Consider the following 70,123-nt stretch of genomic DNA (forward strand, 5'->3'; position numbering starts at 1 on the left):
CTCGTGGGGCTCGTTTCACGCTGTAAGGCTTGTTTATCCGTGGGGCTCGCTCATCTTATGGGGTCCATCCCGTGGGGCCCGCTCATCTTGTGGGTCTGTGGGGGCCGCTCACCAGACTTGCATATTTGTTTGACCAGTTTTTTTGAGACAAACTTCAAGTTACAGATTTTGTGACAACAATGACGATAACAAAGACGGTTGTCGAAAAATTCGACAGGAATGTCAACTTCAGGATATGGTAGCTCAAGATGGAGGCCATTCTTGTTCAAGACGGAGTTGATTTGACAATACAGGGAGTTGAGAATAAGCCAGAAGATGTAAAGGATGCGGATTTCGCTGAAATGGATAAGAAGGTCAGATCCAATATAATCTTAAATCCTTCCAATGAAGTTTTACGGGAGGTAGCAACGGAGACTTTGGCCAAGATTATGTGGGATAAATTGAAAGCCTTGTATATGAAGAAGACAGTCGAGAATCGGTTATATCTGAAGCAGAGTTTGTATATGTTTCGGATGTCTGAAGGTACATCTATACTCTCCCATCTTGATAAATTTGATTCAATTATTATGGATTTGGAGAATATAGATTCGAAAATTGATGATGAAAATCAGGCCCTATTACTTTTGTGTTCTCTTCCCCAGTGGATGTTGCGAACTCTCATTAGGTTGTCCATCTTCCAAAGGAGGATGATGACAAATGGAGTAAAGCTCCGGTTCCCATTTGGAAATGGCTTTTTCATTCCCAAGTACTAGAGCTCCAAGACTTGCATCATCATCTTTGCCCCACTCTCTCGCAAACAGAAGAAATGTTCTGAGAATTCTTAGCCCTGCTTTGAGGCTTTTGAATTCGTCACAATCTGTACATTTTGGACTGATGTTCTCAGATTTACAAGCAGTACTACTGGTGGCCATCTTCAAAAGGATGACTCAGAGGGGATCAATACCACATTTCAATTTAGAGATGAAACAACTCAGATGTTTTTGTTTTTGGGGGGAAAAAATGGTCAACGGTATTGCTCGAAAGGTCCAAAAACAAAAACAAAAAAAAAATTAAAAAAAAAACCGGAAATTGAGAATTGGTTTATAAAAAAAGATCAAGAAGGACTATTTAACTTAACTATTTAGATCCCTAATTCTGACTAAAAATTATTGGGTAACCTTATTGGTTAGGACGTAATTATTAGCTCCACGTTACGGTTGCCTTTTGTACCCTAGTGATTCCGGATTGGGGCCAGTACGTTCTGGAATTTGATACAATCGTGCAGTTATTATGCATTTTATATGATTTAGTGTATATTTACGTTTCTTTATTATATATACCTAAATTAAAATTTTGCTCTTGTACATCATTTCAATTAATATAATCACGATTGATTGTATATGTACAGCATCTTCTGAAAAAGATATAACAACTGCATCAATTGTACAATAGGCTCAATCGCATTAGCTCCCAGGCTAGTAATTTGGGAATGATTGATAAACTCAAGATCCATAGACTACTAATAATTTGGACGTTGTGCTTAGAATTAATTCGAGGTTTGTTTATAGATTCCGAGTAATGTCGATGGATACTTCTTGCAAGACGAAACAATTGTAAACAAGAGTTGATGGCACATGCGGTTGTCATTTGGTCCGAATGCTTGAGCTAAAACAGCATTGGATTGTGCCATTTCTTCCGCTATTTGCATGTGCTGCTGACAATTTGTTGATTCGTCTAAAAGAATTGCTTACGTTAATGAAGCAGCATATCAATTTGACATGAAGAGAAATGATTGACACGGCACCCCTTTTTGTCAGACTAGGAGGACAGCACAGCGCGATGAGCGGTGTAATTTTCAGGCTTTCCTAGAAATGTTCAATTATTTAAATTGAATAGCACAGTGTAATTTTCAAACTTGCCCAAAAGTGTTTAATTATTCAAATTGGGATATTAAATATAAAGAGCTACGTCAACGTGCACCAAAATCCTTGTAATTATTTTTTGTAATTTTACTAAGCAATGAAGGGAAGCCACAATTTCATCCTGGTTGCTAAATGACACAGTCATTTTTTGTTTTGCTGACTAATTGGACAGCAATGGCAATGCCATTAGTTTGAAAATAATATATCACCATCTAATGTTGCCTTACATTTTTTATGTACATCAAAACCTATGACTTTCCCACCAAAAAAAAAAAAAAAAAAAGCACGGTGTAGTACTGCATCAAGGCTTGGCCTTATTATTAGAATCTGATACTACCAATCCATTGTTTTCGTAATTGCATCAAACTAACCCAAAGACCGCAAAGAAAGACCCATTACTTTGTAGTACAATAACCAAAATGGCTTTCTTAGTTTGTAACTTCAAGAAATCTGAAGAAAAGAAACTGTGCTTACATAACAACCTTAAGTGAGATAAACTGCATTTGACAAAAAACAGGGAGGGATGCTGGTGTGGTTGGCAGTCCAACGTCAACAGGCAATTCAGTCTGGATGAGCATACTTGTTTCAGCATAATTCCAATTCTAGAAGCTCATAAATGATGACAAAGCTTACGATTCCAACTATTCTAACTCTCCTAATAGAGGCAAGAAAGTCCACCAGACTAGATTTATACTTGCTTTCATAAAAGAACACGTCACTACACAAGAAAAGGCAACTATGGAATATCAAAAACAAAAAAAAGGTCTAAATCTCATTAAGAAATTAGCCAGGGTTACCTCAAGCACATGGGTCAGCAAAGCTTAAAACACAACCAGCAAAGCATCATATAAAAAACGAAATCAAGGAAACCCTGGTAATGTAGACTTCATGAAGTTTTGACAAGCTCCAGCTTGAGTAGAGGACCTAGAGGTGTGTGGCATGTCAAATTTGTAGCTGCTTGGGTTTGACATAGCTCAATTGGATCAAGAAAGATGCAGCACCAAAATGCGGTAGGATCAAGTGGGGAAAAGAATAGCACTGATATCTCTTAACTCTAAGCAGGCAAATTTGAGAAAATTCGGACTGCAAAATTAACTGTATCATGCATGTTCACTGATAATTAGCATCAGTGAGAAATGAGTTTCAGATCAGGGCTGATAGAGATGCTTACCAGGATAAGATGAAAATGAACAACAGAAGATAAAATGAATACTGAAGAATTAGCACCTTGAGAGTCTGGGCATAAGTAAATCAACATCTGAAAAGAGACTGAAGTAACTAAAAATGGAAAACGTAATTTTTATCACTTGCCCGCACGTACAAGTCTTTGCACATTTCACTTTTCCAAGTATCAGGAATAGCTAGTTTAGACTTGGGTAGAAATGCAGATATTGATATTGTTTTCTTTCTTAAACAGCTAAGAGAAAAGCAAGATAAAAGCATATAAAGGTCCATACAAGAAGTTCAATAAAATCATACTCAGATTATACATCAGTACATAATTTGCATTGGGAAGTGCAGAGCAAGAATGTCATACAGTATAGGTTGTTACGACTTCAAAGGGCCAAAATATCTTTCAATGTGCCAATGTATGTACAGGATATTGTTTTCTATGATTTACATAATGATGACTGCTTTGTTGAATCCTTGCGCACATGTACAACTCACGTCTTGGACCATGTTTAATACCTGCCTCAATCTTAGTTAGTGAGTAGGATGATCATTGGTCAACTGGTCAGCCATGTCTCCGAGGTGTCGTATCCTCCACTCTAATTGAAATCTAATCCCAGAACCTGAAGTTATAGCTTGCAGTGCAGCTTTCATTTGATACAAGTGAAAGAATCACCCTGAAAAAATATGTGTTTGTGGTATCAGGTCAACCTAACCCCTCTGTGTGAATCTCATAAAATAGAGTAGAGACTTCAGTCCTACCAGTCCATGCATCTGAGACATCCAGCATACATAATAACCATGACTTAGGTGACTGTTTTAGAGTTTACCCAGTCAAGGAAGCTTGCAGTCTTACATACTTCTCAGCCTCTTTGTCACGACCTGAGTGCCTTAGAAGTCCTACAATGCTAGAGTAATTGTCTTCAGATGGCTTAATTTTATATTTCCTAGTCATTAAGGTAAAGTATTGGCAAGCTTCATCAACAAATCCAGCCTTTTTACATATATATAGGACAACTTGTAAAGTGTAGTAATTTGGAGAAAAACCATCTGAAATCATCTGCTTAAAAACATTTATTGCTTCCTGATACTGGCCATTACATTTATAAGCATCAATAAAGGCTGTCCATGTGATCGATCCTTTGACCGGTATTGCGTGAAAAGCCAGTTTTGCCTTATCAACTGCTTGACAAAATCCATACATTTTCACTAACTCTGCAGAGACAAAAGGAATGGACTGAAAATCTCTCTTTAATACCTGTCCATGGATCTCTCTTCCCAGTTTCAAAACTCCCAGTTCACTACAAGCACTCAGCATCCTTGCGGTTGCAACTGAATCTGGCCTGTGCTTTGATAACTGCATTGACCGGAAAACTCCAAACGCTTCGGGTATACATCCACATTGAATACACGAATCAATCATTGCAGTCCATGATATTACGTTCTTATTCTCTAGACTGTTAAATATTCTAGAAGAATATTCCAAGAGGCCACTCTTCGAGTACATCATCATTAGTGATGTAGCAACAGACACGTTAGGCGAAAAGCCATTCTTAATGCTATAACTGTGAATTTCCTTTCCCTGTTTCAATGCCCTCAATTCCCCGCAAACAGGAAGAACTGTGGCAACTGTGACAAAATCAGGCATAAATCCTTCTTCTTGCATCCACATGATTGCTCTCAAAGCCTGCTCAAGCCTCCCATTTGATACATAGCCAGATATCAAAGCAGTCCAAGAAACAGCATTCCTCTCCTTTGAACTGTAGAACACTTTCCTTCCCGAGGCCATATCACCACATTTGCAGTACATATCAACCAAACCGGACTGAATAAACAACTGCTTAGAATACTCCTTTGTCTTAATAATGTAAGCATGAACTTCCTGCCCAAGTTTGCGTGCCCCTACTTCTCCTATGACTGGAAGTATAGTAGTTATAATTACTGAATTGACTTCCACCCCTTCCATACTCATCCACCTTACATACTCCAATGCTTCCCTCTGCAGCCTGTTATGAGCAAATCCTGCGATAATTGCCCCCCAAACAACCACATCCCTCTCTTCTACCTCCTCAAAAACACGTAATGCAAGCTTAACTTTCCCGCACTTTAAGTACATGTCAATCAAACTAGTCCTCAATATGTTACTACTCATCAAACCATTCTTTATCAACAATCCATGAGTCTTCAAACCCTGAAAAAGTGCACATGCCCCTGCGAAACTCTTGATCAAACAAGAGAAACTATACACATTCAACTCCACCCCTGCCTCCCTCATTTCTAAAAAGGTCCCCAAAACTTCCCGATAATTACGTCCACCCATCACCACATTCCCCCTAAGCAATGCATTCCATGGGTACACACTTCGCACGGGCATTTCATCAAACACCTTATTGGCATCCTCAATTGATCCACAAGCCGAATACATATGAACAAGCTTTGTCTGTAAGAACTCATTTCTCTCAAGCCCATTAATCCTTATATGAGTATGCACCAATTTCCCTTCTTTAAGAGCTTTAAGCCGAACACAAGCAGCAATAAGACAAGAAAACGTCGTCGGATTAACCGGGACGCCGTGGTGGTCCATGTAATCCAGTATGGTGAGAGCTTCTTTAAGCTTGTTTTGGTTGGCGAAATTCTGAATATCTCTGTAAACTGCATGTGGGTTCTTGTTCTGGATTGGTAAAGATTCAGGAAATGCATCTTTCTCGGTGAATTTTCGTTGTTTCTGTGGTTTTCTATCCTTCCTGCTGGGGCCTTTTTGAGGTGAAAGTGTCTGAGTTGATTGGACTGAAAATGCTTTGTTTTTATAGAGTTGGATTTTTGGATTTTCAACATTGTTGAGAGGGTTCGAAGGAAGAGAATTAAGATGAAAATGATGTGAAGTTAGAGCTGGTTTGAAGTGGGATTCAAGAGGGAGAGAAGTGAGGTTCCTTTTGCAGCTGATTAAGGCCTCCATTTGGCTGCCAAGATTTGGTGCCTGCAGAGTTCAAAATTCATTTCGGCATTTTATCTCATTGCTTTTCTTTTTTCTAGCTAAATTGCATGCAAATATGAGGGGGAAAAAGTACACACAGTTATAAACGATTATGCAATAATTAATTCTACCATTTGTATTATTATTTGTTTCGTTTCAAAAAGATAAAAACATTTGAAGTATGTTTATTAACAAATTATTTGTGCGTTACTAGTTTCGGAATGCAATAAGCATGTTTATTAACAAATTATTAAGAGTTTAAAGTGGTTGATTAGCAGATTTGACGATTGCAACATGCATAAAAGTGAGTTGCAACTTGTTAGAGGACGATATGAAAATTTCTTGAAACTTTATCATATTTTGCAGATTTGTTCAAAATTTTCAAATTTATTATACCTATTAAATTGCATATCTAATCTATTATTTGTAGTGCATGTTTAACTCGCAATTAGGGCAGCGAGGTAAATCAAATCGTGCTGGACGATTTTCAGCAATTTGCTTTTATCCCAAACAAAAAAAAAAAGTTAAGCATCGGAGCACTGACCCTTGCTTCCACCTTTGTGTTGCAGGTGATATGGGATCTGCTGAAGTGCCATTCACCTCGTGGGAAGCCTTCTCCCTGCACGCACAATCCCCATACTTCCTTTGTTTCAAAATGGAAAGACAAATTTTTTTAATTCTCCAAAATATCACATTCTATATGTTTGTCGAAAGTTCTATTGGAAAGTTCTACATTTTCTTTACAATTTCCTTCGAATCCAAATATAATCCAATTCCCATGGATCTAAAATCCAGTTCCCTTGCAGAATTGCTGATTCAAAGACTTCTCCGTTTGTGAACCTTCCTTCAATCACTGCGGGTCCAAAGGGGATAACCTTCTTAAGCACTCCACCTCTAAGGAAAAAGAAAAAAAGAAAAAAAAACAACATCCTTACCTGCTTACTCCATAGGATTTAGTAAAAGACTTAAACAATCAAATTAAGATGCGATAAAAGGGATTTTTGAATGCATCCAACCTGCTAACATCCTTACCTACAACCCTTCCCTTAGAAATCTTCCAAGAAACGAAGTCCAAATGAAGCTAAGATTAGCATATTACGGCCACAACATTACTTCACCGCGCCCAAAACCAACAGAACATAGAGCGGAAAAGAAAAGGCAATAAACAAAGAATGGAAAAGAAGGGACAATAAACAAAATAGTTTTGCGATTGAATATGTGAAAATGTCGCCCGGAAAACCAATTTTGTGAGGGCATTTCTGCAATGAATAGCAATCCCCATACACTGGGCTTTTAACCGGTTGTGTTAGGTAAAATCCATAGAAAATTTCCACAGCCACCGAAAACCTGATAATTACCTGAAGACCAAGAATGGATAACATTCAACCGAGACTTCTCCATATTTCACAACTTCAAAACTGACGACCATTCTCCCGAACACAACCCCTATAGACTGGACATAACATCAACTTTAAATAGAATAGAAAAAGATGCATTTTTTCTCTTGAAAAATGTTACACCACTCAAAAGTGGTAGCCTTAAAAACAGCAGAGCTTGCAGATGATGGATTGTAGTTTTCCACCAAAAAATTTTTACGTCTTACCTGAGCATACTTTCCAATCACCATTTACCTCACATACAGCAACTCAAATACATCTAATAACTACAATATATTTTGTCTATAAGAACTCCAAAAAGTAGCAATCCAAACGCTTAAGAGTCCAGCCTGCTTCTCCAGCCTCTGGGATAACTTCTTGGGTAACCATCAAATGAGCTCACAGATTCTCAAATTTCGGCACCAGTAGGTTTTGTCAAGGGATATTGGTATTACAAGAACTTCAAGAGTCTAAGGGGGCTAAAATTAAGCCAAAATCTTTTATACAGTCTACACAGTTTTCCCACTCAAAAATAATGAATTAATACAGAGCATTTCTCTTATATGCAAATGAAAGGCTGTTGCTTGTGCTAGGACAATATTAGGTAATTTTGATAGAAACCAAAACAAGAAAAGATACAACTAAGACATGTCAAACAGAAGTTGCAAGTTTTACCCATGGCACATCAAACACATCCAAAGAACTGTTCCAATGATGAAGAGAAGTAGACGTTGGAGGCTGATCTTTCAGGCTTGGTTGGTGAAATTTGAAGTTGATATTTGATGAATCTCTGAAAACATTGTCAAAAGGCACCAAGAAAACTTAATAATCAACACATATGATAAATTAAACTAAAGAAAATTCAGACAAACAAAGATGCGGACAAAATGCCCAATTGCTACTAATAAAGTGGTACTAGGACCATAGTCAAAGGAACTGCAATTTTATACCGCTAATTGAGTAATGATTTCCGGGTTTGTGTCTATGTGCCAGTCTGGTTCCAATTGTCGTACAAAAGATGTCCGTCCATTTTCTGTGCTACAAAACAGAACCTGCACGTTGATTGAATAGGATGAAAGACTTTCGCAGTTATAAAGCAGATTATCTCATATTGGGAATTTGAGAGATTTAATTAACCCCAAAATCAATTAAATGGCAGAATATGGAGCAAAAACAAGACTTCAATACTTGATGTGACTTTCAATTATAAATACACCAGATGCCTTCATAGACTATTGCTCAAGAAAAGCAAATGGTACGATTCTAAAGAAGTTGAATTCAGATCAATTAAGTAAATTTTGATAATCTGCAATTCCAGTTCAAAATTAGAATATGTTTCTCTAGCAAAATGGGGTAGCAATCAGAGTAGCTGAGGCATTGGATTGTTAGATGGCAACAAAGCACTGCATACGTTTGATAATATGCATACATTTGATAATATTTTGTACAGCGCAAACCTTGAAGAGAAAATAATTTAGTGAGAAAAGTGTTCCTTCTTCCTGCTTTTGTAGTTTCTATCCAAGCACAAAACCAATATTTTTTATTCCCTTTTCCTGAAAATACTTTTATATTGATTATATACTTGAGTAAAATAGTTTCTATATTTCAACTCAAAGTCACCTGGAGGATAAAGTCTTGTTTTAACTTGTTTCAACTTGAACTCAAAATAAACTATTTTTCCTAACAGCTTCATTGACAAAACCGGTTATGGCAGCTTGTTCACCAAAGATGTGTAAGCTTTAATTACTGTAGTTATTGGACAAGAATCGTCACGTGTAAATTCCCATTCTACTAGCAGCAACGGAAATATCATATTTGTTGTAATTTCAATGTCAAGTCAATTACTGAAAGTTAGTAGACAATATTTAAGATTTCCGGCAGGCATTTCCATAAATTTGCTCCCCTCATATCTTCTCCAATACTTCCTAGAAGCATCCACATATATAAGATGTCATACAAAGCATAATCAACATTATGATAGTAAGGTAAGAGCTGTGCAATCAACCTTCCAATACTAAGGTAAAAGCTTTTCCACAAAAAAAAGGAAAAAAGAATAAAGAACTAAAGAAGGTAACGTCTCCATGTACAGAAGAATGTTGCCTTAGACATCATCAAAAGGATAGCCGGTTTACAGTATGGAATCAGTATTACCTTGTCCTTGACCAAACCACCAGACGTAAAAACACCAGCATCTTCCAGAGCAAGCAGAGCCTTTTTCTGCAGATATTTGTTCATCCCATTAATTAAAAAAAAAAAAAAAAAATCCTCCCAAGCGCGTAGGCCCCAAAAAAAAAAACACCAATAACAAAAAATTAAAAGAATGTTCTTCAAGAACATCATGTGAAAATGACATACTCTAAGCTGCCATAGCAACTTCCACAACAATCAGACTAACCATCTTACACAAGCAAATAACAAATGCAGGCCAACAAGTACTTGTAGATGCACCAAGTTGGTACAGTCCCCATAAATTATCTCAATCATCCCAAAGCCAGATGTCAAACAGCTTCAGGAAGGGCTAATACTAGTCTAAACATGAAACTCTTAAGAAAGCTATCAAGAAACATTTTAAAATTTTGAAAACAAACCAGAAAATCTTCTTGCAGAAATGTCTTTAAACAACTAACACATCTATGTGAAAGAAAAATATTCAATGGCCTGGAAGACCCAGCAAAACTGCTAGTTTACATAAATGACAGTAGAAAAAATTAAGTAAATAAAAAAAGAAGTGAAATTGTACTTACTTCACTCTCATCATCTAATACTCTTTCCATTAGATAAAGATCACAGAATTTCGTTATCTCAAGCAACAATTCCAGTACTGAGGATCTAACGGTAGCTTGTTTCTGCTAATAAGAAAGTAAGACAAGATGTCAGATATATAAGAGATTGCTCATTCACTCAAAAAGGTCACTGCTGAAAGTATTAACCTGAAGCTCCTCTGGGGAAGTTTCCTCAAGGATTACACCAAACAACCTACATGTCACCTACAGATGACAGTAATGAAGACGTGAGATGTAAAATAATTGAATTACAACAGCAAATCTAGAGATAGTACTAATACAGGTTTTGCCACAAAAATCAAGGACCGAAGAGGCATAAGACCTTCATTTACAGCAGCTATATGTCACCTTTACCATTTTTAAGGGCATCAACATAATATATGTGACAACTCATCAATCTTTAAAACCAGAATAAAATGTCTACTCCCATCATCAAAAACTTGTCAATTATGCTCCATCCCACGAACAAAATAATGAAAATTCTAGCTGTTCCTCTTTCCAAAAGTCACCACAGCATTGTCTATTCTTGCCAGCAATGGAAGTTACAAGTGCACCATAATTTCAACTCAATTCATTGAACACGCATGTCACTTACCAGGAGCCTCAGAACATAAAAAATGAGATTTGACTCGACTGGGTTACACTGAAGGATACCACAATCATACCTTTCTCCCTTCACTTAATCTCTGTCTCACTATTTGGCCTAGAGTTGGCTGCAGTTGAAAGAGGAAGAAAGTAAAAGATTATTTAAGGTCAAACCAATTTTCACATACAAGCAACAATAGAGTTCTTGGACAAAAAAAAATTAACTTTCTCCCACCTTTACAGGCTGAAAGAATTCATCAATTACATTTTGCGCTGTAGAATCTTCTGAAGAGGCAGCAACAACTGGCAGTGCTGAATCTGCATTTGCATTACTTACACCAGAACTACTAGGTGCAGTAGCTTGCCGTTTAGGTGACCTTCTTTGGGGTCCACTAGGAGATCTCATTATTCTCCATGTAAATACAATTGCAAAAGCAAGCCCAGCCAAAGCTCCAACTGATCGTGAATCCTGGATTATTAATCCAGTAAAGAAACAAACTATAGTTACATTCATCTACCAAACTAAAGAAGGTTAAGGTAATTTAAATTGAACAAAATTTAGCCTCAGGTGAATTGACATAATCTCCGATCAGTAAACTAGAAAGATCATTTATTGTTTTGGCTGCACAGACATATAGGCATGTGCAGATATGAGTTTATCTGTGTTGGGTCGGTGTGTGCCTCTGTCTGTGTGTGCTTGTAAGAGGACAGCGACATATATATATATATATATATATATATGTATGAATGTATATGTGTGTAAATATATGCATGCATGTACGTATGTGTATGTATGTATGTATATGTGTGTACATATATATGTATGTATGTATGTATGTACGTATATATATATAGAGAGAGAGAGAGAGTATATGTGTATATATATGTATATGTGTGTGTGTATAGAGAGAGAGAGAGAGAGAGAGATGGATAAGGGAGAATAAAACACTCCTGCAGCTTTTTTGTGGTCAGAAATTATAATCCAAATGCAAAGAAAAATTGTCTGATTAACCAACACTTTTTCTGTATTAATGGTACAATCAAGAAGGAAAAAAGGTTACCAAAGGCTATATAATTTGACACCAGAATGAGCACCCATTACGCAAAGTGATCAGTCACTAAGAACATACAACAACACTTTTATATGGAGGTTACAGCAATTCTCTGGCACTTTTTGATGACAATTCCACAATCCAACAGGTTTCTAAGGTTCAGGCTATTGCAACACCTGAAGTCAATGGCCAATTTCAATTTCCATTCGTTCAATGCCCAGTTTTAAGACACTTGCAAAGTACAAACCAAAAAAAAAGTAAATAAACCCAGCTGTCCAGAGGTTCCTCTTAATGTAAACCTGATACTTCTTAGAGCCCAACTTATTGACCATATATTGGTCCGGCAATTTCCATAATAGTCCATAAAGTATGGAGTCTCTCTCTAGTTCCTTAATTACTAGAACTCATACAAGGAAAGTACTTCATAGCTGACCAAGAATGCATGAGTAGCAAACCTAAAGCTATATAAATTCCACGCGTCTTGACATACTTCTGCATAAGGATTGATGGGACAAATTTAAATTTTTTAATCAGGGAGTAACTCACAAAGTCTGTTTTCCTACAAGGAATAATGGGAATTCAAAACAATGAGCAGAAGGATGCCGCCCTAGCACATCAGTTACTTCTTCTGCCCAAAGCTGGAGCATCAACTGCAGCTCGGGAAAATCACATCATTGTAACATGGGTTATTACAAATAGTTTTTGACATTCTACTTTCATCATTACAAAATAGTCAAGAAGAGAGAACTCAGCCACTTCACGTTGAGACACACAACATTTAGTGATAAAGATGAGAAATGTACATTACACAACAACATCCTCCTGAAGACAAAAAATGTTGTAATTCAGGTACTCCTGGAAAGTTCTACAAACTTCTTTTTTACACTCATGGAAAGTCATTTTTGACATTTTTGGTGTAGAAGGTAGCAATCAAGTTTCAACTACGAAATTCAAACTTCAAAACTATACCCTACTCATCGAGTCAGTTTTCTTCCTTATAAATCTGTCCCAATAAAATAACAGCTAGTTTCCCTAATCAACTCTGCAGACCCCACTATATTTTCCTCAAAAAGCTAACACAAAGCAATGCCGTCAACAGCAATCAACATGGCCTCTGCTCCAACATAAATACAACAATAGCCATAAATCAAACTCTTTCCCGATCTAATTCACACCAATTTCCTAACAGCCACCTGACTCAAAAATTAGGTGACTGCAACAAATGCATGTGCAACTTACTAAAACCTATCGCTTAATTCCTATGATACCACACAAAAGCTAACCCACCCGCTTCTCACTTTGGTGAATTAGCAATAATTTTTCTATGGACTTCAGAAATCTCCCACCCTGTCTCGACTCAAAACTTAGGAAAATACAACAAATGCTTGTGCAACTTACTATATCCAAAACCTAATTCCTAAGATAGGAGACAAAAGCTAAACCCCCATTTTCATAAATGGCTGAGAAGGGTTTTGACAGTTAGGCTGCGTTTGATAAAACTGGAGTCTGAAAATTGAAATCTAAAATCTAAAATTTGAAGTCTAAATATATGAAGTTACTAAATTGTTAAGTATTAAAATGTTAATATTTGAGCATATTTTGTATTAAGAGACAAGTGAATAAGTTATCACTTATTTTTTAGAGTAAGCCTTGCTTAGGAATCAGCAACTTTTTGGAGTCAGTTTAATGTAGTGTTTCTGGTTAAACCTAATCTTTCAATAATCACAAAATTCAGAACTACAACATAAAAGATACAATTTTTTAGGTTTCTTTCTTGACAAATATACTCATCCAAAACTAAAGGACGCTCTCTCGTCTTTGAAATGAAACCCAATCACCAATTAAAACTAATTTTACTAAATTTATGGAACAACAAAATAATTCAAGGTCAAAACAGAACAAATGGTCGGATTCATATCAACAAAGGACAAACTCAACCATAAATAACTACTACTTAGATCAATAACGTTTCAAATTAGCTAAAATAAACAAAAAACTGGGGTAAAAAAATAAAAAAAAAAAAAAAAACGAATGACAACAATAGAGTGAGAAGATACCAGTCTTTGAAAAAGATTGGAAATCTTAAAAGTCAGAAAAGCCCCAAATCGCTTGACGAGCTGAAGAAATTCCTCCTTGGAGTTATCCGCCATGGTCCAGCTCCCTCGATACTGCTCTCCTCTGTTTTTCTTTTTTGTTGCTTTTACCCCTAGCTCGACAAGTATACGTCGCCAATTGAAGCTTTCCTCTTCTACCTTATATAGTTATGAAATAAAAAAACATATCATTTGTTCTGGTTTCACGGGTTAAGATCTTCGCCGTCGTCGAGGAAGATGGAGGAGGAAAAAAGCTGATCGAAGAGAGAGAAAAGCGAGGCAGCAATAGAATATTACTATTTTATTGTTATCTCGCGGGGGAGACTGCGGGGTCTGGTTTAGCGCAAAGAGGTAATAGAGGGAATTAATGTCGCGCAAAAAGCGGGTTTTTTGGCACTTGGACGACACGCTAAGAGACGGTTAGAAATTAGTAGTGGTACGCTACACCTTAGGTTTAATTAAAAAATGCGTCCTTGGAAGTATGTAAATCTCACCCTTGGTCTAATTATTTTGTCAATTAAAAGCAATAATCGACAAAATGACCATGGTGTGAAGATTAGTTAGTTTAATGGCTAATTTGTTACGAAAAATTGTTTAATAATCAAAAGTTAACACGAGAAATAGTTTACTGGCCGTTAAGGTTTTTTACCCTATTTTTTTTCTTTAGGAGAGTTATCAAACTCAGCTTGATCTTCACTTGATTAGCATGTTTAAAAGAACTTAGAGCTTATTAGAGCTCGAACTGATAAAATGGCGCTTGTGTGTGCTCTAAAAATGAACATGCCAAACTTGAAAATAAATTTAAATTTATTTTAAAAAAATTTGAATTTTAAAGTGTTCGATTTGATTAGACCTATTTAGAACCGTACTTTCCATGTAAATTGATCAATCTTCACTTTTTCATTTTTCTCCAATGTGACAAATCTACCTACCAAACCACAATTTGAGCTCAACTTTGTCATTTTATTTGGGAATAATTTCACATACCTCCCCTGAGGTTTCTGACACTTGCACTGGCAACCCCCAAGGTTTTAAAAATTTCACTGACCTCCCGTAGCAGAGATTTAGAGCACTTTGCTTATATCATGATAGCTGAAATTACCACTTTGTCCAATTAAATTGGGACTAATAACCAATGTAAAATTGGGGAAAAAATGCATCAAAATTAGTTAATTACATTTAACTAGAATAACATAAATTTGATGTCTAATTAAGCTAATTAAAACTCCATTACAGAACGGTGTCAATTGAGGAAGAAATTTGGTGCCATTTTTGTGACTGGTATGACTTGACAAAGATGATTAAACAAATTTCTAATATTGTAGCCATGTAACTAGAAGGGAAGAAATAGAGAAGAAAAAGACAAAGGAAAAAGAAGAAGAAAATGGAGACAAAGTGAAGATGCTATTCATTTATTAGGAGCAAAGGTGATTTAAAGCAAAAATCAAGGTATAAATTTCCTTTTCATCTTAGCCTACTATTACAAAGTGTTCTTGTGAATTGGTTTCAAGAAAACTAGTATATTATCTACAATACATTATGAACTGCTTTGCTTGATCAGTAGATTTTTTAGTTGGTAATAAAACTAAATTCTTATTCTTCATCTATTCTGTTGTTATATGTAAATTTATACCACGAGAAAGGGATAATAGAAAGATATTAAGAGTTGAAATAAATATTGGTGTTTTGTTTTAAATCTTATATTAAGTAAAAGTTGTATTTTGTTGTTGCAATATGAGGGTGAATTCTATGATTCTCCCCTATGGTTTGAAGAGGCAATAATTTCTACTAAATGTTTTCACTATGAACTCTAAATGCAGCCTAAAACAATAACTTTATATGCACCCAAACCCTTGCTGCTCATAATCATAATCTTGAGGGTATAGATGCAATTGTGATGTTTGTATACACTTCCAGCTGAATAAAAAATCTGGCAGTTAAAACTTGCAGGTAGCCGTTGCTGTGACTGTTAAAACATTGCTTATGTTTCTATATGATGTTTGAAAGTTTTTGAATTATATTGACACTCCCTCAACTTTACTAATCATTTCAACCTTTTAATAACTTGCAATCTTCTACTAATACATGGACCAAGAGGGCATTCATGGAATAAAAATCTCATCTTACTCATGAAAATAATATTTTAATCATATTTGGACTAAATTGTTACTAAAATCTCAAAAGCAAGGGTGGTTAGTGAAATTTTTAAAACCTTGGGGGGTGTCAGTGCAAGTGTCAGAAACCTCAGGGGAGGTTTGTGAAATTATCCCTTTTATTTGCACAAAAGTAACATATATGACCTTAATAAGTTTGATCCCATATGTATAGAATGCCCTATCAACAAATTATTTGTTGAAATTGAAGACGTTTATCCTTTACTGGCAATGTGGCAGTAAGTGCACCTCAATGATAAAAACCAATTTAATTTTGTTTTACCAGCTTGATTGTACTATCATGCATGTTAGTAATTATTGAAAATTCTAGGGTGCTGACTGAACCAATGGGACAATTTTTCCCTTGGTGGGTTAAGGGGAGAGAGGATGAGCGAGAAACATGGCTTTTTGTTTCCTTTTGAGAGGGCATTTTGTCATTAACCCGACAACTTTAACAAGAGCTGTTGGGTATAGGATCGATTTAGTGAAATACTAGTCCAATTAGCTTTGGCTTAGACAGAGAGGATTTTCCTGTTGGGATGTGTGGTTCAACCTGTTTCCAACAGAAACTGTATCAAAATTACAAGGGAAATTCTGCAATTGTGACAGTTTTCTGTCTCAGGAAAGTCACAGCATTTTCTAAGTTTTATCAACCTTATTCCACTAGGTAGCATGACTAAGGAAGCAAAGAAGACTCGGATATCATGCTAGAGAAGCCTAAAATGACATTTTCCTACCATGAAACTAGCTGCAGTAACCTCAGAAAAGAACCGGTCATATTCTCAATACTTGCGTCAGAAAACATGCAATATATACCATTTAAGGATAAACAAAATGAATTTGAAGGAAGAAAATAATTACAATCTGACGTTAATTTAGTCCTCTAATCTATTCATGAGATGAAGAACTCTGAGCGTGATCCTCAATTGATATCTCAGTAGCATCAGGTGTAGAATTGGTAATGGCTGGCCTAGCCATGTTGTTGTAGTAGTAGTCTATTGCTGCCTCATTTCGCAGCATTTCCTTCTCCAAGTGTTGGCAGTAGATCTCGAACACTTGTGAGCTTATTGTAACCCCAAAATCTAGCAGGAAAAGCAGCTCTAATTCAAGCCTGTTCAACTCTGCATTGGTCACCCCTCCAACTCTTGCATAGATTGCATTGTTGTAGTGCCTATTATTTCAAAATCAACCATCACTAGATTAGACGTTTATGTGTGTGTGTTTGTAGGAAAAGCAGAAAGCATTCCCTTTCACTAGATCAAACTTTTCAAGTCCATATCCGATAGGAAAAGAGCTAAAAGGACTAGAGAGGTTACAAAATGAAACTTCATGTTTTAGTTTCCGTTTAGTCCCAAATGTGATTAAAAGAAGAAGCCATTTGGATTGGCTATTTTTTCAAAAACAAGTTTTTCAAATACAATGATACAGTAATACACAATAACTCAAAAAACATCTCATTCATATAATATATCAAATATTTCAAAAAAAATTTACTGCTCCAGTAAAATTATTCAAAAACACCCTAAAAAACAGTTAATCTAAACCGATATATTTTGATGTACTCTGGTGCTTCATTTGTAGGACATTTTGCAGGTGACATCAGTATATAATGCTAAAACGAAAAAAAATTTGAAGGGGCCCTTAAAAGAAAAAGTAAAACCATTCTCAGATATAAGGAAAGCAAACTAGGATTTTCATCCAAAATCTAAAAAAAAAAAAAAGAAAGAAAAACCACAATTAATGAAAGATGAGTCTCTAAACATGTATTGTCATCCTCTGTAGCTAGCTTGGGTACCTAAGGGAATTAAAAATTTTACAAATTACAGCATATTGATACCCAAAGAAAAAGAAAAGGATAGTTACCAAGGATGGTAAAAAAAGTAACTCCCATAAATTACTAGATACATTTGAGTTCATTTTTATCTTACAATGACAGTAACAATTCATAATTGCACGTGAAAAAGCAACATAAGTACTTAGGAGTGCCTCTATAAACAAAATCTTGTATTTGAACCGTCTTTGAATACATTCTACTGTCATAGGTTTTTTACTTTTCATCTAACAATAAAACTGTTAAGTAATATACCAATCTGTCCTATAAGGATAATCTTACATGAATGGGGAAACAAATAAATTTGAAATTTAAATAATGAATATGTGCCATGCATTCATTCCTACTAGTAGAAAATTTTTTACATTGACAAAGTATAAAAGATTAATTCCTAATTAATTGGACCCCAGAAGTGATTACCCAAGAAAAAAAAAAAAGAAGAAACACGATTCATAGAGGAAAAAGAAAACCTAAATATTCCACCAATTATGAACAAAAAAGGACTTACACATCATCCAGCATCTTAGAAGCAACCATGACACAAGTGACCAGCAGCCTATGCACGTTGAGGGAAACCACAAGCGAGTCTGGATATTTATGAACCAACCTGTCAATATACACATACCCCACCACAAAACATGATGGGCTACAATTTGTGTACTTGTAGATCCTCTCCATATATTTTCCAATACTAATGCTTGGAGCTCTAACCCCATCAAAGCCCTTCAAGCTCTTCCCTGCTAGCTGATAACTAGCAGTCTCATTTATCCACTTCTGCTGGCTTTGGTTTTGGCTGCCTAGCTGCACCAGCTGGTCATTTCTGGCCACTAGCTTTTCTAGTACGTGGGACAAGATTGTTAGCACTCTTGGCAACGTTGGCTCATCTTGGCTTGGCTCCGGCACTGGCCGGCTGATGTGGTTGTGGTGGTGAAGAATCTGGTGGCTGTTGGCGCTGCTGCCGGATAACATCTACACCATTGTGGGGTGTTAGATTCTTTGGAAGATGAAGTTATGAATACTACAATACATTGGTCTGATTTTTTCGCTGGTTGTGACTGGTCAGAGCTGTCTGAGTGCGTTATCCAGTTTCGATGACATCTAAGCAATGGTAGTATGACACGTAATTTTGGCATTTTTTTGGTCGTAGGAGAACAAGGATTGAAGGGGGAGAATTTTGATAAGAATCTACAAGGAAAAAAAAAATAGAAATTGAAAGTATGGATGCTTATTCTTGGGACCAGTCTTTTGGTGTGGTCAATTTAATTTTATCCTATTGTCCATTAATTGTGTTACTAGGCTTGGTGCCCCGCGGGTTCCGCGGGGTGCCCATTATTAACTGTCTTAGGCTAATGTAAGATTTATTTTATAACATAAATTTAGTGTATTTTATATGATAATAGAGTTGGAATAGTGGATAGAGAAGTGATATATTGGATTGATTTATTTATAAATAGATATAGTAAAATTGATATGATTTGTATTGTGTTTTTTAAAATTAATATGATCTAAAGATTTGATGGATAATATTGATTTCAAAAAAAAATTTTAATTTTAATTTAGTGATAAGTAAATATTATTTAAATTAATGGAATATATATTAAATTTTTAAAGTTCATAGGATGAAAAATTAGGTGGAGAATTACATTGAGAGTATTATAATTTATTGTACTTTGGGCATAGGTAGTTTATGTATTTAGGATGATGATATTTTCATAATTTGGATAGCTAGGATGAAAAGTATGCATTGTTGCAATGGAAAAGTCTATGGAAAGGATATAAAAGAATAGAAAGTTTGTTAAAAAATAAATGGATAATAGATATTTTTTTGGCCAAATTTGATATAATTTGGGTGTTGCGTGATGAGATAAATTAAAAATTTGGAATAATTTGATACTATATCTTGGTAAAATATGTGTTTATTCATTAAGTAGGTTTTTTCGATAGGTAAAAATGATATTGATTTAGTTATGAATGAATGTGATTGAAATATATGGAAGCTGTATTTTTTTAATTAATAGAATCTGAATAGGTAAAGGATAATATTAATTTTGAGAGCTAAGAGATTTTATATTAATAGTTTAGTAATAAATGCATATTATTGAAAGTAAGGCAATGTGTATAAATTTTTTTTATAAGAAATAGAAATGATTGCACATGAAAATTATAGAGTCTTATTATTGTAATTTATAGTAGAATTTTTAAATATTTATTGTTTGATGTTTATGCGACTTATTTTATGGTACTCAAAGTTGTAGTGAATTTTGCATTAATATATATATATATATATATATAGGTATACGATATATTTTGTAATATGTGTGCATATATATATATATATATATATATATATATATATATATATATATATATATATATATATATATGCACGTGTGTGTTTAGTATTTTATTTAGGAGATATGATGGTTTAATTTTTTATCGTTTATATTTTTTGTGGTTTTGTTTGTTTGTTATATTTTTATTATTTATTTATTTATATATGTGTATATATATATATGTGTGTGTGTATATTTAATATTTTATTTGAGTTTGTATGATTGTTTAATATTGTTTTAACGTGCCTATCTTTTCTAGTTTTGTTTGTTTGTTATATTTGTGGTGTTCCTATTTGTCTTGTGATTCATGTGTCAATATGATAATTTTTTTTTTGGTTGCATCATGTATATTTTTGCTATATATATAGGGGTGCGGTTTTAAGTATTTGTGTATAAATTTCTGGTAGTTTGGTTATCTTTGTTATAGTTTTAGAGAAAAGTTTGTCTTTTTTATTTTGGTTTTCAGTGGTATATTTTTTAATTTTGAAATATTATCGAAGTAACATTTTTGAAATAGAGGAAAATTATCCTGTATTTTTTAAAACAATTAGTCGTATTAATGCAAGCAAATACAAAGCGGCACAATTGATTTATATTTATTAGATGCACACAAAATTTAATATTTGCATTAATTGTTTTGAAAATTAATAAGATTCCAAAATCTAAAGATAACACAATTTCGAAGAGTCCGTTATTTCATTGATATCGAAAATTAATAATGCTTGATTGAATAGCATACATGAATAAATATCTATTAAATGATGAAGTAATTTATTTATTGATTAATCAATATCTTACTTTAAATCAACGAATAGCACATGGACTTATGCGTAAGGGAAATTTAAATTACAATTAGCTGACTCGAATAACACTCATTATCTGTTAATATGAAGTAGCATAGCGTAACACATAGAATTTGTATTGTTCTGTATATATTAGATGCACATAGAATTTTTATCGATTCGCATATTTTTTAGAAAATCAATATCTTTGTTAATATATATATATATATATATTTTTTTTGGGGAAAGTTAATAATTATAAAAGAGCAGAGGGAATTATATTTGGAAGAAAGACACGTTAATACAAAGTTAGGGAATTGAGATTTTTGTGAGATTTATATTTTGAAAGGAAGTTATATGTTGAAGGAAGTTAATAAATGAAATCGATAAATTAAAATTTTGTTTAATAAAGTCAGATAACAATTGCAGCAGTGGAAGATGAGCAAGAAAAAAAGGACAAAATCGATTGCAAAATTAAGTTAGATAACAATTGCGGCAGTGGAAGATGCAGAAGAAACAAAAGGACAAAATTGGCCACAAAATTACAAAGAAACCAGGGCAAGGGCACAATCGGAAGAAGGGAACAAAAGCAGAAATGAGGAAAAGCGCACCAGGAACCAAAGCCGTTGCATGAAGCCTGCCAAAAGACCAAAAAGGACGAAATGAGCCGCAAAATCACAGCGAAACCGGCACAATCAACTGTAGATGTAGTTTAGGATTTATGTAGTTTAGGATTAGGATTAGGATACACTATTATCAAATTATTTAAGGCTTTTTCTATGGTTATTATTTTTACTTTTTTCGGTGGAGCAATATTGATTTAACCTTTCCTATGGTTTTTATTTTTACTTTTTTCGGTGGAGCAATATTATTTTAGTGCTTTGTTTGGTTAGGCATATTTTGATTGTTTTCAAAGTATTCTTTTAATACTTCTTGTATCACAAAAAAGACCTCTGTTTTTTTTTTTTTGGGCAATCTTTTAAGTATTTTGACTATGGTTTTCTTGTTTCCCATTTTGGTTTTTTTTTGGTTCTGTGGAGCAAGGTTTTCTTTTTTGAATAGATTCTTTTAAATCCTTTTCAAACCACTCTTATATCACGGTAAATCTTTCAAGATGCTACAGTAATATTTTCTTAAAATACTTTCAAAAATTGCAATCCAGACAAAGCCTAAGTTTTGTCCTCGAGATCTCAACTTTATTTACACAGCTCATTTGTATTCTTTTGCTGCCTAGGAGTAATTATGGAGTTTTTTTTTTTTTGGAGTTCTAATTATGGAGATGATCACATTCATTTATGAGTTTTAACAAGAATTATAATATTGCAAGTTTACAACTTTCACTAGAAACCAAGTTATAATTGAGGATTTGTCTGCTGTTGCATTTGATGGTTCAAACATGAATGCAATTTGGGCTCCACGGAAGACAGATAGAGTTGCTCATGAATTGGCGAATTATGCTAAAACCGCCAACTTTCTTAAGTTTTTGTGCAATTCACCCTGAAATTTTGTTAATTAATTCACATGGGGTGATTTTCAACAAGTTTAGTACTCCTTCCGTCTCACTGAAAGTGTCATACTTCCCATCCTAAGACGTTCTAAAATGCTTATCATCTTACCAAAGTCAAATCTAATTTTAATCTCTTTTCCTAATATTATTCCTACCCTTTATCTATACTTCATATTACATTCAAATTGAAATCTGAATTTTTTAGGACAACTTTAGAAATAAATCCACTAACATCATCATCAATCCACTGTTCATAAAAAAAATTGAAATCTTGAAATACGACAAACAATTGGGGACGGAAGTAGTAATAAAGGATTCTCCTTTTTTTTTTATATTTAAAACAAGATATATAGGTCTTCTAACTTTTAAGTTCATACTTAGATTCTATTTGATAACTCAATTCAGCATTTAAATTTCATAGATTCAGATCTTAATATATTCAGACCATTTAATAACCAAAAATTAAATATTTAAATTAATTAAATGGTACTAAATTTTCTAGGTAAAACTTGCTCCCAAAATTAAGTAATAAGCTATTCACTAATTACTGAATGTGATATGCACTCAAATATATTAAATTTAGTATTTTAACAGTTCAATGACTTAATAAATTCAAATTTCAGTTTTCAAATTTTATCAAACGCATCCTTAGGTTAATATTATTAACATTTCAAAATACAAACATCAAATTTATGCCTGGACACAAGTAAAAAACATTGTGCAGCTTGTTTGATTACAAGCCCAGTCCAGTAATCCAGGAAAGAAACATTTCTTCTACATTCTATTGTTTGAGAAGCCCATAATGGCTAGAACCCAATGGTAATACTTCTCAAGACATAAAATGCCATGTCAGCAAACGGTCAAAGCCATGTCAAAAATGAAAAACCTCGTTGACAACTAAAAGATCAAAAGAGGTATTCGATACAAATGCCACGTGCATCTCCAGTTTCGTTAAGACTCGCGGAATACTAGGGCGGCGCGGCGACGCGATTGTTACCAGAATCCTAGTATGAGTTCCCTCCGATTTCCAACTTATTTACTCCCCTGCCATCCATCCCAAAGGGAAAAAGAACGAGTCCCGCGCGCTTTTCGATCTAGATCTTCCAGCTCAGAATCCGCATAATTTGGGCACGTTTCACCAGTTTGTGTCCTTAAACCACGTGACGAAATACTACAAAAGAATCCTTAACCTTCCCAAAAATTTTTCAGAAAATAACAGCCACAATCTTAATCACTACTTGCTAGTGGAGATGTGTCTCTGCTAAATTTTTTTTCTGTTTCATTTGAAAGTTTTCCTAATCGAGCTTGTTCCTTTCATCCCAAGAAAAAGAATTTAAAGAAAAAAAAATTCAGTAAATAAATCTTGGCAGTTGCTTTCTTCAGAATGGCTTCTAATCTTCTAGATGTTGGTTAATGAATTTGTTCCATTGCTTCTAATCTTCTAGATTTTTGTTTTTCTTTGTTTTCGTATATTTTTAAATTTTTTGGGGTGAGATACTGAATGAGCACAGGCCGAACCCCGTAGCAAAGTTTAAGGTTTCTTGATCAATAACTGGAGAAAGAGAAAAGCCAAAAAAGTAGTGCTGTTTAGTTATGTTAGTTAACGAGGAATAATAAGTAATTGAGAACCCCGTCGCAAAGTTCAAGGTTCATTGATCAATAACTGGAGAAAGAAAAAAAGCCAAAAAAGTAGTGCTGTTTAGTTATGTTAGTTAACTAGGAGCAATAAGTGATTGAGCTAAGCTAGGAGGTATGGAGCCACTATGTGAGTTGTGCGGTGTAATGAGAGGAGTGGTATATTGTAGATCAGATGCAGCCAGGCTATGCCTGCAGTGTGATTCTTGTGTCCACTCTGCGAATTCCCTGTCGCGTAGGCATGACCGATCCTTGATCTGTGACAAGTGCAATTCACAGCCTGCTACTGTCAGATGCTTGGAAGATAAGATATCTTTGTGTCAAGGTTGTAATTGGAATGGAAATGGTTGTTCAGGACCAGGCCATCATCGACAAAAACTGACTTTTTATAGTGGATGTCCATCTCTGGCTGAATTGTCAAGGATATGGTCTTCAATTCTTGATGCGCCTGTTCCAAGCAACTTTGATAGCTCTTACAGCACATTGAATATGAACGAGAATTGTATGAGATCCTGCTCTGAACCTAGAGGCGGTGAAGGATCGGTTGGAATGGTTGCTAACAGGTTGAATGAACTAGCATCCTGTGTCAAGTTTGAACCATGGATCACTCCTCCTCCTGTAATTCCAGCCAATCTAGACCACATTGTGCCGTGCAGTAGAGATCAGACACCTCTTTTCTCTGAAGGATCATCCCTACCTAAGGTGATCTGGCTTTTAGGCGCTTTTATCAGCCTCTGTTTTCTGTTTTGGCGCTGTCATTCATAAATTTAGTTCCCCTTTGGTACCTGCACGGCAGATATGCATGCTGCAAAATCTGTCTTTCACAGATTTTGTAGTATAAAGGTTTTAGACTATATCTTTCATGTTGTTTCTTTTGCTTGGTTTCGTAAGTGTTGCCTTGTACAATTTCAGTTGCCGCAGGGCTCTCCCACTCTTAAGGATCTAGGACTTCAAGATGGTGATGTTCTTTGTGAAGGTGTTGACGTTGATGATGTTGCATTGATATTTGACAGTGGCTATGAGATTCCTGGCAACTCAGAAGTTCACTCCAGATACAACAGTGAGGATGGAGCATTGAGCAGTCTTGTAATGGAGAAAAACTTGTCGGTCTCTGAGTCTAACGGTCATGTTGAGAATACTTTCGAGGTTGTCTTCAAATTTTTGATACTTATCGTGTCCTGTATCAGATACACACACACACATTACTCATTGCTGTACATTTTCTTGTTTTTGAGCCGATCGAGCTTATACTTTGATATGAAATTCATCCTTTTTTAAAAAAAAATCTGAAATTCATCTTATCAGAAATGCATGAAAAACTTAACATTGTTTACATGGAAACACTTGAGTTTCATTTAATAGCCTAAGTGTTAAACTGTTTACTCTTATTAGGCATCTTCAGCAGGACAAGCAGAGGGCATTGGTTTTCAATCCTCCAGAATTGTTGGATCAGCTTCTCTGATGCAGACTATGAATGCCAGCCCTAATTGCATGCTTATGAATCCCAGCTGCAATAGGAATATTGGCCTAGGATTTCCAACAGGACAAGTTCCCTCAAGCATATCTTTGTCGTTATCCAACATTACTGGAGAAAGTAGTGCTGCTGATTATCAAGATTGTGGATTATCACCGGCATTTCTCACTGGTGAATCACCATGGGATTCTGGTCTGGAAACTAGTTGTCCACAGGCAAGGGATAAAGCTAAGATGAGATACAACGAGAAAAAGAAAACTAGAACGTATGTGGATAAATTGTGGCTATTTTGGTTCTGCATTTAACGGTCAATCATGCTGGCTTGCAAAAACCAAAAAGTTTGCCTTTTGTTAACAACACATATTGTTTTTCTTTTGGGATTTAACAACAGATATTATGTTGCCGTTCATTGAGACCTGAAATATTGTTTTTGAAGGTTTGGTAAGCAAATACGATATGCTTCTCGCAAAGCTAGGGCGGATACCAGAAAACGTGTCAAGGGAAGATTTGTTAAGGCTGGTGAAGCTTATGACTATGATCCACTTAGAACAGGAGAATTCTGAGATGTGTTGCAGGTTTTGCAGCCTTTCTTTCAACATGTTGCACAAGAGTGTAAGGTATGTTGAATGGACCATTTTCAACTCATCTTGCAATCTCTGTTCAAAAGATACTGATTTTCAAAACAATGAAGATGCACAATTACAGTTCCATAAACATATGACGCTTGTCAAAAGAACATAGAAGAATGCAAAGCTAAGAACTATTTGTGCAAGACTTGTTGATGTAATCTGCAAGATAGGATCGCAAAAAGAGACAGAAAATCCATAAATTGCTTTATTTATAACAGATTGCCATTACTCATTGAGTTTTGTCTTTGCATATTGAAGAAGATTAAACCACTTCCACCTTATTTGTTTTTGTAATTTCATGAGAACTGATACATGTATCCTATGCATCTGGAAGTGACTAAACGAGTCATCACCACTTTTTATGTTTGTAGGCCAGACAATTTGACGAATGCTTATCTGATGATTATGGTTGAAATGTCTTGGAAAAAATGGAGACCCTTGCAGAAACTCATGGGTAACAATTCATCTTTTGTGCAGTAGGCCAAATCTTTTTCAGCATATGTAAATCAAGCTAACTCATTCTTCCTGGAAAACAGTTGTAGTCAGTCCTAAGTCAAGTTTTCCTAAATTTTCAATCGATGCATCATTTTTCAACTGCCTAATGTCTCATTCCAGGTATTTGTATTTCAAAGGCTTCCAGTCAGATACGAAGACTGAAGTTCTTCCTCATGAAGAAAATTCTTCTTCGAGTTTCAGTCTTCTTTGCAGTTCAAAATTGAGAGTACTATCTGCCACCACCTCCATAATTCTGACAATGTCGAACAATTCTTTTTTTATTGCAATTAGTATCATCATGTAGATGATCTTAGCAATAAACTTACTTCCCTTTTACATAATCGTTCAACTCATCTTTCGCATTTAATAGTTCACAGAAGAATTTCTGTTGCTCGACTATCAAATTCGTAAGAATTGATCCATTTGCAACAAATTCATTGCTTCGAAGGATTAATTTCAATTCACATCTGATTTCTACTTTCATTTTTCGAGCAACTATTTCTACTTAACTGCTTTTTCATCGCTCCTGTCTTCTTACCTAACGACAACAAGGTTTTAATAGATTAAGTTCTCGTTCCCTCAACAAGTGCGGAGGGCAGTAGACAACTTCTGATGAGGTATCTGCTGCAGGTATTGATGATCTTCACAATGGTGGGTCTCAGGATACACTTGAGCTTAAATTGGGAACATCATTGCAAAAGGATATACCGTCTTTTAACCAGTATAGCATGGGGCTGCATTGCAGGAATAAAGGAGCTCAGAGGATCAGATTTAGATAACTAAGCTTTTAAATGCTTCACTATCTTCTGAACCTTCATCAGGCACTTACACAGAAATGTGCGTTGCAGAATATACAGGCTGTTGGCTGATGGTAGCTGCAGATGACAATGTCATAAATAAATGCCATCTTTTTCTGGCTCCTGGACTTGTTCCCCTCACTAAACTTCAACAGTAGCTGGTGAAGCTCTAAGTTATGACAACGGATGCAAATGTAACTCTTAATTTGACCTTACATTATACAGAAACAAAAGTCAGCTACATTTTTATGTCAGACAAGAACAAAATAGATTTATGGTCCTATGTCATGGAAAGGCAAATGAGTTCAAGGTTACTCACGCAAATACTAACGAAAAAATTTATTGGTTTTATTTAGCTTCCCTACATAGAAATTGACAATTTCTAAGAAGTCGACTTCTCTTTTCCCTTCTCTTGTTCTCCACACGTCCACACGATAATATAAGCAAACTTTTCCCTGCTCTTCCAGGTTGAATTCAAAGAACATCTGTACATTGCGTCTTAAGTTGTAGTGATTGACAATCATGAGTGGTGGAAAACAAAGCCGTCTGATTGAAAAAACTACAAAATTTACTACACGATACCAATGTCCTCAGGCTAGACATTGGTGTATTTGAACAAATTATCAGTTACTACAAATGATAATCTTGCTTTTCTATGAATAAATTAACCAGAGTAGATAGAGGCACAATTGCATATATGATGAGATGGATTTTGGTCATTCTGCTCTCCTAGAAACAGTCCCAAAATAGCTAGTGGTTTTTCTTTTTAATCATTTTGTTGTATATTTCTAAGCTTCATTTCCAGCATTCATCTGACAGGATTAAACAGATCAATTGCTTTATCAACCACCATGACTCATTCCTATTTGAGATGTTTGTTACCTTATATTTGTTATATTCACTGTTCTCAAGCTTGAGCTTGTTCTGACCAAATCCTTTTGTCACCGGTAGAGACCATTTATCGTTGACATTTTCATATCAAGTATAGCAAATAATGTACAAAGCTACTAATGTGCTGGTCATAAGTGAGATAGCCCAGTAGTAAAAGCACTAGCAGTGTGCACCAGTTAATGAAGAAGCTGCCATTTACTCGATAAACGCTCTTGCACAGACTATAATGCCCTTGATATTTCGCTGTGCATCTCACGTGATGATGCTTTCCATCACTTTTAACTGCTGGGTTTGACAGAAGGGTCACAAATATGTTCTTTTATTAGATCGAGGGCCAAAATTTTACTGTTAATTGTTGAAGGGCCAAAACTTTACTTGGAAAAGAGTTGGAGGGCATTGGAGCTTTTTTCCCTATTATAAAACTAAGTGTTTGACAGTCTTGGCTTCTGGTTGGAGAGCTAGTTTTTTGAGGTTTTAGAACATGTGCTGATCTGGTGTTCTTTTTATACTTATTTTGTTTGCAAGATTTTATGAGTTGGAAGTACCATGTAGCACAGTTTGTCAGTGCTGCAATATCAAAGATTGAAGAATCTAAGCAACAGAATTATAGGTACTTCTAAACATCAAACCATGCATTTGGTGTGCCTAGGAATAAACAAGATTTACGGAAACTTTTCTACTATTGTTAGTAGTTGCAACACAGACATTGTGTGATACTCCAAAACTAGGGAAATAAATAAAACATCAAGGAGAATGCTAGAATTTTGGGGATGTATTGACTATTAATACTGGTTCCAAACTTGCTGCTTTTACAAAATGAAGTCTAGTATATGTGAAGTAAAGGCCAAAAGCAAAAGCAAGGAAAAAAAAGAAATGTGAGACGACGGAGGAAGAGAAGTCCCTTTGAACATAGTCAAGCTTTCTAGTTGACAGAGCCATGTTGAAGGACATACCACGGAGATGGAGGTTGCTGAGTGGCCAGGATAACTGGAAGAATCTCTTGGATCCACTTGACATTGATCTTCGTCGTTACATTATACACTATGGTGAGAGAGCCCAAGCAACTTATGACACATTTGACCACGAAAAGGCATCAAAGTATGCAGGTTCCAGCCTATACAAACCAGATGTTCTATTTAAATCCGTAGGTTTATGTAAGAGAAACCCGTTCAAGTACAAAGTTGTTAAGTATCTGTATGCGACATCAAAAATTAGTGTTCCAGATGCATTTATCGAGAAGTCATTGTCAAAAGATTCTGTGTGCAAGGAATCAAACTTTATGGGGTATGTTGCTGTTGCCACTGATGAAGGGAAGATTGCACTTGGAAGAAGAGATATTCTTGTTGCCTGGAGAGGCACAATCAGAAATATAGAATTAGCGAAGGATTTTGATTTTCCTCTGGTGCCAGCATCTATGATACTTGGCAAGGACATTAATGCTAAGGTTCACAAGGGTGTACTTTCAATTTATACTTCATCTGATCCTCAATCAACATACAACAAACAGAGCGCAAGGGTTCAGGTGATTTCTACTTGTATACAATTAAATTGGCTCAATGTTCATGAACGTTGTGGGGAGGGTGGGAGGAGAAAAGGCAGCTAAATTTGACACACAGCGTTTCAACTCTTGAAATGGGAGGGAAAGTAGGAGCTGAAATTGACAAAAAACTTTCCAACTGTTGATATTTACACACTGACGAAAAAATATTTCATCACACCAAACAAAAATTTCTTAACAATCTCCAACTTTGGTACAGGTTCTTGAAGCGATAAAGTCCCTAGTTGAGGAATTCAAGAAAGAGGAAGTGAGCATCACAATAGCTGGCCACAGCTTGGGAGCTGCCCTTTCGACTATGAATGCAGCTGATATTGTTGCCAATGGTTATAACAAGACTAGAGGGATGCCAAACAAGTCTTGTATGGTAACAGCCTTTGCATTTGGAAGCCCACGGGTTGGAGACTCAAACTTTAGGAATGCATTTGAGTCTATGAATGACCTTCATCTTTTGAGAGTTAGAAATATCCCAGATTTGGTCCCCCAAGTCCCACCAATCCCATACGCTGATGTAGGAGAAGAGCTGCTAATAGACAGCCGAAAATCGCCTTACTTGAAGCGTATTGGGAACTTGGAAATCTGGCACAATTTGGAGGCAGCCTATCTCCACGCAGTTGCAGGAACACAAGGATCCAAGGGAGGATTTCACTTAGAAGTCAAGAGAGACATTTCCCTTGTGAACAAAATTTTAGATGCAGTAAAAGATGAATATTTGATACCAACTGGTTGGTGGTGTCTAAAGAATAAAGGAATGGTTCAACAGGATGATGGCTGTTGGAAACTGGAAGATCATGACAGAGATACTTAATTGTTTAGGGATTCTACTGTAAATTAAACCTGTTCTTGATGATCAGCTCCAAATTCTGCTTTTTTGGCTTTTCAATTCTGTCTTTGAATCAACAAGCGAGTCCCAAAAAAACTAAGATCAAAGAGAACTAATCGTCGATTGAAGTCGTGAAGCAATAGGAATCCAAATCATGACAGCCAACTCCAGCTCTCACCATTTTCAGTAGACAAAAAAGGGGTGAGCAAAACAAATCTGATTTACTACACTGGTAGATCTGCTAACCCCAGCTCGGTGGTGCCAACAACATTGGACTCTAAGCTTTGAGAAAAAAACCATGTAATGATTGGAGGACCATCAATTAACAGGTTTGTTCCACATTGAAGTTATACCAACTCAAGTTTATCAAAATTGGATAATTTTGAACTTTTCATTGACTGAGATGTCAAACTTAGTTTGGAAAATAAAATGTGCAATCGTAGTCCTCATTTGGCTAGAACACCACACATTCTTTAAATAATTGAGATTCACTGACGTGCAAATTTGTCTTTACGATACACACTAGTCCCTTTTGAGATGCACATCAAATCTTAACCATGAAATACTTCATCTGGAGATTTAGGAAACTCTCCTCACCAGAAGTGTTCAATTGTCACATGCACTTTTTACAATCCTTGGCCACACAGTGGCACACCGGCCATGACCAAAAACCACAAGGATGCACGTTCACAACCAACACAGACAATATATGCACCTATAAAGTCACTCAAACACCCTTCTATTTTAAGGTATGTAGCTATGTTGGTGCATCTAATTATTTGTCACCCATGGAAAGTTGGTAACATAGAAGGACAACTTTTTGCAACCACTAATAACTATTGCAATTGGTTTTGTTATTTTGGTTGGTGGCCTCCTAAACTAGAAACACCCGGAACCCCATGTTCCCTACACCTCTTCTTCATTACTGGATATTGCTGTTCTGAAGAATCAATATAGGATCACAAGCAAAATGCAACATGGTAAACAAAGCTTAAACCTTAATAAATTCCCTATCCTCTGTCAGATCTCAACGACTAACAAGCTCAATTGCCTATAAATGGCTTGCTTAAACTGAATATTGAAAATTATTAGGTACTAAAACTCTATATATAGATACACACACACACAGACAATTCATTTGTTGCTTCATAGATATATTAAAAACTTCAGTAAGAATTAAATCTCTAGTCATAACGAATAGATATGATAATCAAGAATTGGAGTAATTATACGCATCCAATTATCGAAATAAAATGAAAAAAATTTCTACATCAACTATCAGTGATTAAGCAAAAGTTCATCTTCCTTTCAGCTAGCATGCCCCATATATGATTTTGTTGAATAAATTAAAACCAGCACGTTCTCTATCTTTCTATGAAGCAATGGAAATCCCTTCTTCAATTATCAGGAATTTCAATCTTGTAATATCATAACAGCAAAGTTATGTACTGTTACGGGAGAAATGTTTTTGTTAATCTACTACTTCAAACTGTTTCAGTACATAATTGCCTTTACCAGCCATCCATGAAGGATCCTCAATGAATACAATAGAGCATAAAACATTTTTATCATGTCATAGCATATATAGACAATTCCAAACCTAATACAGCTTCATACCGTCTGAAGATGCAAAACTCAAAAGAAAAATAAGAAAAAAAAAGAACAATCAGAGAAACAAGAAGGGCTGTTTCACTGATTCAGAGTCCTCAGTATCACATTGGCTGCTCTCCTTCAACCTTACAACAGTGGGAAGTATCACCTCAACTGATGGTCCAATCAGATATCGCTGCGTCAGCCTTTGGCATGTGGCGCAAAGCAAGCATCTAATGTGCCTTTGAGCTAAGAAATTTGCACCATGTACCCATCTATCACATTTTCGGCACAGAAATGCATCATCAGCTTGGCAATAAAGGGAGGCCTTTGAACTACAAAGCTCGCAAGCTATTGATCCATCTTCTTCTTTATTTCTGCTACATAAAGAAGGGCTGTTGTGGCCTTGATCTTCTTCTCTTCCTCTACACATCTTTCTTGAAAAAAATGCAGAAAATTGATCTGTCTAGAAGTTGGAAACAGAAGGGGAATTTATAGACGAAGCTCAAGCCTCAAGGCCGTGTTGATGTTATTTCGCAACATGCAGCTGTATGGAGAATTTAATATCCGTTAATATAGTGAAATGACTAAAGTGCCACTACAAGTTAGTATCGATGTTATTTTCCAACATGAAGTTGTCTGCAGAATTAATATCCGTTAATTTGGTGAAATGACTAAAGTGCCACTACAAGACAAATGGTCAGTGGTCACCGTCCAGTTTTAGTTTTATGTCTCAACACCATTTTTGCTTACTAACGGTGCAAAATCTTTCACCAAGAATTGATAGTGATTTGTCTAAGCTTTCACAGCAGAGTGCAATTATTCCATTTCAGAAGCAACAATTAAGCTGAGGCTTCGTGTGGACATCATTGTAAACAGATATTTTCGTTTGGAATCGGAGAGCATACCTAACCTAACTTGGTGGAGGAACTGGTACCATGGCTTATTTGCAATTTACAAAATTCTACTAGGAAATGTTTTAATGGCTTTTACTTATGTTGTTTCTTGTTAATTTTATGTCAAATAATATGCTGCCAATTGCGAAACGAGAAGATTTATAGATAGATTTACACACATGAAGAAATTTTAACTTAAAACGACTTGATATTCTCTAATTTAAAATATGGTGTCTGATTCCGTCTTGACGAGTTTAATTCATAACATGTAATAGTTGAATTTAATTTTCAGTCATTTGTCTAGTTAATATGAAGTTTTTGTCGTGTTATTCCGCGGGGTTTTTGTTTTGGAGAAACCTATTTTTTCTTTTATCTTAAGAAAGTAATATAGCGAGTGGCGGGTAAAAATAAATAAAGCCAAAAGTGGAAAAAAATAGCAAAAAACATTTAAAACAAGTTCAATGAATCTAGGGGTTGATTAGGAATTCGATACCTGAAGTATGTGATCAACTAAGTTATGGAACAAAAAAAAAAAAAAAAACAAAGAGGAAAAAGGGATAAGAATACATTATCAGCAAGCTTTCAAAACTTTATGAGATGCTTGAAGGGATGTTATGAGCCATAATTTTTGCCTTAGGAGTGGTTACCAAGTCAATTTTGGATTACTAAAGAAGTAGATAGTTGTATGGCCTAGAATTAAAGTCAGTTCCGTGGGTTCCCACAATCTCAATGGCGTCCTCAAAATGTCTCACAATCTGGGGTTAGAAATCATTCGGCCTCTGATATTTTTTTTCAGCTTCTATGATGGATGTTTCTTTAAGCCCATTTGAGAATGGCACGTGTTCTGAAGCTAGTGAAGGAAATGTCTCTGTCCACATACAAAGGTTTATTGCTTGTCAAATGAATCTGCTTATGTGGTTGAAAGTTGAAACTTCGAATTTGGAAAGCTTCCATGAATATATGCCACCCATTCTGGGCTCCGCTGGCTTGTTGAGAAATCACATGCATGTTCATATTTTATTGAGATGATGAAGAGTTTGCGGAGTTAGAAGATAGTGAAAGGCCCTACAATGCCATGCAGTGTTGAGATCAGGATTGATTTTTTTAGGAGCAGTCTTGCAATTTGTGGGCTAGGACTAGCCAAGTGCAGTTTAGAAATCGATCGGTGCATCTCGTGAATTTTAGTGACAGGACTTCTAGGCTGAGCAGTCTTTCTATCTATCTTGATGTGTTTCATGACAGCACGTAATGTAGCAAGAAGCAAAATGTCTAAGAAGAAACCATTTCATTGGACAGGTGAGACCATAAAGTTGAAGATATTGGTATAATAATGTGTGATACAAATGTATGGTTCTTCCGAGAAAAGGTTGTGACTACCTGAAGATTTTCTGGCTATACATGTAACACTAATGGTCCATGTTAGCAATGAGGTCACCTAATACAAGAGTGGCAACCACTCGTTTAGATTATTGTTTTTTCTAGAGAATTTTTTACGTTTTCTGTGAACATATTTTTCGATCACTTTTTTATCTCGCATACATTAATTAAATCGCTACTGTATATTTTTCTATGAAAAATTTTAAAAATAACAATTCAAAAGGGCTAAGTTTTCTTACATTATAAAGTGCACTTCTTTTTTTCAATTAGCAAGCTAGTTGCAAGTTGCATGAATAACCAAAAAACAAAAATTTTAAATTTGAATTTATGAGAGATTTTGTGTCATGAAGTTCAAATCTTCAGAGTGAAAGAACATTCTTACATTGTCAGACTTGAAAACCTTAATACTACAAGAAAAATTTAAATGTGTTTTTGCGGTATTTTACCCGAATTTTATAATTGGGTCGGATATAGTTTGGTTATGTTCGAATGCGGGTTTGGATTTTTACATATACAATTAGCAATTCGAATATAACTTGGAAGGCCTTTTGCTATTTTATAATATTTCTTTCATAATTGATTACTATAATAGGTATCACTTTTTTTTACATGTAACCACGAGAGTTTATTTAGAAAATTTCATTTGACAAGTTGATTTACTACAAATTCTTTAATTAAAAAGGAGAAACAAATTCATGAATTATACCTCTTTTAAAAAAAATCTAAAAACTTGAAGGCGAGTGCCCGTGGGTGTGGCCTCTTTTAATTGGGTCATTGGATTTTTAAAAATCGAATCTACTTAAGTGAAAAAAATCATGTTGGAAAAAAATCATTAGTTTTTCAAACTAGCAATATAATAGCTTGAGGGAAAAATTTTAGAGTTGTTGTCTCATTTTTCAACATTAGTTTGTCAAAATAAAAATTGTATAACTTAGAGGGAAAATTTAGACTTGTTGTCACGTTGACAAAAGGTATGGTTCAAAATCTTGGGAGCCTAAAGCACACCATACAATATGTTGTCAAAATTACGAGAAATAGAAAAAACTGATGTCGTGGAGTATACAAAGGCACAATTGGTAATAAGTTTGCAGTTAGATTATACAACTTATCTAAAGAAGAAATAAACGAACAAAAATCAACATTATTCTGTAAATGCATGACGTATTAGGACAATTTGGTTTCAAAATGGTTGAAATATAAACTAGACCATTCATGAAAGTTGCCTCATGATTTATGTTTCTTACATTTTTGAATGTCTATATTTTGAATAATTAGACCTCAAATTCTTCCACAAAGATGCTTATGATTGATGAAGTTAACGAAAGTCCTCGATGTCACTCCCAAGTTTACTGCTTCTATTTTATGCACAATAACATTTACAGTAAAATTGAATGCTTATAGAGAATTTAAGTACCAACATATTAATCAACTATTAAATCAAGGTAAAATGTTTCCTGGATGACTCGTGTAATCAAAGAATGATCCTGTTTAACAAATGTACAAGAGACAACACTTATAAATGTGTTGCCTCTGTTAATTAAGAAAGGAAAAATAATGCACCAACATGTTCTTCTTATTGTCTCCAACCTCCAAAATGCAACCAAAAGCACCATATAACTCGTGCATATGCTTGTGTAACTAGAAGTAACTAAAACCACTATATAACTCCAACATTGCTTATCTGACTCCAACATATGCTTATCTAGTCACACAAATATTGCACTATGACAGCCCTATTTAACCATCGGTCCAAAGGCTGGTGGCCACCATCCAGCCATTAAGGCTTGACGGGGTGGGAGGCAAAGGTTCAAATCTTACCTGCCACCAATTGCCACATCTCCGAAAAAAAAAAGGACTTCCCATCCTGACAGCTCATGACATTGTGCAACCCCATCTTAGATGTGCTTCTTTAATCCATCCACGTTAATAGCGTCAATTTTGCATGAGTAAAGACGATTGTTGCAAGAAAATTTCGGTATTTAGTATCAAATACAAAGAAAAGTAGCAAGACCCAGGATCAATTCAAATGAAATCAATATTATCTGCTCCTACTTCAATGCTATTGCTGTTATTGGGTGCCCTTTTCATGGATACCGGCTTTAGAAACATTAATATACTTGAAGGACTTTTATTTTATGTATGAATTAAGTATAACACTAAGAATTTGTAATGATTCGAGCTTATTTAATTAAACATGTATATATGTCTGTAACATATCCTTCTACTATTTGGTAAAGAACAACTGTTATAGTAATTTTTTAGGGATAATTTTAGAAACCTCCCCTGAAGTTTCTAACAATTTCACTAAGTTTCCTTGAGATTTGAAAAATTATACATACCTCCCTTATCATTTAAAATGACAATTTTACCCTTAGATATTTTAATGAAACTTGATTATTTCAACATTTTCTATTCTATCTTATAAATCTAAATCCATAATAAAGTACTATCAAAAGTATCCTATCATAGTGATAAAACTATTATTAGTATAGTTGTTTATCAAATAGTAGGTATAGACATGAAAATTTTGGCACCTTTTCCTTATAATTATATTAGATAATCTTATAATTGTATAGAAAAATAAATTAAAACTCATTACATAAAGGCATTTTTGGGTATTCATTTAAAAAATTGACCAAGTCAATATTATTTTAAGGTTTTGTTACTAAAACTATCAAATCAAGGGAAGTAAGTATAATTTTTCAAATCTCAGGGGAGTTCAGTGAAATTGTCAGAAACCTCAGGGGAGGTTTTTGAAATTATTCCATTTTTATTTTATGTTCAATTAGGACATTCTTTACTTAGATTGAGATACTAATTGTAATTATAAATTGAGTTTCCCACAAATTTTCAAGCTTAACCACCAAAACCAAATTATTATAGGATAATATTGTTTGTTTACTAAACACTTAGTCTAATCTATATAATCAAAAGCTTTTTCTAAGTCAAGAGCATCAGAAGTCCATGTTTTATTATTGTCTTTTTGTCTACTGTGAGTGTTTATAGATTCCCAGTAAAGCAACATTGTCTAAGCCTACCAAGGATGAAGTTGAGCATTTTGTCCATGTGTTGTGTTATGCGAGCCTTATTTTGTTTGATCTCAAGACTAAAACTTGGTGAAGGTTTTGATTGAAGGAAGGAACCTAAGACAAATAGTGGAGGTCATGATTTGAGAAATAGAACAGGAATGATTAGGCAAAGTAAAAGAGCATAGCTTGTAAGAAACAAAGGGTGGTAGGTTACATTATAGAACTTGGGTGGTTGAAAAAAGGAAGGATATTAGCTCATACAAGTGTTGCATGTAACTGTAAATGGATTAAATGCTATCAAATATTTTAGAGCATGTATTATGGCTCTACTTAATTTGTGTACCCGAGATAATGTATATTTTCTAAAATGATCTTGATATTACATTTTCTTCTATGGCATAGGATAGCATTTGATGCTTAAACAGTAAGATTCAGTCTTAAATTATTTTACTATGATTTGATCCAAATATGAACTCATAGAATTGATGACTAATTTCACTTTACACTTTTGAACTTATACTACATTTTTACTTTGCACCCTAAACTTCAAATTTGACACTTTGTACCTCAATTCTTAATTTTGAATACTTTGATATTGTGTCACTTTGAGCCTCCAAGCTTAAAGACGTTTGCCACTAAAAATATGTGAGTGTTCTTCATATAAATTTCATCAAATTGTACAAACTCCTTGAATTGCATATAGATATTGAGAGTTTGAATCTAGTATGTGTTGATTTATAACCACGATAGTTGTACGGGACTCGTATCGAAATTGTGTCTACTAAATTATGGAATAGGATTCAACCTTTGCTGAAGGCAGAAGGCCATAGGCTTGTTTACCTTCCATGGCACTCGTCTTTACCATATATCGGTTCCTCCACTGATAATCTATGTAATACTAGCTCACAAAAAAAAAATATTTTCTATGTACTATTCCATTTGATAACTTAATATATTCTCAAAGAAGCATCGACTGCACTGGAAAAATTCTCACCTATAGACTCCACATTAAAATTAGAAGAACCATTAAATGCTTCTCCAAGAATGGGGGCCTAAATTTGGAGGGGCATCTGATGGCACAGCAAGTATTGGATAGTTTGTTGGCTAGACTTTGCCCTATATAAATGGACAATAAAAAAGGAAACAAAGACTAACTATAGGATTGTCAAGGTAATGAATTACTGGCTATAGAATTTGGTGAAAATAAAATAGAACAAAGACAATGCAAATGCCTCGAAATATCAAAGTCATTAAGAAAAAAGAGTCTGTATTAGTTAAGTTGTGAACAAAACAAAAGTAGTAGGAAGGCATCATATTTTCTCATAATACCACCAAGGCCTGGAAGCATCATCTAACTCCCCAAAATTTACATACATAACCTAGCCAATGAAAGTATAATATTGGCCTATCCTTCTTAATTTCTAGCTCGTTAAACTATATTAACAATTTGCTTTCTTCAGAAATCAGCTGCAGAGAGTAATGAATTACTCTGCTTTAATGGTAAAGCAGTCATGTATAATTCTAAAACACAGAAACCAAGGTCTTGTTGAGTCACCTGCATGACGAAAAATACCACAAAATACACCACGCTTTGGCAAACAACCGTGCCATACAAAGCATAGAGTTAAGAGAACTACTAACTAAATGAATGTGAAAGACTTTAGGCTTCATATGCATGTATATATTTCATTGAGATCAAGGATTTGGGGAGTTCAAGACAGTGAAATCCTGCAATACCTTGCGCTGTTCAGGCCAGAAATGATTTTTCTACAAGTAGTCTAACAATTTCTGGCTAGATTAGCCAAGTGCAGTTTAGAGATGATTTGCTGTGTCTTGTAAACTTAAATGCCAGGACTTCTAGGCAGATGAGTATTTCTACTTAAAGAATGTAGAAAAAAAAAAGAATGTATAAAAAGAGAAAATCGTTCAAAACATTCCTCATATTTCAACAAATAATTTTTTCGTCATTTACTTTTAAAATATTAAATTTACGTCATTTAGAAATTTAAGTTAACAAAATTTAGTGCCAACCATAAATTTCCGAGCACTTTTTAGTTTGAAATTACCACGTGACCGACATACAATCATTTTTTATGCACAAAAAGGTCATATCTCACTTTTTTAGTGACAAAAATGAATATGGATTTGCTCAAATTCCACTTTTTTTTTTTTAAAAAAATGAATATGGTTTGGATCGAGTCTTACTTTTCTTGGGATAAGAAAATGAATATCGATCTGGTCATTTGTTTAATCATAAATGGGATCTAATATTTTTGTTTCTAAAAAAATTACCATGTATCATTCACGTGAAAGATTTAGGACAACAAGTGATCATAAATCTAGGTTGGGACCAAATTTTATCGATTTGATTTTGTAAGAGACGTAAAATTACCATTTTAAAAGTGAATAACGAAAAAATTCATTTGATGCAATGTGAGTGGCGTTTTAAACGATTTTTTTTAAAAAAAATCATTTGATAGGTTAAACCCTGAACTCTTAAGTGAGAGTTATTGATAAACATAGAAGAAAAAGATCTACTATTACACGAAGGTTGTGATTACTAAGGATAAGGTGTTTCTGGGGTTATAATTAAATTAAATCTTGAAAGTTCCATAATACAGCATTGTGGTCGTTTTGTATGGTTTTTGAAGAGGCGGGCAAAATAATCTGACCAACACCAACTAAAAACTAACCGAATTGATTCTTTTCCACCATCAAATGAGGGTAACGTGCCCAAGTTTTACTGTTGGTTTGGTTAGCTACACAATCTGGGTTCGTATGCGGGTTTTGATTTTCACAGCTCGCTACTGTTATTTGTGACCGGCCCTAAACACATTAGCAAATTGGCTCCGGTAACACTAAACTGTACTGCCATCTGTTTCTAGGAAGGCTTCTGCTATCTCATCCTGCACACTTGATTTAGCTAAGCGGCATTATTTACACAATGGACCTTTTATTTCACTTTCTGTGTCATTTTCTATTTTATTTTTTATTATATTATTATTTTTCTTTCATAAACATTATATTTTAATTTTTTTTATTTTCTTAAAATTCAATAACTATTAACTGAATACAAAATAAATACAACAGTTTCAAAAAAGCTATATATAATAAAAAAATTAAAATATAGCAAAAATTCATAAAAAAATTCTCATTTTTTTTGTGTATTTTGATTTTTTGAGTATGTTGAATTTCGTTTATTACTCAATTAATAGTTGTTAGATTTTGAGGAAACAAAAAAGAATTAAAATATGATATTTACAAAGGAGAAATAGTAATATAATAAAAAGTGGGACAGGGAATAGAACAAAAGATCCGTTGTGATTTACGCTCCTCAAGGATGAGCAACTGTGGATTTTTACAAATTTTGAAATGGATATTGTAGTTTAACGACGATAAGTCTGTAATTTTTTTTTTTAAAAAAACTCACTAATGTTTTCCAATAATTCCTAAAACTCACAAAAGATGATCATTCAAGATCTTCAAATTAATAACTAACTGTCATGGAGTGCAGAGGATTCGCAGGAAGTTCTTCTAGTTCAGCTTGAAGAAAGGCGAAGGCGTGGTCTATGGCACGAGGAAGGCGTGATTGATCAAACCTAAGAAAGAAAAGGCGTGATTCAGGAAACACGCTTTCACTGGCTTAAAACAGAATTATGCTTTTGTTATGAACAAGTGGGGCGGATTATTCTAGAATCCATTTGTCCTCAACTCATTGGTTAGTTTAGAAGTTAGTTAGCCGGGAAAAAACCATAAAAGCAGAGGAAATCTTAGTGATAGGTAAGTTTTTGTCATCATTCAATTGCTTGTAAAGAAAGATTGGCTCTGCCAATCTCTCTCTCCTCCCCCTCACGTTTATTCCTTCATTTTCTTCTCCCCTTCTATCTTTGAATCCATTGTTTCTGTTTTGTATTCATTTACCGAATTCATATTAAGAAATTGAATTACCAAATTATTTCATTTCCAATCCCATTCCATTTTGTTAAGCACTGATTCACTGATTCCTGCAATAAATCTGTCACCATTGCCTTAAACTGGTTCTGTACCATTACAGTGGTATCAGAGCTCAGCTACGAGCCATTGGGATGACTAAGTCACAAGATGAAGCATTGAAGAAGGATCTGTCTGAGCTAGGAAGTGTGGTCAAGGTACTAGAACACAGGCAAGAAAGTACAGAAAGGACCCTTAAGAATCTGGATCAAAAGTATGAGAGTATGATGTCTATGATGGCCCAGATGATGGCCAAGTTGAATGGCAAGGACAAGGATACAGAGAGTAGCAGTTCGATAGTAGGTCCCAGGAAAGGAGAAACACAAGAGGAAGGACATGGCAGATCAGATTGGAAGGAGAGTAGATCTTACACCGCGTACCTAAAATAGAGCTGCCTAACTTCACAGGAGATAATCCAAGGGAGTGGATCCGTAAGGCTAACAAGTATTTTAAGATCAATGGAGTTGAGGAAAACATGAAGTCTGAGATTGCTGAGTTGTACCTGAGAGACATGGCTGATACCTGGTTCCATGGAGTATTCAGTGGCAGGGAAGTCATCCCATGGACTGAACTTGCCACTGCGTTATGTGAAAGATTTGGTGAAGGCACGCCAGAGGAGGCCATTGAAGAATTCAACAAACTAAGGCAGGAAGGATCTGTTGCAGACTACCTGGAAAAGTTTGAGCTACTCAAAGCACTGGTAATGCCTTCCCTCCCTCATTTGGCTGACTCTTACTACAAAGCATGCTTCTTAAGTGGCTTGAAAGAGGAGATAGTTAATATGGTCAAAATGGCCAAGCCCCTAACTCTGGCTGATGCAATAGAAGCAGCTAAATTACAAGAAAAGAACTTAAGAGCCATGCAGAAAATACACAACGGCCTACCCAGCACCACCCCTACACACAAGACCCCATTCCACACCCCAAGCCATAACCAGGGGAGCTCTGCTACTCCTAGAACCTCAGACAAACACCCCATCAAAAACCATAAATATCCAAACAGCAACCAAAACCAATTCAGGAGGATCACCCCTAGTGAATTCAACCTCAGAAGGGAGAAGGGATTATGTTATAAGTGTGCTGAACCCTACATACTTGGCCATGTGTGTAAGCAGTCTCACATTCACCTTTTGTTAGTCAATGATGAAAGTGAGGACTCTGCATCTATTGAGGGGAAAAAGGAGACTGAACCTGAAGTGTTCTGTGACTGTATTGAGGGAAAACTGGAGGATGAACACATAGAAGTTTCTGTGCATGCACTGGCTGGGGGTGGTGAGCATAGGACTATTAAACTGAGGGAGACAATAAAAGGGAGAACTGTCACTGCATTGATTGACAGTGGAAGTACCCACTGTTTCTTAGATGAACAACTGGCCAGGAGCCTGGGACTAATCAGCAGTGGACCTTCCCTAGTAGTCAAATAGCTAATGGAGAGAGAATACGGTCCAGGAGTTTAGCTAAGCCAGTGATCTGGAAAATGCAGGGATATGAGTTTCAACACCAGTTCAATGCCTTGAAGTTGGGGGGTTGTGATATGGTATTAGGAGTAGACTGGCTTGCCAGGTTCAGTCCCATGGAATTTGACTTCAAGGGGTTGAGTGTGAGGTTCAAAAAAGGGAAACAACAAGTGGAGTTGAAGGGAGAGGGTCACCAGGTGCAATTAAGGCTGATAAAAGGGAGTAGACTGCACAAGTGGGCTAGGAAACAAACCTATGGGATCTTGGCTCAGTTAAAAGCAGTAACTGAGGAGGTATTAGAAACTGAAGCCATACCCCCAGAAATGGAGAGGGTACTGCAGGAGTTTGAGGATGTATTCAGGGAACCCCAGGGACTACCCCCTGAAAGGAGTCATGACCATTCTATTGCCCTTAAAGAAGGATCCAAGCCCTTCCAGATAAGGCCTTACAGATGTCCCTACGTCCAAAAGACTGAAATTGAGAAACTAGTGCAGGAAATGTTAGGAAATGGCATCATTCAGCTTAGTAACAGCCCTTTTGCATCCCCTGTCCTGCTTGTTAAAAAAAAAGATGGTACCTGGAGATTCTGTGTGGACTATAGGCAATTGAATGAGCTCACAATTAAGAGCAAATACCCAATACCCCTTATTGATGAGCTCCTAGATGAGTTGAATGGGTCCAAGTACTTCACCAAGATAGACCTGAGGGCAGGGTATTTCCAAATCAGAGTCAAGACTGAAGACATACCCAAGACTGCATTCAGAACCCATCAAGGACTCTATGAGTTCAAGGTGATGCCCCTGCTACTTTCCAAGGTTTAATGAACCATGTGTTCCAAAAACAACTGAGGAAGTCAGTACTGGTATTTTTTGATGACATCCTAATATATAGCTCAAGTTTACAGGAGCATCTGAAGCATGTGGCAGAAGTTCTGGATATCCTCAGGAGGCACCAGCTGTATGCCAAGAGGAGCAAATGTGTTTTTGCTCAGGCACAGGTGGAAAACTTGGGACACATCATCTCAGAGGAGGGGGTGAAGGCTGACCCTGGGAAGATTGAGGGAATGGTAAAATGGCCTAGACCAGAGAATGTTAAATAGCTGAGGGGATTCCTAGGCCTAACTGGATATTATAGAAGGTTTGTCAGGGGGTATGGCAGTATAGCCAAGCCTTTGACTGCACTGTTAAAGAAGGACAACTTCCAATGGGGAGGAGAAGCTGAGGAAGCCTTTCAGAGGCTCAAAGGGGCCATGAGTGACACTCTTGTTCTGGCCTTACCTGATTTCACCCAACCTTTTGTGGTGGAGACTGATGCCTGCTACAATGGAATAGGGGTAGTCCTCATGCAGAAAAAGAGACCAATAGCTTACATCAGTCAGGGGCTGGGGCCAAAGAATATGGGGTTATCCATCTACGAGAAGGAGCTATTGGCTCTTGTCACAGCAGTCACCAAGTGAGACACTACTTGGAGGGTCAACACTTCATCATTAACACAGATCATCAGAGTTTGAAGTACCTGTTGGAACAAAGAATTACCACCCCCCCTGCAGCAAAAATGGTTAACTAAACTCATGGGGTTGAGCTATGAGATTCACTACAGGAAGGGTAAAGAGAATGTGGTAGCAGATACCTTGTCTAGGTGAGGTGATCAAAGATTGGAGTGTACTGCAATAACAACCATAGTGCCAAAATGGATCAAAGAAGTGATTAGCAGTTACCAAGGAGATGATTGGGCACAAAATATCATCAGAGAGGTATTGCTGAAACCAGATCAATTTCCCAACCTCAGCTACCAAAATGGTGTTCTGAAGTTCAAAGGAAGGGTAGTTGTGGGATCTGGGGGAGAGATAAGGAGGAAACTGATCAGCGCTTTACATGGCTCACAGTTAGGGGGACATTCTGGCATACAAGCTAGCTTCCTGAGGGTCAAGCAGCTGTTCTACTGGCCAGGCATGTACAAGGACATTAAGACAGCTATTTTGGAGTGTGATGTCTGTAGGAAATGTAAGGATGAGCATGTATCCTATCCAAGGTTACTGCAGCCTCTGCCAGTTCCACATTCTCCCTGGAGCCATGTCACTATGAATTTCATTGAGAGGTTGCCTAACTCAGAGGGGAGAGACACCATCATGGTAGTAGTAGATAGGTATACCAAGTATGCTCATTTCCTGAGTATATCACACCCTTTTGATGTCCCAAAAATTGCTAGAATATTCTTAGATGGGGTAGTCAAGTTACATGGAATACCCTAAAGCATGCTATCAAACAGGGATAGGATCTTCACAAGTATGTTCTGGAGTGAGATGTTTACACTATTGGGAGCTACACTGGACCTCAGTACAGCTTATCACCCACAATCTGATGGCCAGACGGAAAGAGTGAATCAGGTACTGGAAATGTACCTCAGATGTTTCTCACATTTGGAACCAAAGAAGTGGTATCACTGGTTGACCATGGCAGAATGGTGGTATAACACCAGTTACCACACAGCTATTCGAATGACACCCTTTGAAGCCTTATATGGGCAGGCACCCCCACAGATGGCCTTGGGGCCCTACACTCAGGCTAAGGTGGCTATAGTTGGAGTCTATCTAAGGGAAAGGCATAAGGTTGACATTGCACTGAAACAGAACTTAACACAGGCTCAGGAAAGGATGAAAAGATATGCAGATGAAAAGAGGAGTGAAAGGAGGTTTGAAATTGGAGACTGGGTGTACTTAAGTCTGCAGCCTTATAGGCAAAATTCTGTAGCTGTGAGAAGCAACACCAAGCTGTCAGCAGTTACTATGGACCCTTTGAGGTGATAAAGAAGGTTGGGGAGGTTGCATACATGTTGAAGCTGCCAACAGGATCCAAAATACATCCTGTTTTCCATGTCTCACTACTGAAGAAAAAGATTGGAGAGCAGACTACACCCATTCTACAGTTACCAGAAGTTGATGGAAAGGGGCACTTGAGGGTAGAACCCGTAGTAGTGTTGGACAGGAGAATAGTCAAGAAAGGGAATGCTGTTGCTGTGCAATGGCTGATTCACTGGTGGGGAACAGATCCAGCAGAGGCAACATGGGAATTCGCTGAAGAAATTGAGAAGCAGTTCCCTCAGTTTCAATCTTGAGGGCAAGATATTTGTAAAGGAGGGGGTACTGTCATGGAGTGCAGAGGATTCGCAGGAAGTTCTTCTAGTTTAGCTTGAAGAAAGGCGAAGGCGTGGTCTATGGCACGAGGAAGGCGTGATTGATCAAATCCAAGAAAGAAAAGGCGTGATTTAGGAAACACGCTTTCACTGGCTCAAAACAGGATTATGCTTCTGTTATGAACAAGTGGGGCGGATTATTCTAGAATCCACTTGTCCTCAACTCATTGGTTAGTTTAGAAGTTAGTTAGCTGGGAAAAAACCATAAAAGCAGAGGAAATCTTAGTGATAGGTAAGTTTTTGTCATCATTCAATTGCTTGTAAAGAAAGATTGGCTCTGCCAATCTCCCTCTCCTCCCCCTCACGTTTATTCCTTCATTTTCTTCTCCCCTTCTATCTTTGAATCCATTGTTTCTGTTCTGTATTCATTTACCGAATTCATATTAAGAAATTGAATTACCAAATCATTTCATTTCCAATCCCATTCCATTTTGTTAAGCACTGATTCACTGATTCCTGCAATAAATCTATCACCATTGCCTTAAACTGGCTCTGTACCATTACACTAATGTTGTTGTTCCCTTTCAGATGTAACATTACCGTTGACAAGAAAACTATGATTTGAAATGATTGATGAAATTTCACAAGACCTTAAAAAGAAGTCTACAATATTAGAAGGGTCCATTTGTATACGATATTTTCATTTTTTGTGTGACTATTTCCAAGTAAATTAGGGAAAATAAAAGTTGAAGAATCAGATAATGTCTAACGATTCTAATGACTATTTCCAAAGTAACCTACGAGGAAGGATAGGATAATCCATTCCTTCGATCCAGATTTAGTAATCAGCCTACCATTGCATACAAGACATGGTAGGAGTACACCAAGTCTAAGGCTTTATGAATTTAAAACATGTGATTGAGGACTTAAATTTCAATTTTTCCAATCTGATAAAACGCATCTTAGTCTATTTAGACTTTCCTCCTCATTTAAGTTTGACTTGCGAAAATTTTGGTTGAATATCAGCCACACAAATAAAGGGTAGAGTTTGCAATTGTAATACTTTGGATAAAAAAGAAAGAAGTATATAAAAGTAGTTTTGACACTGTTTTAAAACATAACCAGATAACCTAGTTGATTTTTGAGATTGATTGAACCATGGACCATTTGCTTCTACATTTAAACATGCTCTTGAACCCATAAATACTAGACAGTTGCTCTTTCATTTTATGTTGTACTTTAGGAAAAAATCAGGCTAGTTCAACTATTGAACCAATGGTTCATTCCTCTTTTAAAATTCAATCCAAAATTTTCAATTTCAACCGCTCCTATTAAAAGGCCTCCTTAATTTATTTTTTACCGTTTAATTACTGTCCTACAAACAACGACACACTACTTAGATATATCCTTCTATCATGCCCTAATTTGCAGCAAGAGGACATCTCTTGCCCTAATTGTTCATTCTATTTGGCAATACATTTACTATCTAGAAAAAAAATGTAAAAGAACTGTGATTTGAGCATTAATGCATAAAAGGATATTACTTTTAGGCTATTCATAAATGATGGAAGACAAATTTCTATTGACATTTGTAGAGAAAAGTTTCTAAGACATATTTCTTTGGCCAGCATTACATTTTATATATTACAATCTGAACTATGGACTATTTGCATCTTAGATTTAGACATCATTTTACAACCCCATTAATACTAGAAAGTTGCCCCTTCATTTTTTTATGGTACTTTTAAAAAAATCAGGCTGGCTCAACCTTTTTTTTTTGGTATAAACCACAAGTATCGATATTCGTTTTATAGTCAGTAACTAATCCTATTCGAACTGGTTGAACCCTTTACGGAGTAACTTCTTCTAACATTGTTCTTTCCATATTCATGGGTTTCAAGCCGAAAACCTCCTGATTAATGGATACAAATCCTTTCCACTTGCACTTACATCCTTTGGTTGGTTCAGTCATTGAACTCATTCTCCAAATAAAATTCAATCCAAAATTCTCAAATTTCGAACACTCCTATTAAAGGGCCTCCTCAGTTTAATTTTTACTATTTAATTACTATCCTCTAAATAACGACACACTACTTACAAATCCCTTTCTTGTTATCTAGGACTGACTTCCCCGCTAATCATAATCAACTAATGGTACTGCTGTAATGCTAAAATCCCTTTGTTCTTATTATAAAGACGATATGTGTTTATGCTTTTAGCATCTAGACCCACTTGGTGTAATATTTGTTTCTACATTAAGTCGGTTATGCAGGATGAATCCTCGATAAGATACATGAATTGGTCGGTCATGTAGAGAAGTTTTTGACGTAATAAAACTGTTTGGTCCCAACGTATTTCACAATGCAAAAAAAAAAAAAAATGCAAAGTCTTGTTTGAATTTGCAAAGTTTTTTTTTTTTTTTTTCCTTTCAGTGGGGTATTCGACTGCATTGGCAACCGACTAGTCCTCCACTGGGCCCTAACCCCGCACCACCCAGAAGCCAGAGATTGTTAACAAGGGCAGAGTCCACCACACGACCTGGGCCTAACGAGGTGATCCCACAGCCAGCCGATCTGCAAAGAAGCATCTTTTTGTGAGCTTTCCTAATTCCCAACTCATTCTGACACAAGAACCAACCTAGAATCTTTATTGGGATAGTTGTATGTTTTGATCCATTTTCTCTTCCCATTAGTCTGGTTTGGGATTATTTTACTTTCTTTTCTCAACCATCAGTCCAGCATTTTCCCTTCATCACCGACTGGTTGTTGCTCCTCTTCCCAGTTCCGTGTTCCATGTCTTCCTGTGTTAATTATTTCCTCAGATGTTTGAAATCTTGTTAGTGTTAAATAACCTCTGCTTGGAAAAAATTGCATCTTTCATGTTCACTAAAAGAGCTGAAATTTCTTATGTCTTTCTTTTATCAAGCTACTCACAGGTCTATTTTTCTATTCTCTATGTTAATCTCCATCCTTGCACCGGAGCTATGACTCCATTTTGAGAGATTTTCAACTATACAAGATGGCCAATTATACTAGTGATGGTCCTCCAATTCTCATACTCTCTGGTGAGTACTATGACCATTGGTATGTGAAAATGAGAACAATTGAAATGACAAAGAGTTATTGGAATATGTATATAATGGCTACAAATAATGGGAAAGTGATGAACGTCTCACCAATCAAGAATTAAAGGCACTCAATGAGCATAGGAAGAAAGATACAAAAACTTTTTCACACATCCAGCAAGGTGTGAGTATGGATATTTTCTCAAAAATCATGGGAGCCGATCATGCAAGGAAGCATGGGAAGTTCCTCAAAATTAAGAAAATTAACTTCATTTTGAGGCAACTAAGAGAAATACATGGCAGACCAGGCGCACGTCTTTGGGAAACATGTACACCAAAAGTTTATTATTTTGGAAAATGAATTTCTTTTGTGGGAAAAATTGGTTTCCAGTTTATAGCCATTATCACCTCTATCTACATTATATAGCAGTAGTAAATAAAAAACTTTACAGTACTGATTACATGATGCTTAACCACAGGGAAAAAAAAACCAGAAAGATATCAACCAAGGAGTAATATGTACATCAAGTAAAGAGGATTAGATAGAAAGTGCAGCTTTTTGTACCTTGAAAGCTGATTAGCCTTGCCCAATTTGATTAGCCTTGTCAAAAAGTATAAAAGCAATTGCAAGGCAGCAACAACTTGCATGAATGTTCTTTGAAACGACTGAGGAAGGCCTTTGAAGCACCAAAATTGTTGGTCTCCACAAGTGTACCTAAGTACGTTAAAGTATACATTGGTTTAAGAAATAAATTAAGGTTAATTAGGAAGTGGAATATGGAGATTTAGTCCTTCTCATTCTAGTGTGATCAGTTTAATCCTTCAAATATAAAATGGATTTTAACAAAGAAGAGGGGAGTCGGGGGTTGGCAAACTTCTTTTGGGTGTGGAACAAGATATGCCAAAGTATAATGGTACAAAATTGATACAACTACATGAAAGAGGGCTCAAACGAAAATTGACAACACTCATTTCATTAAATTAGACTTCATAAGAAAATTCTTGAGTACTCTTTTGTTTTGATTAAAATCTTAAATGTTTATACTATTTACATCAAAAGTTATGCCACATAAATACCAAGGAAGCACAGGAGTTCATAAAGCAATTTATACATAATAAACACCCCGAGAGAAGCAAAAAATGAAAAAAGATACCCATACAAACTCCTATCAATAGAGTAAGATGTAAATTCACATTATTTTTTCTGAATCTACTAGTCCATTTTATGTTACTATTTGTATGCCTTTCTTAAAGTCAAAGGCCCTTTGGGGCTATAATGTCTTAAAAAAAAAAATTTCTGACACAAGTGCTTTTAATAAAATTAATTTTAAAAATATTTTTAGCATTTAAAAGTGTTTTTTTATAAACGCATGGAAATGTTCGGATCAAAACATCTTCCTTATTTCCTTTTTTGTTCTTCTGACCTTTTTGTCTTAAATTTCTTTAAGGAAAAAACTTTTAACATCATAAATTGTCATTTTCTTTAAACATATATAACCGATACATTGTGGGTAGAAATCAATAGTTATTGAGTATTCCATATAGCTAAACAAGTACTAGTGTACAAGTGCAGCCATAACTGAAGCTCCTATGGAGTAATTTTTGTCGATTAGATAACTATCATCCTACGATGCAATCTTTATTTGCTTTTCTCGTCACCGTCTTTTTCCTGTAATCCTATCTTATCTTCCTTAATCACAATTTACACAGCATTGAACTTCTCCATCGATTCAGTATTTTTATGCTTTCGATCACCTGTTTTCATCCATTTGTGTGTGAAATGTGTGAAAATTACAATGCCCAGAATTTCCAGAATCAAAGACTTTCTTTTACTCCTCTTTGCTCTCCTCATTTTCCACCTCCTTTTCCTCCTCCACCACCCCTTCACCCTCCTACCACCACTACAGCCACCTCCGACCATCTCACTTTCCTTCTCCCACCACCTTCTCTTCTCCATCTCCTCCTCCTCCACCTCCCTCCCCCACCGCACCCCCTACATCCACCTCTGGTTCTCCCCCAACTCCACCCCAAACACTTACCTTTTTCTGGATAAGAATCCCCTGTTCACGCTATCATCAACCCTCTCCCTGCCTCCAGTCTTTCTCTCTTCTGACACTTCCCACTTCCCCTACACCTTCCCTAGAGGCAACCCTTCTGCCATTAGGATTGCTTACACAGTGAAAGATGTTTTCACCCTCCTCAAGCCCCCTCCCCATGTCAGATGGTTCGTCTTCTGTGATGATGATACCGTGTTTTTTCCCCGTAATTTGGCGCTTGTTTTGTCTAAATATGATCATAATCAGTGGTTTTATGTTGGGTTTGGCTCAGAAAGTTATGAGCAGAATCAGAAATTTTCTTTTGATATGGCCTTTGGAGGTGGAGGATTTGCATTGAGTGCACCTTTAGCAAGGGTTTTAGCTGAGGTTTTGGATTCTTGCTTGACTCGGTACCCTCATTATTATGGGAGTGATCAGAGGATTTTTGCTTGCTTGGCTGAGTTGGGAGTTCCTTTAACTCGCGAACCTGGGTTTCATCAGGTCAAAAGTGATCGCTTTTTTTCATTTTTATGATCGTAATCATAATTCATTTTAGTTGCTTTATCACTAGTTGTTCCTCACATATAAACTTTAGGAAATATGTGACCATTTGTGGTCATGAGCTAATTGTCTTATATGAATGAATGTATTGGTTAAGGGAGAAATGTGTTACAACTACATAAATCTATTAAACTCTTTCTAATGATTACTTTTATTGTTGGGAATTGCATCTTGCAGGACAAACAAATCTTTTTGTTTACTCTTCTTGTATATTTGTCTGCGATTCATATTTCAATTATGCTTTGTGTCAGTGTGGGGGAGTGGCTGCTTGATGTTGGTCAGAAATTTAGCAAGAAGAGTAAAGAAGGGGAAAGGTGGTAGTTTTGAGTTGACAGATTTTTGCAGTTTCATAAGATTTTGGAGAGCTTTAACCATTATGTAGTAACGAAAAACAGAGCTGGATTATCATTGTTTGTTTAGTCTCTTTCTTTTTATTCCTTTTTACAGTCATCATAGGAATTATGCTGAATGTTTGGTAGCTGCTTTAACAAAGCTGGTGAAATGACTTTTTTGTTTCTTGATAAGTTTATAAGGGGTGTTCCTGCTCGTCATAGATAATAACTGTCCTGATTCGTTAAAAGACAATTTGAACCTTTCTTGACTTAATGACTGCAGTGTGTATATTCCAGTGTACTAAAAGTAATATATTCAAAGAGTTTCCTGATGAGTGCATTGTTTATTTGATATACTTGGTGTTGGATATAAATGTTGTAACAATTGAAATTGTTGTGTTATTCTGCTGATGGCTATTCATGGATATACATTTAAGTGATGTATGATGTCATTGATGATGTCATTTACTGCTCTATGCACTCTGCAGATTAAGAAACTGACACAATAAAACTGAACTCATGGGCTGTAGAAGTTGTTATTGTCTTCTCCCACTAGTCTTATGTTCTTTGTCTTTGGACATATATGTGCATATTGTTAGCCTTTGATAGACATAATGTTGATTTGATTTGAAGCTAAGCACTATATTACACTATTCTTGTATATGATTGTACGTATCTGTTTGTTGTGTCAAAAGTCTGAAGCTTTGGGGTCTGGTACAAGTGTACATGAACTCAGACGTATGTCAAGTAACTTACACACTATGTTTTAAGCTAAAGTGATTGAGTTTTTAATACCAGTATGTTAAATTTAAGAAATTTTGTTGTTTTCAGATTGATGTTCGAGGAGATCTGTTTGGCATGCTCGCGGCACATCCATTATCGCCTCTTTTGTCACTGCATCATATGGATGCTGCGGACCCTATCTTTCCCGGCATGAACAGGATTCAGGCTCTGCAGCATCTTTTCAAAGCTGTGAATGCTGATTCTCCAAGGATTTTGCAGCAAACTGTCTGCTATGAGCCCTTCAATTCATTAACTGTCTCCATATCATGGGGTTTTGCTGTTCAAGTTTTTGAAGGACGTCAGCTCCTTCCAGATCTTATCTCATTGGAGAGAACCTTTAGGCCTTGGGGTAGGACTAGAAGTGTCTATTCTAGCCATTTTATGTTTAACATAAGAGAAACTCCTAGGGATCAGTGCAAAAGGCCAGTCGTCTTTTTCATGGATAGTGTTGCTTCTAAAGATAGCAGTGTTTGGACCAACTATACTAAACATAATATAGGAAGTTGTGTGAGGATTAATGCAGTACAGAAACTGGAAACCATCAGGGTTTTCTCGAAGATGATGGACTATGATATTGAGGAGGTATTCTCTAATGTTCATTCATAAAGTTGAACCGTCCTATGCCTTATTCTTCTTCATTTTTTAATTTTACATTTTTCTGTGGGAGTGGTGATTCTTATTTCTCATGTCAGTTGAAGGCACCTCGACGTCAGTGTTGTGACATTTTATCACCGATTGATGAGACAATGACTATTTATATTAGAGAATGCAGAAATGGTGAAGTCATTTCCATGCCAAGATAGACTTATCTTATAACCCAATTCTGACACGGTGGAATTGACAATTTACCTGGAAAGTTAGAATTATGTGGTCTTCTCTTCTCAAAAGAATTCTGTTTCATATATAAGGTATGTACATATTGCTAAAATTTCAAAGGGTTAATCAAAAACCAAAATCAAGTTGTTTGTTATGTTAACCTTGCATAAACTTTTCAGTGAGACTTCGACTTGACTGGGTTCTTCTTTTATGCATGTGATTTCCTTATAAATCTCAATTTAGAAAATGCGTGCGAAGAAATTGATTTACTGGTTGGACTATACAAGTATTAAGGGTAATTTGTAATAATAAGAGCCTATGCAGAACTAAATTGGAAAACTGTTTCCAAAGTGGTTTTTGTTGATATATGTTGCAATTGATGTAATGAAAATAAATACTTTGACAAATCAAAGGTGAAGAAGTGTTCTTTCTATGGCTCAAGTAGTAAATGGATACTAAAGAGACTGTAATGAGGTATTTAAAGAGGATAAAGGAAAAATATGAGTTGATTGTGAGCATGGCCCTGAACACCGCAAATTTGAAGAACAACTTCAGTTTGCTTATCTTAGCCAGTGTGGGACAATAGCTTTTGTTGAGTGTGGTTTGTTGCATGTATCTACATCGTGAAGTCAGAACCGTTCTTGAAATCTACCTTACTGACCGATGCCACGTGAAGTCAGAACCCTTCTTGTAACTGTTTGCATTTGGGACCACTATTGTATGATGTTTCAATCTTAATGAAGCTGTCGATGGTTACATTGGAAATTTCTTTGAAGACTTATTGTTGGTTGGTTGGTATCCAATTTTCAAATTGTTCATGAAATGGTGATTTGCTTGTTCAGCAACATGAGCTATCTATAGAAGTAAACAAATGAGATCTTTTTGGATATTACTCTAATGAGATCATTTTGGATATTACTCTGTAAAACTTGTTCCTGATTCAAATGTTAAATTGAGTTTTATAGAGAATAGGAAAGAGCTTCTTCACATTTTTGACTAGCCACCTTGTATTGCTTTTCCCTGCCTCATTTCTTTTTGAATCAGGTGCTATTATTGGTAATGTAGCTGGCCTGTAAAGCTATTAACTTGTTTTTAAGATGGACTTTGCTTTTTTCATAAAACTTGTGCAGACCTAATGATGATACCACTATTGTTGCTATCTAAATCATATTGTAAGGTATTTGAATCAGCAATCATTTGCTGCAAATGGTAAACTGGATCCTTTCTTGGCAATCTGTCAGATCAGAACTGCTTTAGTTACCAATCTTGATCTTCACTAGCAACATGCTGTTGTCTGTGTCATGATGCTTAATGTACTCGAGTCTAACACACAATTTCTTCTTGATGTCATCCATGTGGAGGTTACACTGTTCTTTGTCTGCTGGCTAAGGAGCAGGAAATTGTTTCTTGACAGATTTTCTGCTGTTCAATCTGTGGAACCATCTTATAAAAAAAAATTTCTTTTTGGGGTCCTGGAATAGTTGGCAGAACAGCTTTTAAAGTCTTTCTTTTTTGATGATCCAAAGGATGCTTTAACATAACAGGCCCATCAAATACACAATACGTTCAAAATTGGTGAGCTGAGGTCTAGTTTAGAGCAGGTCTACCCTGCAGGCAACATCGTAGTTTTACTTTCGATGTTAAAAGCACCATACGTTATGTTCTCAGAAAGATATTTAGTTACTATTTGAGTTCTGGTAAGCACAATTGATAAATGGAAGTTTTGTTAATTGGTACTTTCTTTTGGTTCCAGTGCTTTGCCCAGCCCTGAAGGTAAAAGCCACTGTTAGTAGTGACCCTACGATGTAAGTTGAAATTTTTCGACAATTATGTACTTGCTACTTCATAACTTGTCATGCAACGATATCGTGGATGAGGACATTGGCAAGATAAACAGCTTTTTGAGGGCACAAAATCAGTATGTGCTGTATTGTCAAAGACCATCGTTCATGCTCGGCTAAAAGCTTTCTTAGATCTACCTGCACATCTCTAGCAAGTTCAGATTTTCTCAACTAAAAGATCGAGCATAGGCTTCTTCCATTTTTCATTTTTCCGCGTTGCTTTGGATCATCTCTTTTCCAGGCAAGGACATAAAGTTTTAATCTATGCTATCGTGTTTTCTTTCTGATGCAAATGGTCTGAACTTTCTACTTCAAGCTGCTAATGATTTTTCCTTTTTTTTATGCAGGATTCAAGATAGGGATTTTAGGCCTCTCTTGGAGTCTGATATAATCATTTTTGTGCATGTGGACTGGGCACATGTAACTGGATATTGTCGTTCTGAAGCTCAAATAAGAAAATGAACTCGGTCTTTGCACTAGGCTTTTTGTTTCTGTTGCACCGACTCTTTCCCCTGACTGATCTGATCGACAAAAACATTGTGCAGAGCTTCTCCTTGACGGCGAGCCTACGCTAGAAGGCCAGGAAATCCTCTTGTTCAGGACTCCGCCTTAGAAGTTACCACTTGCAACAGATACATGCCCCCCTGCATTGGGGTGCATGTGACACTATACCTTTCCTTCTCTTGAAAGATGAATTTGGGCCAAGCATGAAGATTGTTGCTGTCACTGCTTTACATTCATGACCTTCTGGTTTTTAACTGAGGGATAAAAGAACCAGTGGTTTGGCATCCTACTTAGTTTTTCGAGTTCTGAATTGGCTTTTGCTTGGTTTATTTTGACATCTAGAATTAGATGTACCATTGTTTGATGTTGAAAGTGCTTATCCTTTTGTTGACTTCGAAAGAGCTTATCCTTTCGTTGCCTTCTATTCATGCTTCCTTCATTGATAACGATTGATAACAATGTTGGATTGTCTTCTTGTGCAACTGCATCGAGCAGCAGTGGCGGAGCCAGAAAAAAATCTTAGTGGGAGCAAAAATAATCCTAAAATTTTTTATCTACTCTTTTTTCTAGTTTTTTAAACAAAAATAAATAAATAAATTCACCAATAAGTACAAATAATATTTCATAAAAAATATAAAAAGACAAACTCAAAATTATTAATGTAATAATAATTTTATTTTAAAAATAAATTAAACTATTTATAATTGCTCACGACAAGTTTTTCTATTTTGATAACGGTTTACAACTTTCTCATTTTGAATTTCACGAAATATATTTTTCTCAATATAAGTAACTAAACTAAATTTTGTGACCCATTCTTTCACATTTTTTATAAAAAAACTCTGGAGGCACATTCAAAAGTATATCAAAATTGTATAAGTATTATATGAATTTAAAGGGGCAGTGGGGCCTTTCACCTTAAATCCGCCCCTGTCTTATGACTCATCTGCCTTGGTTGCCCAAGTGCGCAAGTATTGGCATGTCGAAAGATAAATAACAGGATTAGAAATTTTAAAAATACACTTGTACTAATCAGCACTTGAAAATGTAATAGTACTACCATATATCAGCACAAGCCGGGAGGTAATAATTTTAATATGAACATTGAAAGGGTACAAACTCAATAATTAACTTGTAATTAGCACAAGAATTAGCCAGTTAGGCTATAAATATGCAGGTGCACACAGATTCTAGCGGAGCAAATTACTCGGCTGCTCACTAAAAAGTTTTAAAAAAGTAGAGTTTTGGTCACTCAACTTTTAAAGTATGTATCTGCTCACTAAATTATGAAAAGTATAGAATTTAGGTACCATTCCGTCTATTTTTGTTGTTAACTCTATCAAATTTAGAGACTCGCACAATAGTTTAGTGAGTAAATAAATAATCACACGATAGTTTAGTGGTTAAATACATACTCGTACAATAGTTTAGTAGGTAAATACATTCTATGTTTACTAAATTGTTACTCAATTATGTTTCGTGATTCGTGACCGACTTGACAATGGAAACAGACAGAATGATTCAAAATTTATCCTTATGATAATTTAGTTTTTTTTTTTATTGGATACGATAGATCTACATTTATTCTATACTATATGGGAGGGGGAATCTAAAGAGGTCCTAAGAGAAATCGGAGGGAACTGAACCACCTACCGGGCAGCATAGCCACTTGAAGTGGCCTGCCACATTTAGTGGCAAATGGTGGGAGGTCACCCCACCAAGTCTCAAGGCTTTGGTAGTAGCCACTAAACTTAGTTCAATGGTTGATAGTTTAGTGAATAAATACATATTGTTTTTAAAAATTGAGTCACCAAAATTGAGTACGAGAGATAATGGAGTAGAAGATTGTGAGGTGAAATTACTTTGTGTATTTATAGGAAGTAAAATAAATTATCCATTGCTAAAATATAGCCATTGTAAAAAAAAAAAGGACGTTGTAAAATGGTTGGCTCCAAAAATAACCGTCATAAAATGATTCAAAAAATAACCAAGTAAAATGCCGTCTCATTTTGGCTATTTGAACATTTGCTGGTGTTGTCCTGTCATTTGGGTCCCACAGCATCTTCCATGACACGCATCATCAGTATTGTGCGTGTAATTTCCATGACAGGACTCCAATGGAAGACCGTGTCATGGAGCGGTGTCATGGAGCGGTGTAATAGGGGCATTATACCCCCTATTATACATTGCTGTGATGCTCTAAACTTAGCTGCTGCCTGTTGATAGTTCAGTGAATAAATACATATTGTTTTTAAAAATTGACTCACCAAAACTCTATTGTTGCAAAAGCTTAATGGGTGCCAGCTAATTTGCTGGATTCTAATGTAGTGCGTAACAATCAGTGCCGCTGTCTGAAAGGGCTGCGTAAAATGGCTGTATCTTCTATTTCAATGAATCCAGCCCGTATACAGTTCTTCCAGAGAAAATCAAGTTGGACAATTAGAATAATGTACCGAAAGAAAATTGACCGGTGGCTAAAATCCCAATGCTTCATTGGTGATACACCTAATCTTTTAGGTCTCCAAATCAACACAAAGTCAAATCTGAAAAAGTTATTCTTGCCACGTGAAGGCAAAAGAGAACTCCAACCGTTCTAACCCTTTTCAATTTTAGACTAAACCAATATGCATGTGGATTTAGCCGCAAAAGTTGGCAACCAAAGCCTGATTTCCATTTACGTGTCACCGGAGCAATTGGTGCTCCCTTCCTTGGTCCAAGCACCTACTACTTTTCTTCTTTAGATTATTATTCTTTGGGCCTAATTTCCAAGTTGTAATAATATTAGCTTAGTAACTTCAAGATTTATCAAAGTGGTTTGACCTAATTCCCTGAGGCATTCAAACATTGTATAGGGATTTGGAACGGCAGTTGAGCCCATGAAGCAACATTGAAAATTTTTTGGTTTCTTGCTTTTCCCATTCATAGATTAGTAGTTTATTATCCCCCTCCGTTTCATTGTTAATATTATTTTTTTAACTTTATTAATATTTTAAAATAAGAGTTATCGTTTCAAATTTAACAGTGCTTTCTAATTTTGTCATTTGAAAAAGTAACATTTTAAAATTACAATACACATTTAACAAGAAAATATTGTGAATTCAAAAGATATATATAAATTCACTAATATTTTCTTATCTAGATATGATGATTTCTGCGTCGTCATAAAAAGTTGGATTTTCAAAACACTACTCTGATATATAAATTCACTAGTATTTTCTTATCTAGATATGATGATTTCTACGTCGTCATAAAAAGTTGGATTTTCAAAACACTATTCTAATATTGGGAGGGAGGGACCATGTAGACGGTGAAATCGAATGTGCTAAATCAATCAAAAAAGTATATCCTAGTTTTAAATTGTTATTGTGATAGATTACAAAAACTAAAGCATCAATTGATGCGAAATGATTTTTAGTTGGTACATCTGTAATGGACAGATTAAAGAGTTGATGGTGACACAAAACTAAAACAAAAGAGAAACGTGCTTTTTATTATTCATTTATTGTTTATCTAATTATTTTTAGACAATTACTTCTCTAATTAACTGTAGCACAAAGCAACAAGTCAAGAAAAAAGAAATAATTTTAAATTTTAACAAAATGTAACGCACAGAAAAAAAAAAAAGGAAAGATGACCTGTTAAAGTTTCGGTTGATCTGTTTCATTTAATGCTTTATTATTACCATTTCAAAACTTAATTAATCTCTCCTTAATTGCCTCCTTAGATATTTAATTGCAAAACGAGTTGCTTTAAACCTCAAAACCCTTTCTTACTTTTTCTAATCAACCTTACAGGTTTATAAAAGCGCCCCATATTTAGGAAATCTCCTCTAAACCCCTTGTATAAATAAGCATAATAAGCATAGTGATAGATTTAGCTCTTTTTTTTTTCTTAATTTGTTCATCCAAAATATGAAAAGTTTTCAGACAAATTCAAAATCCCACCATCCATCAAGGCTTGTAAATCTCATGATAATCTCCTGTTTTCTGTTTCTACTCTATCTCCTGTTCTCATTTCTCTTTTTCCCAAACTCAAAAAACCTGAATTTATCAGGTTCTCTACAGGATTTATCCTCCACAACATCCCTTGAACATATTGTATTTGGGATTGCCTCTAATGAAAGATCATGGTCCAAAAGAAAAGAATATGTCAGGCTATGGTGGAGACCTCAGATAATGAAGGGATGTGTTTTTCTGGAAGAAAAGCCACCAAATTCTACATCTTCTGAAAATGATCAAATTTCTCTGCCTCCAATATGCATTTCTGGTGACACTTCCAGATTCAGATACACCTTCAGGAATGGTCGAAGGTCAGCGATTCGCGTAGCTCGAGTGGTATCAGAAACCGTGGCACTGAACCACTCTGATGTTAGATGGTTTGTTTTTGGAGATGATGATACAGTTTTCTTTCCTGAAAATTTGGTCAAGACCCTGTCGAAATATGATCATGGCTTATGGTATTACATCGGGACAAATTCAGAAAATTATCAGCAGAATAAGGTTTTCTCTTTCGATATGGCTTTTGGAGGAGCTGGTTTTGCTATAAGTTATCCCCTGGCTAAAGTTTTGGCGAAACATTTAGATTCTTGCATCGATCGATACCCTCATCTGTACGGCAGTGATGGCAGAATTCATGCCTGTTTGACAGAACTTGGAGTTACATTAACTCATGAGCCTGGATTTCATCAGGTATCGATAGTTTTGTTCATAAAAAGTTCAATCTTGTATTCTCTTTTCCTCATTTGATAAGAGGCTAACTTAGTTCACATCAAACTCTGCTTCAGATGGATGTTCGAGGTAATATTTTTGGGTTATTGGCCGCGCACCCGACTAGGCCGTTGGTGTCTCTCCACCATCTGGATGCAGTAAAGCCAATTTTTCCAAAAATGACAGCAATGGAAGCTCTGAAACATTTGCTGGAAGCCACAAAAGTTGATTCCCAGAGGACTTTGCAGCAAACAGTTTGCTATGATAGATGGTTTTCTTGGACACTTTCTGTTTCTTGGGGATATGCTGTTCAATTGGTGGGGTTCAACGAATTTCTGCCGGTTGCTGTGCTTATGCAAGAGACTTATGTGCCCTGGAAAAGAGGTCCTCTGTATATTAACCATAATCTGAATACAGCAAAATATCAGCCTGATCCATGCAAGAGGCCAGTGGTTTTCTTTTTTGACAGGGTTTCCTCTAGCAGAGATGGAATAGCATCCATTTACAAGAAAACGGAAAATAATTGTACTTTTGACAAAATACAAGAAGTCAGAGTGTTTTCGAAGAAGTTAGACCTTGACATTAAACAGGTATTCTTTGTTCTTGAAGATTTTTTTTTTTTGCCAAATTTAAGGTTGAATTTAGTTTTCAGAATTGTTATTTTATCTCCCTTTATAAATTGCAGTTGCAGGCACCAAGAAGACAATGTTGTGACGTCTTGCCATCTTCAGCTGATAGGGTAATGGAAATCAATATTAGAGAATGTGGAGCGGAAGAACTAATTTACATGCATGCTTAGTTCTATTCTTTAGCTCTCTACCCTAGAGTTAGTGATGCACAATCTTTGCTAAGTGGGGCTGTGATTAGGAGTGTAAATGAGTTTAATCAAACTGAACAACTTAGTACTTAAGATTGTTTGATTATTTTAATGAATTTAAAATTTTATTTAAGTTTAATTTGTTTATTTGTTCAATCGAACAAGTTCTTATCGAACTAAACTTGAGTTGAGCTTGAGTAATTTGAAATTTTTACGTATAAAACCTAATTTTATATTAATTGAATCATGCTCGAGCTGAAAGTTTATCAAACATAAAATACTGTTCAAGTTTGAATTGATTAGTTGGCAAACTAAATTTAAATGAACACAAGTCAAATTGAGTTCGATTCAAGTTTTGGATTCATCAAAAGGGTTTAACATGTGAATTTAAACTTACCACTTGATTTATCGTGTGAATATTTGGGTCTAGAAGATTGAGCCCATGAGTTAAACACTAGGCCAATTTTAATTTGGAAAATGGACACAATCAATCAAGTCCAGAATGCCCATGTGTCAATTTGGGGTACTTCAACACTTGCCTCCAGAGTGAATGATTGAGGCTCTTGCTGGTGGGACTGTAGCGTATGGTTCAGTAGTCAAGCCCAGGAAAGTTGCCCCTAACAGGTCCTTGTAGGAGAGCAAGGGAGACTGCTGAACATTCAAGAGATCGGAGATGGAGGCCTTTCAAAACTTCTTCTAGGATTTATATAAAACTCAACTTTTTTTACTTCTTTTGTTTCTTGAAAGTGTCATATTTTTTATTTTGAAATGTTTTAAAATATTTATCATGTTAAAAAAATTAAAATTCTTTTAATCTCTTTTTTCAAAATTATCCATTCCTTAAATTATTTATACGTTATATTTAAAATTCAAACTTTGAATATTAAGGAATACAATTGAAAAGAGAAACATAAGCATCACATTCAAATTATTATTTTTAAAAAATTGGATTCTTGAAATACAACAATAAAATTGGGATAAAGGAAGTATAATTTAACTCTATAGAAGAAAGCACGTAAGAGAGCCTCTGTTATTTTGACCACAAGCATTTAATGAGCTCAATTAGCTCGTGAATCTATCAAAGGTAAATCAAATTCCACTTTGATTAGCATCACTTGTCTATCTCTATGCTAGGATCTCTTGATTAATTGAGAAATGTAGACATGATTAGTTGACGAGATCTTTAGTTTAGTCCCTAATCCATGTCGTAGAATTTTCTTTTTTTTTTTGTGTTAAATAAATGAGAAATGTAGATAGGTAACCTGCAACCCTCTATCTTGTTCAGGGAATTGGATCTAACCATCTAGGGGGTCCATCATTGAAACCATTAAATGTGTAGTAATACATCAGTTTATGATCAAATCAAAGCCTAGACTTCATCCACTCCTCATCACTTCAGTTGGTTTAACTATCAATGACAAGTTCGAATATGATATTAAATGCTCTATAGGTTCATGTGCATATTTTTAATTAAACATTATGTGAAAAGATTAGTCAAACTAGCTTGGCGTCTCTTAATATGAGAATCCCTCTTTTTCTTTTCTGTTTCTTAAATCTCACACCTCCCCTATTAGAAAAAAAAAAAAAAATTTAAACGAAACATGATATGAATATCTGTAAGGATATATATAAAAATTTAGAGTTTTTAGAGGACTGGACTAAGCATTTGGAGTTTCTTGCTCCCTATAGCAATTATTTTTTGGTTTATTTGCATGGGGGCAATTAGAAGGGCCTGAAGAATTAGGATGCTCAAATGAGATGGCCTTCAAAAGTTTTCCTGATCGAAGCCTCAAGATATAAGTTTTTAAATAACTTATAACTATATCTTAACTGTTTGTATATACTCACAGCAGGAGTCTAATATTCTGTTACTGTTCATGTGGACTCATGTATAATAATTATGTGTCTGTTACGAAACTTTATAAGAAGTACTTCACATAAAAATAAAATTACAAGGTGTTCAAAAAGTATTACATCATTCCGAATGAAGGGTTATCACTGACAGCCCAAGTCGTCCATGTGGACGATTGGTACAATGATGGTTTTCTTTACCGAATGACAACCACTAATTAGCAGGATTGGCCTTTGTTTTTTTTAGCAATTTAATGTACTTCCAGCGCTAGCAAAGAAACTAGTGAAATCCATCAGATCATCTTACTGACTGAGCCGTCGGCTTAATTTGGTGCTTTGGCTTGGGATGTACAAAAGATTTTCCAATTTTCCGGACTTGCATAGAAAGTTGGAGTAAGTTTCATTTGGCTTCAAATATAGATCAGAATATCCAACTTCTAAGTACAGAATTATCAAGAGAGAGCTGCACAAGTTGATCTTATTTTATACCATAATAGCACAAGCCATGCTATGAAGAAAGTGGCATAAACTCTACAGATGCCAGACTTCTCGTATTAGTTGCCTGCAGTTAGCTGGTGTGCAAATTTGGTCCCTTCTAGTCCAATTTGACAGATTTGACACATTTATATATTGTTTTGAAAATCAAGTATAATTGACTGAAATAAAATTCTTTTTTCAATTGATGTAATGCTTTCATGTCGTTTTTCATATTGTCATTCTTACCTTTTTTTTAATACCTCCTACGCATTTTCGCACCCTTTCGATATGCAATTGTTAGGTTTAGCATTCAAACTTTGAATGATAGAAGAAAAAACCCTAAAAATCCTCCAATGAATTTTCATTCTTACTTCATTTCCCATGTGCAACATCAAACATATCGAAACTGTACCAAGAACTAGTCCATTATTAACCAGAAATTTTCTTTTCTTTTCCTTGAATATACCATCAATGTAAAACAAGTACGTAGATGTTTAACATGTGTGCTATAAGAACTTTAAAAAATTACCAGAAATCTATACCTACTTGTATGAATTTTTTAAAATGCTAATGGCGTTTAAAATCATAATCCAACAAAATAATAATAATAATAATTAAGTACCCCTTATATCTTCCCATCTTGCTATCCAGACATGAGAACCTAAAGTATATAGAACACAGTAAATCCGGCAATATTGATACCATAATTGTTCATAAGAACCTAAACAGTTAAAGAAACAGACCAAACTGCAGTTGTTTGGATGATAATTTATTTTGAGATTTTGGAACTTATGTACGCAATTGGATAGGCAAAATCCTTCAAATCCAAACAAAATCAAATACTGAGCCCTTAATTTTATTGATTAGCATAAACTAAATTGTCACATTTTTACTAGATTACTTGCTCTATCTTTTGAAGAACAGTATAACCCTTTTCTTTACTGAATGATACTGCTTCATTAGCATCATTAGCAGGGATCGTCTTTGTTTTATGCAGTATTTTTGTTAAAAGGATGGCCTTTGTTGTTAGCAATATATTGTATTTATAGCAAGATATTGTACTTACCTAATAAGGACGGGTAGCTCGGTCGGGACTGGTAAGTCCGTCTTTATGATAATTGTAAAATTGCTGACATACTTGGGCAGGGCTCTGCTGGCCTTAGGGGATTAGTCTGGCCAAAAAAAGGTTGGGACACCCCCTAAGTAAAAAAAATAAAAGAAAAATAAGGATTGCCCATTTCATTTATTGAGGAGTAACTTCTAAGTCAGTAAGTCGCCACAAATTAACTTGGTTGGACTGTACTAAGAACAAGTTGATTTTAGTAGGACAAACATTTTCACATAAATGTTCGATTTGTACATTTGGGATTCATTCATGCAAAGGCCGAAGTAACATGTTTTTTTTTTCAATTGGTTACTATATGTACACCTGCCCACACTTTCATATTTCTTTCAAAACTTCTCCATGTTGTACCCTTCTAGAAAATAGAAAATTATTCCTCTAGCAAAAGCCGAATTCAAGAATTGGAAAAAAAAGCACAATACCCAAAAATGTTTCTCCAACAAATTTCTTGTTTAATCACTTGCATTGCGTTTAGGCATTGCCAAATTCCCGAGGATGGTATAGCACTTATAATTTTGTTGATACAGGCACCTTCGTCTCAATGCAGCCTGCAATTTGAGCATACTTGCACGCACTAAGCACCAAACTGAACACCATCACCAGATTTTACCCGGCCAACTAGATTGAACATTTTAATCAAAGAGGACACACACGACCAAAGAATAAATAGGAATAGCTGTTCAGATCAGCCTAATTTCCATTTGATTATTTGACTTTTCCTTCCACATGATGCATTCTCTGTCCCATTACAAGATTCACCAACTTTTATTTTTCTTTTTTCTTGTTATTTTTGCTTGTACGAATATGTATTGTTTTCACTATCCTACAGAATTATAACACTTTTTTTTTTGGGCAGAAACTGGCACGAGGCTTGTTTTTTATCCTGTGACCAAGGGATCAGGGGTATAAACGATTGTCAGAAATAATCGTTCGTTCTGAATGGTATGACGTTTTTTGAATAGGATGTAATTTTATGTGAACTAATTATAAAATTTTATAATAAAAATGTAATTATTATGCATGAAATCTATATAAATAGTAATAAAATATGACATCTCTTTTTTTAAGGATGTACAAATAATTCATTTAAGACTATAAAACGTTTAAAAAATATTACATTATTCAAGGATAATTGATTTGACAATCATCTTGCTCCATGCCCGTGATGAAGGATCTACCATAGAAGGACGGTTTTTACTTATTTTAACTTTTATTCTCTTCTTTTTTTACACACATGACACACCTTATGCAATTCAAAAAAGTTGAAAGTCCAAAAAGAAATGAAAAACTTCAGCCATGAAGTTTAAAACAAAGAACTATTTGAAAGATAGCACTCCTTTCAGATTGACTTTATCAATTTCTTAGAAAGCACCGTGTTACAAGAAAGAGGCATACTAAGCACCCCAAAAAAATGAAAAAGAAAAGAGACATACCACGTGGACATACAAGTCTGTTCTCTATCCTCTCAAACTAGTTCTCAAAAAAATTTTAAAATGATATCCATGAAAATAGGGGAAAAATTGGCACTGTCAAATGCTGGTCACATCACAAACGCATCTTCCACGAAATTGCTAGTACTTGGAAAATTGGGACCCACAATACTTTGATCTAACTTTACTTATGTTTCAAGTTTGTAATGAAATGCTGATTTGCAGCATCCATTGAATTTGCACCCAAAAAAGAATCCATTAAATTGTTTTCTTTTTGTTTTCTCGATGAATTCATATGTCTAGTAATCACTCTATACTGGCAATCTGTGTATTTAGAAAGAGGTAAGCACTTGATCGTGAGATTTTGCAGTTCTTATCTCCTGTTATAGCTTTCGAAAGTTTTCTTTTTGGTTTCATCTCTAAAAAGCATTCCGTTTTGGTCCCGTTAATTATCTTCCTTACGTTAGATGGCCTCCAGTAGTATTAATTGTATTTCTTCTGCCTTGGATGATCTGGAGTTGCTGAAGAACTACTGTCCAGAATCTCGACGTCGGTTGGGACGTCGATACTTGGAAGGGTATGGAGATTTGCGACACCTGCAATTTCGGCTGACAATTCTTAGAACATTTCTTCTGTGTGCGAGAAACTTGGGCAACGATGATGATGATGCAAGCCTAAAAGCACTCATAACTAGGATTAAAGATGCCATTTCGGAATGGAGACAGGAGATTCACACCTGCTATCTTACTGCTGTGGAAGGTGGATTTCCTAAGAACGAGTTGAGAGCTGTGAGTAATAACGTACAGGAAGACATCACATCTTTTGAGCTAGAAATTGAGGAATGGTACTTGGTTTTCTCAGATCGCTCATTAAGGCAGTCTAATAATCCCCCTATGCAAAAAGATGACCTTGTGGAATTCATCAACTCTCTTCTGGAGAATCTACCGAACTTTCCTACCATCAGAGTGTTTGCAGCTAATCAAGTTGAAGGAGAGCGAATCAAAGCCCTTAAAGAAAAGCTAACGTTCATGAAAAACTTAATCTGTTTTGTCACATTGCGGGGCGTTGAAGGTGGTCAACTGGGGCCTTTGTTGACTCATACTGGAGTTCTGGCTATCAATGCAGCGGATTTCTCTTTCAGGTACCGGATTAGTTATAATAACAATATCCAAATGCTAAAAGAGCCAAAGCACATGGTTGTTGTTCCTGTAGAGTCTTGTGTACAGGCCCTGATTGCCTCAAATCTATCAAAAGAATCATATAGCGAATCAGATGAGCATATATTCATATATCTTGTCGATGTTCTGCTATGTACTCTTTGGGAGATAGTAAAGTCTGGCACTTGTTTTTTGATTTCCGTAAAGGATCAACTGCAAATGCTTTATGAAGGACTAAGTTTCTTGAGAACCAATCTCAAGGAGAAGCCAAAGAAGTTCGATGAGAAATTGAGACATCTTATTGGACTCGTGGTCTGTGATGCAGGACTTGTTATTTGCTTTCTTTCTCAAAAAGCAAAGAGAGATGGATTGATCAAGGAAATGGATATTGAGTATGTCGATTTTCTGGAAAGGATTAAGCTTATCAAGGCAACAGTTGCGGAGAAGCGTCTAGAAACATCATCATTCTTTCCTAGGACCAATCAGTTGGGTTTCATTGATTTTCTTCTAGAAAATATGGTCGATCTGACAAGTCCTGAGGGTGGTTCAAATGCTCTTGTAAATCATCCAGTTAGACCAATCCATGAAGAACTTGTTTCCTTGCGCACTTTTTTGGGGAAAATTGTGGAGTTGCGAAATGAAGATAAGGTGCTCCAAGATCTTTGGAATAGTGTCGTTGAGGTTGCATACAGGGTAGAGTTTCTTATTGACTCGTTAATGGTTGGCGATATTCTAGATTCTTCTTCAATGTCGTTTCATTCCATTTTGGAAGAAATTAAGATCATTAAATTTAAGGCCTTGAACATTTGTAATAGCAATAGGCTCGATGGAGAAGTTAAGGAAGCTACCAAGAGAATGGATCACAAGCCATCACAGAAAAATAAGCCAAAAATCAATGAAGTGGTGGTGGGATTTGAGGATGAGGCAAATTTGATTATCAATCGACTCACAAGAGGATCACGACAGGTGCAAATTATTCCCATTGTGGGTATGCCAGGGCTTGGTAAGACAACTATAGCTCACAAAATTTACCACGATCCCATGGTTATGTCCCATTTCCATCTGCGTGCTTGGTGTTCTATATCTCAAGTATATCACAAGAAAAATCTGTTTCTTGAAATTTTGACCTGTATTCTTCCAAACATATTTTTTAACAAGACTGAAGAAGAATTGGCTGAAGAAATCTACAAATGTTTGAAAAGGAACAGATATCTCATTGTTTTGGATGATATATGGGACATTGAAGCATGGAATGAATTGCAAGCCTCATTTCCTAATGATGCAAATGGAAGCAGAGTTATCATGACAAGTCGACTTCATGATGTTGCTCCGCAAGATAAACTGGATAAAGAACCTCATTGTCTTCGTCAACTCACTCATGATGAAAGTTGGGATTTGCTGAAAGAAAAGTTATTTCCTGGAAAAGATTTGCCTCCAAAATTATGTGAACTTCGAACGCAAATCGTGGAAATGTGTCAAGGGCTACCTCTTACTATCGTCATTCTTGCTGGAATTCTAGCTCATACAGACCAATATGGCTGGAAAGAAGTTGTGCAACGTTTAAGCTCAAGCGCTATTTCTAGTTCAGAACAATGCAAAGCTGCACTAGAGCTGAGTTACACAAATTTACCAGAAAATTTGAGGCCATGTTTTCTCTATTTTGGAGCATATCCCCAGGATCATGAGCACATTACCGATCGGTTAACTTGGTTATGGGTTGCCGAAGGATTTGTGCAAAAAACTCAGTTCAAGAGCTCGGAGGATGTGGCATATGATTACCTGATGGATCTCATTGGCAGAAGTTTAGTCATGGTTCCCAAACAAAGATCTATTGGTGGGGTTAAAACTTGTCGCATTCACGATTTGTTACATGATTTCTGTGTGAGAAAAGCCCAAGAAGAAAATTTTTTGCAGCTGGTACGTGGGTATGATGAATTGTCTACTTGCTATGTGCCTCCCAACCTACACCGCTTATGCATCAACTGTGAGCCTGAGCACTTTTGGAAATTAAGGTTATATTCTCCCACTATACGTTCTCTATTAGTGTTTGCTTGTGCTGAAGTGCACCCAAGAACTTGGTCGTTTGATCTTTCATTCATTTCTTGCATCTTCAAACTTGTTAAAGTGTTAGATTTGAGCCAAATTAATTTGGGTTATGCTTTTCCTAGAGAAATAGAAATGCTTGTTCTGTTGAGATACTTGGCAGTTCTTGGTAACATGCGGAACATCCCATCATCAATAGCCAGTCTCTCGAATTTAGAAACTTTTATGGTGGAAACTCTTGAATCACCAGTCTTGCTACCAGATACTATATGG

The 70,123-nt window shown here is 35.7% G+C and overlaps 9 protein-coding genes across 12 annotated transcripts in view; 5 read left to right on the plus strand and 4 right to left on the minus strand.

Annotated features, from left to right (window-relative positions):
* Positions 1–3,364: 3,364 nt before the first annotated feature.
* On the minus strand, positions 3,365–6,085 carry LOC113690013 (pentatricopeptide repeat-containing protein At1g71460, chloroplastic-like). Of its 2 annotated transcripts, none has more exons than XM_072050898.1 (2): positions 4,330–6,085; positions 3,365–3,748 (listed from the first exon to the last, which is right to left on the minus strand). In XM_072050898.1, the coding sequence occupies exons 1-2, from the start codon at positions 6,025–6,027 to the stop codon at positions 3,722–3,724; spliced, it is 1,725 nt and encodes a 574-aa protein (XP_071906999.1). In that variant the 5' UTR covers positions 6,028–6,085; the 3' UTR covers positions 3,365–3,721. The 2 variants fall into 2 exon arrangements, with proteins under 2 accessions (XP_071906999.1, XP_071906998.1); XM_072050897.1 differs by having other exon boundaries at positions 3,834–6,085.
* Positions 6,086–7,851: 1,766 nt separating this feature from the next.
* Positions 7,852–14,262, minus strand: LOC113690580 (peroxisome biogenesis protein 22). 2 transcript variants are annotated; one of them, XM_027208555.2, is made up of 8 exons: positions 13,899–14,262; positions 11,025–11,258; positions 10,870–10,917; positions 10,352–10,408; positions 10,166–10,267; positions 9,573–9,638; positions 8,372–8,473; positions 7,852–8,211 (listed from the first exon to the last, which is right to left on the minus strand). In XM_027208555.2, exons 1-8 carry the CDS (start codon positions 13,989–13,991, stop codon positions 8,107–8,109), a joined length of 807 nt encoding a protein of 268 aa, XP_027064356.2. In that variant the 5' UTR covers positions 13,992–14,262; the 3' UTR covers positions 7,852–8,106. The 2 variants fall into 2 exon arrangements, with proteins under 2 accessions (XP_027064356.2, XP_027064353.2); XM_027208552.2 differs by having other exon boundaries at positions 10,166–10,270; positions 13,899–14,227.
* A 2,614-nt stretch (positions 14,263–16,876) lies between these two features.
* Positions 16,877–18,962, minus strand: LOC113690120 (cyclin-U1-1-like). The gene is made up of 2 exons (XM_027207943.2): positions 18,427–18,962; positions 16,877–17,258 (listed from the first exon to the last, which is right to left on the minus strand). Exons 1-2 carry the CDS (start codon positions 18,885–18,887, stop codon positions 16,976–16,978), a joined length of 744 nt encoding a protein of 247 aa, XP_027063744.1. The 5' UTR covers positions 18,888–18,962; the 3' UTR covers positions 16,877–16,975.
* Positions 18,963–23,830: 4,868 nt separating this feature from the next.
* On the plus strand, positions 23,831–26,243 carry LOC113689445 (putative zinc finger protein CONSTANS-LIKE 11). Its single transcript, XM_027207213.2, has 4 exons — positions 23,831–24,877; positions 25,088–25,321; positions 25,568–25,914; positions 26,086–26,243. Exons 1-4 carry the CDS (start codon positions 24,293–24,295, stop codon positions 26,210–26,212), a joined length of 1,293 nt encoding a protein of 430 aa, XP_027063014.1. The 5' UTR covers positions 23,831–24,292; the 3' UTR covers positions 26,213–26,243.
* Positions 26,244–29,293: 3,050 nt separating this feature from the next.
* Positions 29,294–30,899, plus strand: LOC113688939 (phospholipase A1-II 1-like). The gene is made up of 2 exons (XM_027206767.2): positions 29,294–29,983; positions 30,219–30,899. Exons 1-2 carry the CDS (start codon positions 29,399–29,401, stop codon positions 30,822–30,824), a joined length of 1,191 nt encoding a protein of 396 aa, XP_027062568.1. The 5' UTR covers positions 29,294–29,398; the 3' UTR covers positions 30,825–30,899.
* Positions 30,900–32,505: 1,606 nt separating this feature from the next.
* On the minus strand, positions 32,506–32,862 carry LOC113689446 (B-box domain protein 31). Its single transcript, XM_027207214.1, has one exon. It carries the CDS (start codon positions 32,860–32,862, stop codon positions 32,506–32,508), a length of 357 nt encoding a protein of 118 aa, XP_027063015.1.
* Positions 32,863–50,901: 18,039 nt separating this feature from the next.
* On the plus strand, positions 50,902–56,637 carry LOC113690976 (uncharacterized). 2 transcript variants are annotated; one of them, XM_027209140.2, is made up of 5 exons: positions 50,903–51,910; positions 53,134–53,667; positions 53,778–53,993; positions 55,655–55,983; positions 56,090–56,637. In XM_027209140.2, exons 1-3 carry the CDS (start codon positions 51,170–51,172, stop codon positions 53,886–53,888), a joined length of 1,386 nt encoding a protein of 461 aa, XP_027064941.1. In that variant the 5' UTR covers positions 50,903–51,169; the 3' UTR covers positions 53,889–53,993; positions 55,655–55,983; positions 56,090–56,637. The 2 variants fall into 2 exon arrangements, with proteins under 2 accessions (XP_071907000.1, XP_027064941.1); XM_072050899.1 differs by lacking the exon at positions 55,655–55,983 and having other exon boundaries at positions 50,902–51,910.
* A 3,388-nt stretch (positions 56,638–60,025) lies between these two features.
* On the plus strand, positions 60,026–61,902 carry LOC113689987 (uncharacterized). Its single transcript, XM_027207813.2, has 3 exons — positions 60,026–60,934; positions 61,030–61,542; positions 61,638–61,902. The coding sequence occupies exons 1-3, from the start codon at positions 60,158–60,160 to the stop codon at positions 61,749–61,751; spliced, it is 1,404 nt and encodes a 467-aa protein (XP_027063614.1). The 5' UTR covers positions 60,026–60,157; the 3' UTR covers positions 61,752–61,902.
* A 4,955-nt stretch (positions 61,903–66,857) lies between these two features.
* The window catches only part of LOC113688859 (putative late blight resistance protein homolog R1A-3), a 4,237-nt gene continuing 971 nt past the window's right edge, over positions 66,858–70,123 (plus strand). Inside the window, exons 1-2 of the mRNA XM_027206668.2 lie at positions 66,858–66,992; positions 67,169–70,123. The exon at positions 67,169–70,123 is cut by the window's right edge and continues 971 nt beyond it. Of these exons, the coding sequence (XP_027062469.1) occupies positions 67,544–70,123 (2,580 nt within the window). The 5' untranslated portion in view covers positions 66,858–66,992; positions 67,169–67,543. The remainder of the gene's footprint in view (positions 66,993–67,168) is intronic.

This window comes from Coffea arabica, chromosome 5c (genome assembly GCF_036785885.1).
Source record: "Coffea arabica cultivar ET-39 chromosome 5c, Coffea Arabica ET-39 HiFi, whole genome shotgun sequence".
Lineage (NCBI taxonomy): Eukaryota > Viridiplantae > Streptophyta > Magnoliopsida > Gentianales > Rubiaceae > Coffea > Coffea arabica.

Coding starts and splice junctions, on each gene's coding strand:
- LOC113690120 (XM_027207943.2), bottom strand. CDS start 18,887: ATGTTATCCGGCAGCAGCGCCAACAGCCACCAGATTCTTCACCACCAC. Junction 17,259..18,426: donor TCTAAGATGCTGGATGATGT/GTAAGTCCTTTT, acceptor TTGAAATAATAG/GCACTACAACAATGCAATCT.
- LOC113689987 (XM_027207813.2), top strand. CDS start 60,158: ATGAAAAGTTTTCAGACAAATTCAAAATCCCACCATCCATCAAGGCTT. Junction 60,935..61,029: donor ATGAGCCTGGATTTCATCAG/GTATCGATAGTT, acceptor ACTCTGCTTCAG/ATGGATGTTCGAGGTAATAT. Junction 61,543..61,637: donor TAGACCTTGACATTAAACAG/GTATTCTTTGTT, acceptor TATAAATTGCAG/TTGCAGGCACCAAGAAGACA.
- LOC113690976 (XM_072050899.1), top strand. CDS start 51,170: ATGCCCAGAATTTCCAGAATCAAAGACTTTCTTTTACTCCTCTTTGCT. Junction 51,911..53,133: donor GCGAACCTGGGTTTCATCAG/GTCAAAAGTGAT, acceptor TGTTGTTTTCAG/ATTGATGTTCGAGGAGATCT. Junction 53,668..53,777: donor TGGACTATGATATTGAGGAG/GTATTCTCTAAT, acceptor TTCTCATGTCAG/TTGAAGGCACCTCGACGTCA.
- LOC113690580 (XM_027208552.2), bottom strand. CDS start 13,991: ATGGCGGATAACTCCAAGGAGGAATTTCTTCAGCTCGTCAAGCGATTT. Junction 10,271..10,351: donor CTTCCCCAGAGGAGCTTCAG/GTTAATACTTTC, acceptor CTTTCTTATTAG/CAGAAACAAGCTACCGTTAG. Junction 8,212..8,371: donor AAATCATTACTCAATTAGCG/GTATAAAATTGC, acceptor CAATGTTTTCAG/AGATTCATCAAATATCAACT.
- LOC113689445 (XM_027207213.2), top strand. CDS start 24,293: ATGGAGCCACTATGTGAGTTGTGCGGTGTAATGAGAGGAGTGGTATAT. Junction 25,322..25,567: donor ATGTTGAGAATACTTTCGAG/GTTGTCTTCAAA, acceptor TACTCTTATTAG/GCATCTTCAGCAGGACAAGC. Junction 25,915..26,085: donor GAGAAAAAGAAAACTAGAAC/GTATGTGGATAA, acceptor TTGTTTTTGAAG/GTTTGGTAAGCAAATACGAT.
- LOC113689446 (XM_027207214.1), bottom strand. CDS start 32,862: ATGTGTAGAGGAAGAGAAGAAGATCAAGGCCACAACAGCCCTTCTTTA.
- LOC113688939 (XM_027206767.2), top strand. CDS start 29,399: ATGTTGAAGGACATACCACGGAGATGGAGGTTGCTGAGTGGCCAGGAT. Junction 29,984..30,218: donor AACAGAGCGCAAGGGTTCAG/GTGATTTCTACT, acceptor ACTTTGGTACAG/GTTCTTGAAGCGATAAAGTC.
- LOC113690013 (XM_072050897.1), bottom strand. CDS start 6,027: ATGGAGGCCTTAATCAGCTGCAAAAGGAACCTCACTTCTCTCCCTCTT.